Source organism: Cynara cardunculus, assembly GCF_001531365.2.
Source record: "Cynara cardunculus var. scolymus isolate 2C chromosome LG 14, CcrdV1, whole genome shotgun sequence".
Lineage (NCBI taxonomy): Eukaryota > Viridiplantae > Streptophyta > Magnoliopsida > Asterales > Asteraceae > Cynara > Cynara cardunculus.
The window spans coordinates 7,139,619-7,190,763 of NC_037541.1; the positions used below are offsets into that span (position 1 = coordinate 7,139,619).

At 35.5% G+C, this 51,145-nt stretch overlaps 3 protein-coding genes across 3 annotated transcripts; all 3 read right to left on the reverse strand.

The window, feature by feature from the left end:
- Positions 1 to 10,496: 10,496 nt before the first annotated feature.
- On the reverse strand, positions 10,497 to 11,129 carry LOC112526384. Its single transcript, XM_025136672.1, has one exon. The coding sequence runs from the start codon at positions 11,127 to 11,129 to the stop codon at positions 10,497 to 10,499; it is 633 nt and encodes a 210-aa protein (XP_024992440.1).
- A 75-nt stretch (positions 11,130 to 11,204) lies between these two features.
- LOC112526385 lies at positions 11,205 to 16,618 on the reverse strand. The gene is made up of 10 exons (XM_025136673.1): positions 16,534 to 16,618; positions 14,971 to 15,141; positions 14,639 to 14,695; positions 14,144 to 14,572; positions 13,097 to 14,023; positions 12,861 to 13,008; positions 12,308 to 12,704; positions 11,791 to 12,199; positions 11,433 to 11,665; positions 11,205 to 11,279 (listed from the first exon to the last, which is right to left on the reverse strand). The coding sequence occupies exons 1-10, from the start codon at positions 16,616 to 16,618 to the stop codon at positions 11,205 to 11,207; spliced, it is 2,931 nt and encodes a 976-aa protein (XP_024992441.1).
- A 5-nt stretch (positions 16,619 to 16,623) lies between these two features.
- Positions 16,624 to 17,256, reverse strand: LOC112526386 (ethylene-responsive transcription factor CRF4-like). The gene has a single exon (XM_025136674.1). The coding sequence runs from the start codon at positions 17,254 to 17,256 to the stop codon at positions 16,624 to 16,626; it is 633 nt and encodes a 210-aa protein (XP_024992442.1).
- Between the last annotated feature and the right edge of the window lie 33,889 nt (positions 17,257 to 51,145).

The window sequence follows — 51,145 nt, forward strand, 5'->3', positions numbered from 1 at the left end:
AATTATGAATACAATATGGGTAACACATGCACCTATAGAGCACATAATAGGCATATATCCAAGTAAACTCACAATAGAATTCGGTTGAATTAAGCCGAATGTCAAACCGAGTGGTCGAATCCCATTTCCAAATCAAAGTTGGAAAACCACCTCCACGATTTCCATACAAGCTCAAACAATCCCTGGAAGATATATTCAAAGTCTCATTAGTGAAGCACAACAAGAACTCACTCAAGCCTTATTTCGATTAAGGTACTCTACTTTGGATTTCAATTAAAATACTCAACTTGCAGAGCTGTTTTACCCTTTTAAAACTCAAAATCACCAATTCAGATCTCAAGACAATTTGTAGCCCTTTCTCTTACCTTTCTAAGGCCTATTTATTCCTAGTTTCGAATTTTCTATGATTTTCCAAAAAAAAACAGGGCTGAAATCGTCCTAATAAAAGCTCAAAACACCCATTTTCCTCCAAAACATTACCAATACTAGCCCAATAAGTTCCAAATTCATAGTTTCACTTATTTTTACCAAATTCCACAAAAATATATGATAGACCATGATTAAAACATCAATTTCTACTAATTTCATTGAGTCTCAAATTGACTCCTAAAAGTCAACACTTGTTCTTGAGCTAACATCACAAATTCAAGAAATCTTACAATCCATCCTTGGATTTCACATATTAACAAATAATAACACTTAATCCTAACATAATTTCATGATTTCATCTGTAAATCATCACATGCAAGGACTCAAACTCTATGCATGTCATCAAATAAGGATAAATATGAGTTTTACCTTTGATTTCTCTATAAATCCTCCAATAATCTTGATAAACACTTGATTTAAGGATAGATTAACTCCCAAGTGTGTGTAATCGCACCTTAGAACACCAAGACAGATTTTGAGGGAAAACAGGGTTGAAAATGGGCTGATTTGATGATTTGCGACTTAAATCCCGAGTTGGGTCGGGTAGACCCGGCTGGGTACCCGTTTTGACCCCTAAACACTAAATTTTTTTTTGCATAACTTTTTGCTCGGGACTCCGTTTTCGATGAAGTTTTCGCCTATGCGTCCGAAACGAAATAACCTACAAGCTCCAATAAAAAAAATTCCATTGTTTGAACCTAATGCTCAAAACCATACCCGAAAAGTTGATATTTTCAACACATAATTAAGTGTATTAGGAAGATGGATGTTACATCTTGCCATAAATGGCTGTTTCCGTGGAAAGAATATGATGGAGATGCTCATAAGTAACCTTGCATCCACCCAACCAGAGAAAAGATAAGTAAAAACGTAAAAAAAATGTAAAAAGATAAATGTTAATTATATCCAGGTATTCAAGCTTCTATTTTCCTCTTTAAAAGAATAAAGCAGACAATATGTTACGCACAAAATACTTGATTGCTAATGATGGTCAAAACAAGTGAGGATTGGTAATTCATGTTTCCTCTTTTTATATAAAGCAAGATGTCTTTGTTGTTATTTGCCGTCCCGGAGGAATTGTAAGAGCATGGTTTTCTATAAGTGGAGAAATAAAAGTTAAAACCTCTAAAAGTAATTACATTCAACTTTAACAGATTCTCTATTTTCAAAGAAAAAATAAAAAAGAAAATAAAGTATGAAAATGAAAAAGGAAAAAGGAAAATTAAGCATGAAATCTGAAATTAAAAAGGAAAATTAAGCATGAAATCTAAAATTAAAAAGGAAAAATGAAAAATGCTTTAAAGTTTTTCAATATATATTTTCCTTGTTTATCTCATAGATATATTTTTCTTGTTTATCTCATAGATATTCTATATTAGATTGTTATCTCTAGACTATATTGCTAGTATAAATAACATTCATATGTCTTGTAATCTGGTTGACCTTCTCATCATCGTTATTATAGAGAATTATTTGAATAAAGCTTTATACGTTGTTGAATATCAGTCAAGCTGTTCATAACTTTCTTCATCTAAAAGATAGATTTAAGTTTTTCTACTTAAATCTTATTGTTAATTGAGAAATCTAAGATCAACATTTGGTATTAGAGCCAATTAATTAATTTTCCAATAAAATGATCAATTTGAATCTGAGCATTCAAGATTTTCTCAATTTTTTTTCTTTTCTCTTCATACACAAGTTCTTCTAAAATTTCTCCAAATTCATCTTCAGTGGCCAACTAGAACTTTGTTTATAGCATTGGATCTCTCACTAAACCCTCAACTATTCAATGTGAGGAATATCTCCAATGAAAGATTCAGATGATAAACTTCTTCGAAGGGATAGACATAAACCTCTATAGATCTGTCTTGAATGGCCCATATATACCTAGACTCTAATTCCTAGAGTACCTTCAACCGCCACCAACAATGAAGTTCCATCTTACCTTGTCAAAAAGGATGAGAAGTCATGAAATGATGAAGACATTAAAAAAAGTGGAAGTGGACAGAAAGGCCAAGAGATTGCTCATCATGAAAATCCCAAATGAGATTTTTCAATCTCTAGATGCATGCAGCACCGCAAAGGAAATATGGGATGAGTTGGCAAGCCAACTAGAAGGAGGGGCCAAGACCAAGAAGAACAAAAGGCCTAGTGTCTGAATGAATACACCAATTTCAAGGCACTTCCAGACGAACCAATCCAGAAGACGTATGATTGGTTTAATATGTTAATAAACCAATGTCGTAGAAATGACAATGCAAGAACGAAAGAAGAAAACAACGTTCTATTTCTCAAAAGTCTCGTTGATGAACGAACACAATTGTTCATGTCTCTACAAACAAGCCAAGATTTGGATAGTTGGTCACTCCCTGACCTCTATGGAACACTTGCTGCTCAAAAGCAAGATATCATGAAGAGAAAGGTATCCATAGGAGGACCTCTGGCCTTAGTCTCTGATGAAAAATAAACTTCTAGAGGTTCCTCTAAAGAGCACCACAAGAAGAAAGGCAAAAAGGCCTTAATCATAGAATCAGAATCTGAAGAGGATAGCTCAATTCAAACGATGATCTCAAGGCCTTTGAAAAATATCTTGCTCTCATAAAGAAACAGTTCCAGAAAAGTTCGTCAAGAGGCCTTGTGAAAAGGACAATAGAAGAGACTTCAGAAGGGAGAGATTTCAGCCCAACCATAAGCAAAAGATAGTAAAGTTTCATTGGAGGGATGAAAGAAGAGAAGATAGAAGAGATGAGACAAGAGAAGACAAAAGAGAAGAAATAAGAGAAGAAGGAGACAGAAGGAAAGATAGCCTAAGATATTATCGATGCGGGAAATTTGCCCATTTTTCAAAGGATTGCAGAGGAAGACAGGTCAGAGATACAGATTACTAAAAGAATAACTATAAGTAATCCCAGAAATATAAGCTTAATGGCAGAAAAGGAAAACCTGGCATCTGACTCTTCATCTGATGAAGAAGATAACAAATCAGTTGTATGTCTCATGGCGAAGTCCTCAGAAGATGAATTCATTTTCAACTCCAATGACTAGATACACAATTCTTCCCGTGATGAAACCAACTCTGCTCCATCATAGCTAAAGTTAAGTGTTTTAAAACTTTCAGAAGATTTTCAAAAACTAAAAGAAAAATTAAACTTTGAAAAGTTTGAAAGAATAAAAGCAGAAAAAGAAGCTAGTTTCTACAAAAGAGAAATTAATCTTCTTACCAAAGAAAAAGCTGAGATAGAGAGAGAGAAAACAAGAATTGAATCTCTTAAAAGATCAAAAGAAAAAAAAACTTATGGATCTGAACAAGAAGATCACTAAGGATCTAAAAACAAAGGTAAAGGAATTGAAAGACTCCGAGGCTAAAAGACTAAGATCTGTGGCTCTAAAAGATTTCTTTCAAAAGGAAAGAGATATTCTTCATCAAAAGCTTCAATCCAATGAACTTCTGATAAAGAAATACAAAGGACACACAAAATGTTTATGAAAAACTTAATAGTCAGACGGACACCCAAGGTCTAAAGTTCAATGAACATGATTCCTTCATAGGAAACAAGAAACCACTCTTGAATCCACTTTTAATCTGAGATGTGTTCAAAAACTTGACTTTGCTTCTAAACAAACCTCATCTTTCAAAAGAGCCAAAATAAGTGGGAAATCCACATTTTCAAAACAAGAGTTCAACAATATGGTTTATGAATGTAGTACTAGTAAGGGTCCTGATGTAATAGATGAAGAAAAAATCCTTTCAAACCAACAGAGGTCGATGAAAACTCTCTAGTTCAACCAGAGCCTCTCTCCATCTCATCTACAAGTACTCAGAAAGTTCTAGTGATGAACCAAAGGTTCCGAATTTTAGCATGGACTTATCACTAACATGGTCTTCCTGGTCTTGGGAATATCCTAGACCACTCTCAATCTTGGCGATTATCTTAGTATTAATAATCTCATTAGCCTTAATAGAGGCTTTACACCATCCTTCAATGGTAGCCTTTTCAGCTTTGGGTTCAGCAATAGCTTACTCACGCTCAGTAATAGCCTGCTTATGTTCGATGTTGATTTCTTGGTTTTAAATGACTTGATCTTTAAGATTTCTTCAATCTTAGTGAGCTCTTTGATCTTAGAATGGAACTTTTCTAATTGATCTTGTAAATCAAGATTTAGGTTTTCAGTTTTTGTCCTTCCATTAAGTTGTAAAGGTCCATAGTTAGCGTATCCAATGCAGAGAAACTATCAGAAACTAGAGATAGAAGGATCATTCAGATTAAATACCTGAGTAAAAGTTGAGGGATCATTTCAGGGTAACTTCTCATATTGTTCACCTTTGACATCTTTGTCCATGAGACAGAGGTAGGCCGTGTCTTCCTCATCTGAGGATGATTCATCAGATGAATCAGCGCAATCATGTTTTTCAGCAATAAGTCCCTTTCCCTTACACTGGTGGTTCTTCATCTTCTTGTACTTCTCCCTCAGCTTTATATATTTTTCATCTTTTAATTTGAAGGAGGATGAGGTGGAAGATGGCTTCGTAGCTCTCTTTGACCTGCATTCACTCACAAAGTGTCCTTTGCGTTCATAGTTGAAGCAAATCACCGAAGCCTTATCAACTAGGGTTGATTTTGGCTTGTTACCGATTGTTAGAGAAGGAGATCTAGAAAAGTTACTTTTTCTAGCAAATCTTCTAAAAGAATTAGTAAGAAGGGACAACGACTCATTAAACTCTGAAAAGTCAGCATCTTTTAAGTCCTCAGAGTTAGATGGATCTAACTCAGTGATAAAAGGAGATGAAGTGGTCGTTGAAGGAGCTGCAGAGAGTAAAGCTACAGAAGACCTTTTTAACTCCTTTGAATCTCTGATGAGATTCTTTTTCAGTTGGCGAGATTGCTCATGATTGAGCAAAATCCCATGAAAGTGCTAAGAGAGAGAGAGAGAGAGTAGACATGCCTTTAGACATCTTGAGACACATGGTCTAGCTATCCCATGATTCTGGCAAACATTCTAGAAATTTTTTCAACATCTTAGAGTTGGAATATTCTCTTTCAACTGTCATGAAGTCAATAAAAAGACATTTAAAACGCTGGTGCACTTCAAACAAAGATTTAGTTTTTCCACAAATAAAACTTATATATTGTCTCACCAAGTTTATCTTCCTATACTCTTTTACGTCAGATGTACCTTCATATTGAACATAGAAAGTGTCCCACATAGATTTTGAGGTCCTAAGCTTCATCACATAGTGATAAACCTTATCTGGAAGAGACATTGCTGTGACATATCTTGCTTTAGTATCTAGAGCCATTTTCTGCTTGTCCTCATCACTCCATTGATGAGGGAGCTTTGAAATTTGCCTTTCAGGAATGGTGGCAATCGTAGTAGTGACAGAGACTGCTGGAGATATTGCAAATGAAACATAAGGTCCATTGTCAATATAGTATGGGATGTAAGGATCCACACCTTCCAAGAATAGAGAATCCGATTTTTCTAGATACTGAAGTTGTCTCTAATGAATCGGGGAGGTTTGGCAAGATGTCATTGTTGTGAAATTTTGTGTTTGAATTCACTTGATGGAGACATGCTCGTTATCACTAAATTCGCTTCAAATCACGAACTGTTATCTCCATCTTCAACTATATGTTCGATATTGCAGAAGGTTCATTTGGTGTGAGTTTTGTCTTCTTGAAGAATATTTGTCATTTATAGAAATTTACAATACATGTTCAACGATCACTGAATAGACTCAGTGATGATCACTGAAACTGAAAAAAATATAACTAAATATTTTTCGCTAAGTATAGTAAAAGATCATTATCAAATCACTCAGAGAGTTTGAATCAACATGTTATTCGTCGTTTTTTATTTTATTTTATGTTTTTAAGAAAGCAAGAGATCGGTTGATTATTATGTTATGTATACTATATTATAGAGCATTTGACAAAAAACTCTTAAAAACCATTTTTTATGCATTAAGTATTGTTTTATTGATGCATATTACTTAAGATTCAAGATTACAAATGATTTTGCGTAAGTACAACTTCTTAAAGTTTCATTTTTAAATTCGTGTAAGTAACTGCATATAAACATAATCAAATACATGATAAACATCTATTTTAAATATAGAAAATCTAAAATATAATTAAGATAATCATTAAGTTTCTAATTAAATGTTTATTTATTATCTTTAATAAAAATTATATTATTAAACCAAAAATATATTACTTTGTTATTAGACCTAAATTAAATTATAATAAAAAATTGAAATTAAAGAAGTTACACCAAAAAAGCGAACTATTAAATAGTTAATTTAATATTAATATCGATTTTTGTTGCTATCTTCAAATTTATATTTAATTCAAAAATAAAAACATTATCGTTTTATCAAAACCACATAAAATCGTATTGAGACAGATAATAAAAAATAAACATTAAAATGAAGATTTATCTCACTGCATTGTGCGAGTACCCTTCTTATATATATATATATATATATATATATATAGAGAGAGAGAGAGAGAGAGACGAGTTACGTTGAAAATCGCTCAATTCTTAAAAACCATGCAAAAACCAATTTTCACCAATAGGAAAATTTCTTGTTTTAATTAATTTTAATCAATAAAGGCCTAATTGTCATTTAAGTTGTTTTTTTTATTAATAATGGAAGGTATTATAATTTATTAATTTTAGAAACATAATAAGTGGTTATGTTAAATATGGTAGGATTTAATTGGTTTTCTTAATTTAGTTTTTTAAAATTTAAATATGTTTAATTTAGTTTCAAGATTATACGAATTAAAGAAATTGAAATTTAGAATCAGAAATTGTTTGATGAAATTGTTTCATATTTTATTTGGTTATCTTGTTCACTTAATTGTTATGAATTTCTATGGTATGGTAGATGCAGTAATTTAATGAAACGTGTTCATATATCAAAAGCTTTATCGATGAAATTGTTGTATAATTTACGTGGATACGAAAATATGTTCCGTTAGAAAAATGGCAGTAATTTAATTGGAAAAAGGAAAACAATTTAATGAAACATATTTAGATTGTTTTATGAACACGTTTATGACTTTATGTATAAAGTTGTTTAATGAAACTTTTATGGATGAACTTGTTGCATAATGTAATTTCTTTAGATAATCTTGTTTTCTTGTCAACAATTGTTGATGAAATTGTTTCATCCAATTGTTTTTTTTTTTTTTGTGATTTTATTCACTTAATGGTTATGAATTTGTATGGTATGGTGGATGCAGTAACTAAATGAAACGTGTTCAGAAAAAAAAAATTATCGATGAAATTGTTGCATAATTTACTAGGATACAAAATATGTTCTTGGATAATCTTGTTTCCTTAGCAACAACTGCTGATGAAATCGTTTCATTTTTTTTTTCGGGTGATCTTATTCACTTAATGGTTATGAATTTGTATGGTATGATGGATGCAATACTTTTAACGGTTATAATTGTGAAATAAGTTCATGTAATGGTTATTGTAAATGGTTGATATGTTATTGTTAAGAACATGGTGTGTAATTGGCAAACGGTGAAACCATTTCATAGTAAGATTGATTCTGAAAAACATGAAAATGACAGATGACTCCTCTAGAAATACGTTGATTTGTGTATTGAGGAAACGATGAAACCATTTCATTCATTAAAATAATGATTTTTAATGAACACGTTCATGGATGAACTTGTTTAATTTTCAAGATTATTCTAAAAAATTTTCATAGAATCTTTGGAAGTATAAGATGATATATATAGTTTTTAAAACAATGATTTTGTTTCATTAATATTAGGATATACATGATCTTGTTGCATCGGTTAATGATATTTGATGTTTTACACTTTTGTCTTTTTTTCAATTAAAAAATGAACTTTTATTTATTTATTTTATTTTCTAATATAAACTAATCTAATCTTGACCATTGATCAAGAAATGGATGGATGAGATTGGTTTGTATGATTTACACAAATGAGAGCGATTTTCATTTGATCCCTCCTCTCTCTCTCTCTCTCTATATATATATATATATGTGTGTGTGTGTGTGTGTGTAAACATAAGTTATTTTTATTTTTATATAATAAGATTTGGTTTTGTAAAAATACGGTCATCTAAGTAAGATAACCCTATGACTCAAGCCTCATGAGTTGACACAATTAATTTTATCCTTCTTTTTTATACATCTCTTTATTCCAATATTTCAATCTCTCACCAATGTGGAATATTTCAAATTCAACCTCATGAGTTGACATAATTGATCTCAATCTTCTTTCTTATACACATATTCTTTTTTCAATATTTTAACCTCTCATCAATGTGGGATATTCCAAACTCAACCACAATTCACAACACCTCAATACTCATTCATCATGATATCACCTCAAGACGCTTGGTTTTTCCTTTAATATATATATATATATATATATATATATATACACTACTAGGTTCAGACTCGTGTATTACACGGGTTACTAATAAAAATTAAGCTGAAGTAATATGTTTTTTATATATAAATTTAAAGAAAGGTACAATTGCGATTAATTTTTTTATATAAAAATGCTCTTACTCGAAAATTAAATGTTACATATAAAAAGAACGGTTTTTGCTTCGATGATCAGAAAAACTTTTAAATGGAGACCAACAATGTAGATTCAGTACGCACTGTTGCGTAGTACAAGCAGATTGTTTGTATACCTATGTATAAGACAAGCATAGGGCATTTTAGGTTATGGGTAGTACATGGTGAGAGAGAACCGTTACTCAAGAGAAGTACATAACCTCTATGATACTCTGCATGAAAGACGAAGGCAGGGTTGAAGGATACAAGCGAAAAAAAGTTTGGAAAGATGAAAACTGAAACTATTTACAAGTTCAAGTCTGAAGGTCGTGGTCAGAGCAAGAGATAGATCATCGACGCATTATATGATGAGACAGAGTTTTTTTTCAAGACTTACGTACAAAACCTTTGTCCAGCTCTGCATGGAACACGTTGTCTGGTTCACATTAACCGCAAAGCTAAATGTAGAGGCTCTGTTAAGCTCTGTATAAATGATGAAATGAGGCTTGKCAAACAGAAGGTCTAAGAAATACTCCAGAGTCTACGACGRAGAATATTCTGCGTTGCAAGATTTGTAAATCAAGACGACCAATCTGGTTATAAGTGTGAAGTTCTTTTGAAGAGTTAATTGATAAAACTAGCCAATGCTTCAAATTTGTAAAAATTTTCCGTGCACATAACTTCTGCATAGTAGATGCAGAGCTGCTGTGTAGCCTTGCATGAACCACGAAATAATGCATAGAGGTCCTGCGTGGTTTCTGCACTACGTCTCCAGAACTCTGTATGAATTGCTGAAGTTTGGCCAGAGACTGTATGTAGTATATGCAGTCCCTTTGTAAAGCTCCGTATGAAGGGCAGAGTCCGACTGAGATAATCTACATTGCACATGCAGATTCTTTATGATCGAATAATTGTAATGCAGACTCTAAATGAAAAATAAGTCTCTTAGGAATTAATAATAATATGAACTGATAAGATGAACTTGCAAAACAACATTTATAATACAATATAAATTGAATAAATATAAGTTAAATATATAAATCATTAATAAAATAAGAACAATGTATCATATATTACTAAACACTTCTTTGTATACAACATTGGTTGTTTTACTGTCAACAATGCCCTCGTTATTCATAATTAGTACTTTCAAACCTTTCTTGCTTTTGACTCTGGATAAAGCAACATATAACTGACCATGCGTGAAGACCGGTTGTCATAGAAATAAACCAACTTTTGATAATGATTGTCCTTGGCTCTTATTAATGGTCATGGCAAAACATACATCAATTGGAAACTGTCTTCTTTGAAATTTGAATGGTAGTAGGTGTTAAGGACATTCTTGGAATGAATGTACGACTTCCAATATTGCTTCCTGACAATGTCAACACACGCAGTCTAGTACCATTACATAATCCAGATTTTTGATCGATATTCCTCAGTAACATGATAGGGACACCAACTTTTAGTAGAATCTTATGATTTGGTATTCCTGATAATTTAAGACCATTTAAAACATCAAGAGATACAAAGTTTTATCGAAGTCATCATGAAGCTTCTTCGATTCACATAATGTATCCGAACTTAAGTACTCATTTTCTTCTCCTGGAAACAATGACAGCAAGCATTCATTTATTTCTTGAACTACTTCATTTTTTGGGGCAAGTATTGCTCGTTCTTGAAAATAAGTTGAGTTGTTGATGTTTTCAAGAATTGAGGGATAGACAAACTCAATTAGTGCAGATATAGGATCAATGCAATCGGTAATGAGAAGATCATGAGGTATCTCAATAACTGCTTCACCATCATTATCACCTACAACTTTTCCTTCTCCTAAGTCCAAAATCCATTTTGCAAAATCCCTTGTTTGTTCAATTTCTGAAGTTTCACTGTTTGCAGTTAGCCTCATGTTTCTAGTCAACTTTAGGACTTTGCATTTTTCCCAAATGTAAGATGAACTTAATGATGCATTTACAATGTCTTGTCTACCTGCATTGGGAATAACTGGCAGAATCTGTCTAAAATCGCCTACAAAAACAATTACCTTATCCCCAAAAATCATTTCTGAGTCACCACTGCGTTGAGCATTGAAAATATCATTCATACTTCTATCTAATGCTTCAAATGCATGTTTATGAACCATTGCTGCCTCATCCCAAATTATAAAAGTAGTTTTCTTTATTAAGCCTGCAATATTACTATCTGGCAAAGAGAATCTTCATTCAGAATGAGCAGGATGTGAAAACGAGAGTGTGCTGTTCTGCCACCGGTAAGAAGCAAAGATGCAATACCACTGGAAGCAACATTTAAAACAATCTGTCCTTTAGATCTTATTGATGCAACCAAGGTCTTCATAGGAATGTTTTGCCTGTTCCTCCATGTCCATAAACAAAAAATACACCGCCTTTTTTATCTGCAACTGCAGTCATGATTTCATCATACACACCTCTTTGCTCCTCTGTAAGAGAGCAGTTACAAGGATGTGAAACTCATCTCCTAAATTATAATGATTATAATCCAGTTCTTCTGCAATTAAACAGTTGTTTGAGGATTCAAGCAAATCATTATCAGGATAAGGCAATGTGCTGAAGTTTTTCAACGTCGAATTGTTACGAAGCAGAATCTTTTCAATTTCGAACAAAGTTAGATTCTTCACTTGCTCTTCATTAAGAGATAAATCTGTTGAAGATAATATAAATGAACATAGTTCGTACATGAAATTAAAAGTAGACACAATTCAATAACAATCATAGTTTTTGATAATAGTTGTGTAAGTCTATGCTTAAGATATAGAATTAACATACCTGCTGACTGTAAAGCAATTTGTTGATTGTACAGAATCCCATCTGCTAAGTATTGYCATGTTTTTTCCCAAACAAATTCAGGTCTAGATAAACTGTTTGATAGCAGCATGGTTGCAAATAAGAAGCGGAGATAAAAACCAGATGCAGTTAAATTTGCTTCTTCAATGGCTTCAATATATTCCTTGTCATCGTCTAAAAGCCCAAGTGCATAACATGCATCTCTGAAAGTTGGAAATGTTTTTCCATTAACTGTACGAATATCTTCAAATGATTTAGGACCTTTGACTTTATTCAACAAAATTCGTAAGTAATACCCTTCTCCTACAGTAGGAGAAACTGAATGAATCCGTCCAATTGAGAACCCTTTTTTCCTTCGATCCCAACATCGTTCATCCAATTTCCACACAAACTTTATAGGAAATTCAACGTAACTGAGTTCTCATGCCTCTTGATAAATTTTATTACAATGCATCCAAGATATGAACATTGAGGACGCCACAGATGGTCTGTTTAGTACATTATCAATATTATCTTCAACACCAAACACTACTTGTTGTTGTCCCGGAAGATGAAAAGAAAGTCTTAAAACAGAAGGAGTCCTATAATGAACATCATATCCAAAAATACGCCATGAAGCTTCACATGCAGAAAGGTATCTACAATCATAATACTGTTTTATCTCATCAGCAGCATTGACAGTGACCGCATCATCACTGTTTTCTACAATTGCAACAGTAGCTCTATCTGGACCCTTTTTGATGTATTTGAACAGATACTTGATTGAAGATGCCTGATTGCACCACTCAACATTGATGTGGGCTTGATATCTTTTCAACAGATATATATTATATGGAACGACATTTCTGTTGTGTAGTTTAACACCTGATTTCTCAATAAAACGTCCATCCACTCGTCTGCGGTATACAGGATAACCATTAACATCAATTAAAGTGTGTTTAGAAAATTTGTTTGGATATTTTTTTGAACACTTTCTTTCAACCATGCATGGACAATTAATGTTTTCTTTACCACATGGTCCGTGCATCATGAACTCTTTTACAAGTAAGTACAACTCTGGATCACTGTTTTTGTCTGGGATTTCAGCTGAGATGATAGAATAAATCTGTTCAACAGTCGGTAGCTTGAAATCTCGATGCATAAACAGACAGATATGACTGTGAGGCAAGCCTTGCTTTTGAAATTCAATCGTATAAACAACTACAAAAAAGTTACAATTTAAATTAATAAAGATAAGTCTAAAAGTATAAAGAAATATGTTCATACTGTTATCATAAATTGAACATACCTGCTTGAATTTTTCCAAATAACTCATTCTCTTTTAATTCCTTAATAAGTGCATCAAGCTTGATCTTAAATAAACGACAAAGCATGTCAGGCCTGTCGTCTGGATTTTGGCATGTGTCCTTAATAAATCTTCTAACTTCTGGCCATTTTGGATTGCAAGTCATGGTTAGAAACAAGTCAGAATATCCATACCATTTACAAAGGGACATTGCATCCAAATAATTTTGCATCATGTACCGAGCTCCACCGGTGAAAGAAGAAGGTAGTATAACACGTTGTCCAATGTTTGAAAGATCACACTCTTCTTCTTCTTGTACATTGCATAGAGAATCATATGTCTCGCACCTTAGGAGTTTCTGCTGATTACGTATATAATGTAATCTCTCAGTTTCAATCATTGTGTATCCATCAACAATAAATTGTTGTAGAAGCCTCCTTGCATTTAGAAGTAATAAAAACATATTTCTTCTATCTTGAAGTTTGAAGGCGAAGAACTCCCTCATTGTTACAGTTGTTCTTTTACGTTTGCTTGAAAATGTTATCTCTCTATGAGGAATATCAACTCTGTAACCATCTTCTTCATATGGAAATAACAACGGGTATTGAAGAGGAAGATAAGAAGGATGTAATTCACTTATTGATTGTAAATAACTTGTCTGATGTTGTACAATGATATCTCTTTTTTCAATTGTACCACCATCATCTCCAACAATTAAAGCTGCAACTTCTGAAGCTGTTGGAAGGTTATATGTTCTACCATCCTTTTCTCTTTTTCCAATCAATCGTAACTTTACCTTGACATCCGGGTAGCATTCAAAACAATCTCTTGCAATTCTATAAGACTTCAGTAACACATTTTTTGCATCTAGTATGTCCTTTAAGTATTGAATAATCTCAATATCAAGGGAATCAGAATTTGATGCAGAAGCTTCTTATTTTTCAGTAACAAACATAAAATCAAAGTGACCATTAATATAACCATACACTATAATTGAAGTAAATCTATTAATAAAAATTTTAATAAGGATGAATGCATACCTAAATGAACTGTGTCTATTTGCAACTTCATTTTCAGTATCATATATGTACAGTTGAGAGAACTTCGGTTTTCTTTCATCTGCTGGTAGAAGACTACCCATCCTATGRTAGTTTTGACCATTAAGCCTGTATATGTGTGGTGCATTTCCACTATTAATGGAAGTATCAATTTTGCCACCCATTGATGTAAATGAGAACATTGAATTATAACGACGAATGTTCTTCATAAAGTATTTGCTTTTTGAGTCCACACAACGAAACAGATTTAAGTAAGAAGAATCCATCTCTTTCTCTTTTGGAAGTTGAACTTTGCCATAAAGACAACAAAGGGAGTAACTTGTTTTCGTCCTGTATTTTTTCCTTCGAAGAGCTTCATCTTTCCATAGTTTTGCATCACAACATTCACAAATAACACTTTGATCACCGTGATCCGAGTAATCTGTTTAATAAATTTGAATGTAATAAGTAATTAGAAGTATTAAACATTTGAGTATTCAATAATTACCTTCAGATATTCCTTCAATTTTGTCTATAATCGTTACTAGATGGTCCGCTTCTTTATCTGATGTAATATCAACGATTTTTATATCAGCTACATTTATATTCGTTCCTTGTAATCTATGATGCCCTAGTGATAACCGAACCATAGAAGAAGCTTGATCTGTTGTCGATAAAGGGATGGATGAACTGGCGGTAGAACATAACCAGTAGCGTTTGTTTACATGAACACTTGTTGTTTAAAATATACAAATTTAAGTAATGTAAGACATTTGTTAGTTTTGAAAATTTGTTTGGAGCATTCCTTTAAAAATAAGGTGTACAAGAAGTTACACATACCATTAGGACTATCAGATAATGGATTTGTGATAGTCATATCTGAAGAAGAATGTGGCAAGTTTGTATGTTGAAACTGTAGACATTTGTTTGGATCCATATTCTCATCAGGGTAGGGAATATTATTCCTCCCAGATGAAGATTGTAATTGCCCACCATAATTTGAGATATCATCTGTAAAAAGTTACAATAAAGGAGTAATTTCAAAAAGTGACTTCCACAAAATTCCTGAGCAGGTAATATTTGTCTCAATGAATATAAAATTCAAAATGCTTTTCAATTAGTTACCTTCAACATTTGATGATGTAGATCTCACTGATTGTATACTTCTATTCAAAACCGTCTTTCTAAATTTTCTCCTTTCTCTAGAATCCATGGAATTTCTTTTTTAAAAGATCTGCAAGCAAATTAATTTTTCAACAAGAAAGCATTACATGAAGTTAGTACATGATACAATATTAGAATGAACAACCATGAGAAAATGGATTCGGTTAGACAATTGTGTTACATAATGCCTTTTTTGAATGTAGTAGGAAATTGAAATTGTCTGTGATAACAATAATCTCATAAGAAGCAAATCATTACCCAGACGAGGCAGTTGTGGCAACCGTAAGTTAATGGTCTAAATACAACGTAAATGAAGAAACTGCTTATCAGTTTTTGTTTGCACGTTCGTTTTTCAGAGTTATGTACCAGATTGTTGGACCAGAGCTAATGAAAAGGCCTAAAAACATTTGAGTGTTGTACGCAGAGCTACACTCCACACACAGAGGTTCACTTACGGTTCAAATGGATCTATTTAAGTGGCATTTCTACCTTTACACGTTTATTCTCCTTTTTTTGTCGCTTAATTGATGTTTGACATATCTAAAAACAACTCTGATTTGTTCTATAGCTAACAAAGTGTCAGTCTATTGTATCTAATGTAGTAAGTCTGGATATACAAGTCTGGACGAATGTGTCTTTATGTAAGTGCATAATTGTATTCCAGTCTTACACGGTAGCATTCCTTACGAATCAGAGAACGCATCTTAACTTATTCTCTAAAATGGAAATTCAGAGTTCTAACCGCTTGAACATGTTCAGGACAGAGGAAACTTCTGTGATATGTATATTTGTCACTAAATCTGAAGTCGCTATCTCCAGACTTTTGGCTTATGTACACGAAAATCTGGATATATGATGCCATGGGTAGATTCAGAGTTGTATGGCAAAGGTAGAAGTTACATCAAACATACAACTCATCACAAATCTCCAGTCATATTCCACAACTACAATTTAGATTTCTCTTCAGCATTTATGACATTTACGTGAGTACGCGAATAACTGCCTTTAGACTTAAACTCTGTATATGGTTCAACTCATTTTGTGACGTATATATATTTTGTAAAAATACAACTGTCTGAAGAATAGAATAGAACTAATCAGGCAGACGACAAAATGTTAATCAAACATAGGCATTCATACGATATTAAGAAAATAATACAATAGTACTTAATTAAACAACTCCAACAACTAACTAAACTAAGTTTCAGCCATTTTAGGAAAACCATAATTCTAAAGTACTGTCTGAAATATCTTCGAAGTAGTAATCTATTTTTAAAGTTGAGGGAGATCCACATCCAGTCTCAGAAATAAATCCAGGAGCCATAGGAGTTATACAAAATCATCAAAGAATGCAACTTCATCATCAAGTTGTATTGAATCAAAAGATTGATAATCCGAAGGTGGTGCATTTGCAAGTGGAAGCTTCAGTGACATTTGTTTGGGATCATGGTTGGACATTGATGTAGTATTCGTTGGGGGTGGTTTTTCTATAGCCGTTGGCAAAACAAAATTTGTAATAGCAGCAGCACCATGGAGTTTGATGGCAGGATTATCATATACCATGGCAGCTTCCTCCGGCGTATCATATGTTCCCAACCACAGCCGTTGGCGTGTAATCGGATCCTTAATCTCCGCTGCCCATCTTCCCCAACGTCTTTTCCGTACTCCTCTGAACTTTCTAACATTATCCTCTGGAGTTTTCTTCTTTTTGATAGTTCTCTCCTTCGAATCTGCAGCACATGGCCTGTTTCTGGTTTTCGTCATATTGGCATTGACAGGCATCATTCTAGGTTTGCTTGAAGGTTGTATGTWAATTTCATTAGTATACTTCTTTACATGCCACCGTTCAAAAATGTAGTCATCTTCATCTTCTGAAGAATCAGTTGCATAGGGATCGGTCATTGATATTCTGATAACTTTTGGGAATGGAGAATCTTCTTGATTAGAAAACTTCTCTGACATTGTCGGAACCTCCTTTGTTATACGACTTTTGTGCTCCGTTTGTTTAATCGGAGTGAAAATGAAACAGTCCTCCATGAATATCTGGTTTGCAATGAAGGAGAAGAGAAGTTTAAGAGTCGATAACGGTGGATAGAAGAGGAGAGGGAATATTTTATTTCAACAATTATCGGATTTGAAAAAAGTATAAATTTATTTAAAACTTTGGAGGTTATTTCAACCGTCACTATGAAAAATATCTGTATATATTTAATAATATATGTCCTTTAAGGTTTCCAATAAATTTCTACACTACACCCGAGTTTCCTTTATTTTGTGTCTATTTTCAGATTAAAATTAGATGAAACAATATTAGGGGTTAAAGGAAGAAAAAAATGAATGAATGATCTCTGCAGAGAAGAAAATAACTTGTAATCTGTGAGGGATATTGCCATATTTGATGCAATCACTCTGTTTTTTATATTTATGAAAAGAAAGGTGATTGCATCTAATCACACTTCATTCCTTTCAAATCATTTTATAAAAAGCAGATTGGTACTAAGGTATTACTGGAAGAGTTAGTATGTGTATATACAATGTTTAAATGTGTATGTGTCATTCATATTGTCACTGTGTACAAATTTCCTTTTTAGTATGCTTTTCATTAGCTTTGACATCAGACGATTTAATAAACTGAAGGGAAGGGCTATATAATTTGTTTATATGACTTTAAATATATTCATTTCATTTTGTAACATATTTTACATATGACTTTGTCTTTATGCATAAAAATGTATAAGATTTATATACATGTTCAAAACCTTGAAGCATTCAATTCTTCATAAGCTTTTGCATAGAAACAGTGTTTTGGTGAATCTTGTTTTCACTTGCAATTAGTGATTGTATTATATAAATGTCGAAATAACATACTTCATTTAGGCGGAAGACCTAAATGTATTATAAGTTACATGTTTAAATTAAGTTATAACATTATCACTTAAAACAACTTATATGTTTACCATGTTATGCAAAGGATGAAGTATAATGTTCAAGTATGCTATTCAGACTTTTAACTATTAAGTTATAACATTATTACCTAAAACTAACATTCGGGAACTGGTTTCAAGGAACTCTTTACATTGACAATCAAGWATTACTATTTACAATGTAAATCGAAAATCTGAAGTATTTTTAGTACTATTTTGGATCCATATTGCATAGTTTAAACGTTAWTGCACATTGTACGTGTGTCAAACGACGTATGAAAGTTATTGTATAAGTCTGTAACCAAACAAGTCAGAGTTAGCCTCTAACTCTTACATTTAATTGTGAAATAAATATGTCTTTAGAAGTTTTTGTGATCACCGAAATACATTATGGCATAACACGTGTAGAACCTATTAGAAGGTCTGTTTGAAGAATGGAGTCACGATTGAAAGACAAAATGTTAAAAAACTTGCGTCACTTTAAGCCCAAAAGGGTACAGACTTATAAGTTTGAAGTACACCTGAGATTTAGAAGCGGAGACTGAAAGTATGATATGTAAAGATACAACTATTTTCCAAAACTTAAGTGCAGAGCCTCTGTGTAGCACTGTATGAAGCACGGAGGTAGTGTTACACTGACATAGCACTTGCAGGACCTTTGTCATGGTCTGTATCAAGAAGGGGAATTTCAACGTAGACCATGAACAGACGAACCTCTTTTTTAACACTTAAGTGCAGAGCCTCTGTATAGTACTGTATGAAGCAGGAAGGCAGTGTTAGAGTGACGGCATAGTATGTGCTTAACTTCTGTGAAGGTCTTCATGAATTTRGGAAACATGAACGTAGCACCTGAAGCGACAAACCTCTTCCTCAACATTTAAATGTAGAGCTTATGTATGCCTCTGTATGAAGCACGGTGACATATTGATGGTGTAGTACGTGCAGGCCCTCTGTCAAGGTCTATATGAAGAAYGGATTCAGGGTTGACAGCCTCTAAGGTGAACAAACTTCCTAGAGTGTAGACCAGGTACGGTGTAGATTTGCAAGTGTGATGTACACTTCAAAAGTATGTCTTTACTGTTGAAGGTAATGCATGAAGACAAAGAGCTCTTTCTCAACACTTAAATGCAGAGCCTCTGTGTAGCTCTGTATGAAGCACGGAAGCAGGCTTAGAGTGACCGTGTATCACGTGCAGAGCCTTTGTGAAGGTATGTATGAAGAAGGGAAGGCTCAACGTAGAACATGAATAGACAAAGTTCTTTTTCATTACTTAAGTACAGAGCCTCTAAGTAGCTCTGTGTGAACCACGGACCGTTGCTAAATCTCACCGCGTGTCTGTTGCAGAGCCTCTATGAAGGTCTGTATGAAGAACCGAGTGAGGCTTGGGTGACACAAGTGGGAAAAAAATTTCAAAGTTTAGACTCGAACCGTCCAGAGTTGCACTTCGGAAGTACTCACAGAGTAAGCGGCGGGCCCTGAACGTAGTGCCTGAAGAGAGTGAGCTCTTTCTCAACACTTACATGCAGAGCCTGTGTGTAGCTGTGTCTAAATCAGGGAAGCAGAATTAGACTGACAACCTACTACAAGTAGAACCTCTACTAAAGTCTGTATAAAGAAAGAAGTCAGGATTTGACAGACACAATGGTGAATAAATTTTCTTAATGAAGACTTAGATGGTCGACAGATACAAGTTTGAAGTCCATTTTAGAGTAATAGATTGAGTTTCAACGCAGTGCATGAAGACACAGAGCTGTTTCTGAACACTTAAATGCAAAACCTCTGTAAAGCTCTGTATGCAGTACAAAGCCATGGTTAGATTGACAACGTACCACGTGCAGAACTTTGTTGTTGTCTGTACGAAAAATGCCAAGCAAAAGTGTAGTATATGAAGAGATAGATGTCTTTCTTAACACTTATGTGCAGAGCGTCTATGTTGCCAATGCAAATAAGTTTAACACTAAATCCAAAACAAAAAATAATGAAAGCTTATTTGAAGTTACATTCACCAATTAACAGATCATTGTAGAAAATAAAATTCAATCACCAAAACAATAATGAATACGAGAGACAATGTACTTGTACACCGTAATCATGAATATTGCTTTTGAAGTGGAGAAATTGTTAACATTCTTGTATCGACTCCTTATTGTTAAATTAGGAACAACGAAGAAAAACATAAGAAGTTCTCGATACTGCAATAGAAATTCAAAAGAAAGAAAACTAATACTTTAATTAATAACATAATTCTAATTGAAGGTAGAGGTTAAAAATGATCTCTGTTTTACATTAGCTATTCAGAAAATACAATATGAGTGAAATAAAAGTACATTGATTGAAAGGTAAAAAAATGCTAAGACAAAAAGCTCTAGATGTTTTCAAGCCTGCAAAACTTCTGATTTTGATTCCCTGCTTCATACAGAACTGCRCAGACGATCTGCCTGTACCAGGCATTGGACCTGAAGTTTCTTCCATATTCGTTACAGATCTACTTTTCAACTGGCAAGAACCTCTTCGTCCAAAAACGGTTAAATACTTACAAGAAGATATAATTTTCATGAACATGAAAATCAAACATTACAGAAGTTTGTACTCCAAATGAATTTAATATCAAATCCAACACAAATGATAATGAAAACTTGTATCATAACATATTCACCAATGCATAAATAATTGTCAAAAAAAAATCCAACCACCAACACAATACCCAACGGGAGTATCACTGAAATTGTTCATTGAAAAAAAGAATATTATTTCTCAACCTTAGGGATCTTTAATGTTTTTGTAGCCAATCCTTTTCCTTCCTCATCGGCATCATACAAACTTTCAAAAAGCCGCTTCCTTTCAACTCTTTTGCTAAGCCTTCTCACACACAACTTTTCTTCTGAATCCGGACTGTCTGCAGTGTTTTTATCCGCATCGGATGGTGTTGCATTCTCACCAGTATATGAAACAACATCCTTGAAATAAAACAATCATTAGTTGTAGCATTTGAAACACTAATTGCTTGTAATTGTCTTTACAACTTACATTGAACATGGCAATTATAGTACCTTTAACTTCTCTTGGGAACTGGAATCTGTTGAATGCAGATTTACTGATTCCGATTCAGCACGCTGCAAAGTAAATGCTAAAATAATGTTAGAATAATAAAGCTTTTAGACTAAATTGGATAATACTTTTTGCAAACTAAAATCAGCACCTGTTGAGAAGCACATTTCAGCTGCAACTCACTCAAAATGGAAACATCATCTGTTAGCTTTGAAATGCCATAAATGAAACAGATGTTCTTAATATTGTAGTCAGTTATATCAATTTTTATTGCAAACCTCCGATCAAGTAAAACATCCAACTCATCTGGAAACATGTCTACATCACCACTCTAACAAATAAAACAAACAATTGTTACATTAACAGGTATTTGGAATACTAAAAAGTAACCGTTCAAAAAGGATAAAGAGCTTAAACCCTACCTTTTTAACTTTCTCATACAATTCTGTTGTCGTTTTGTTCAAAACCTTATTATCTTCTCGATCAAACAATGTTAATGATACAATTCTTGTATCATCTTGAACTCTCAAAGATATTCTAACCTATATGATTATTAAGTGAGTATTAATGTGAGTGTGCAATAATTAATGAAAAACACGGTTATTTAATTGTTACTTACTTTGCCAACACTTCCGTCTGTTTACCTYTGCACCTATCAGTCGTACAATCAAAACTCTCCCTCTCTTCTTTCATACCAGAGTCATCATTCTTGTCACTAATAATGTACGTGGGTCGAACCTTGCGGTTACACCTTGTGCAACCCATGTAAAACCAAGGAACATCTTTTCTAAATGCTTTTATTGTTCCTAATACAATTAGTGATTTGGCCTGTATAAAGTACAATATRTTACACTAAAGTCCATTTACTCGATGTAAAGACACAATTTAAAACAATCATTACCTCAACAATCTCACTGATTTCAACAATATTTGCTCTACTGGTTCTGTCGAGAAAATCTTCACTATATGAATAGGACATTCTAGAGAGCATTGAAAGTTGTTGTGACGATTTAGCTTTGCCACTTTCCTGGTTCAAACTATTGAATTAGAGTATCAGTACAAAAACAATGGGTATAAGAGAAATATAAGATATATAACAAAAATAAATAATAAATTAAGATTGCTCACCTTTTCTTAAAATATTTAATTTCATCAATGTCCAAATTGATGAATAGCCTCGTACCATTGAATGAATTAGAAATAAATGGCCTTTTCTGAAACAATCAAGTGAAACAAGTTAACACAACATTTCTTGAAGAACTATACATGTAATGAATAAGGCTAACCTCTGTAAATTTTCACCATTGCGAATTGAATAACAAGAACAAAAATCCCCTTGTCCTTGTTTGTAGAAACATAATTATTCAATTCTTCAGCGAAAGCATCCCACAATGTAACTTGTATTTTAACTTCCTTACATAATTTGTAAGAAAAGAATTATATAGCTTCTGAAGATCATTGTAGTCAATTAAAGTGAAATACTTACCCCAAATCCTTCAATTCAAGTTGCATTCTTCTTTTGCCTTTTCCATTGCTATATGGAAGAGTCACTATAGTCTCACAAGCAATTACCTCCCCAATTACATCTATGTAATGATAAGAAAGTTAACATGACAAGATGTAACTTCAATCAATGTAAAGTATATAATTTATTTAAACAATACAATCAATGTAAAAGGATTTAATCTACTCACCAACTGCAGTATGTTCTGGAATACTTTTGGATTTAATGTTTTCAAATTTGACAAATGAAAATCCAAAAATGGAACCTTTAAAATCCCGGCAATTCGAAATAGAAGTCTTGTAATACAAATTTAACTTGTTTGTATTGTCGACTAACTTGTACTTCGTTGCATATCCAGCAATTGTCGGATTATTGATAAAAACTGCAGCCCCTTCTTGAAGTAAGTTCCTGAACTTAGGAACCCATTTTTGCAGGACATTTGCCTGTATTTTGGTGCCCTAATAGCATAAAAATGAAAAATTAATGAACACTGATATTGTGAAGATCTTATCCAGTTTAGAAAATCATTCAATATCATGATTTCAATACTAAAGTTCCAAAAAGATATAAGAATTTACTTCTTCATCCATTAGTATCATTTCAATGGAGTATATTTCATCCGGATTTTTAAAAMYCRKTTGCTTCCACAACCTCACAATTCGAACCTTGACAGTGAAATCATCCTTTTGTATGTCAAGTTTGTTAATGAATGTAATATTGTTTTCAGCCATTAAACTGTAGAARCGAAACCATGTATTAATTTATTTAAATATAGAAGTAAGTTAACCAAAAAAAGCAATCATACCTTACAAAAGAAAAGCAATTCCTTTTGATTGTTCTTTTTTGATTTTGAGAAAAGTTGTCAATCTGAGTAGTGAGAAGTTCGGATATTAAGCGCACTGCCCACGTTTGAAATTACCAGATTTTATGGTGATCATAACTGACGATAACTCATATTTTGATTTTATGAGTTTATGAAAATTCTTAAGTTGTGTACTCTGTCCACGTTCCAGTATGAACGTGTTGTACCAGATTTACGGCTTCAGTTATGTAATTTATCCACGTTCAAGTATGAACGTGGTGTACCAGACTTATGGATCAGTTAGAAATTCAGACGTGGGCAAGTAATAACTATGTATATGATAGGTCAGGAAGATTTTAATATGGGCTTTAACAATTTTACTCACTATCATAACAACTAATTTTGAAATATTGAAATTCACATGATGAAGGGTAGTTGATAAGATTTATATAGACATTGAAGTGCATTCCTAAGAAAAACTTTTAGCTAAACACAGTCTTTTTAATAAGTATTGAAAATCTTGACCAAGTCTTTGTACGTGCAAATTTGTAGGCTGAGGAAGTCTTCTCATGCCGTCTATTGTGAAAACATATTTATGAATATGAAGTAGGTTCCATGGTTAAAATGTTGGGTATAAGTGCGGAAGCAAGAAATTCACTATGTACAATGCAGAGTTGATCATTTTGATATGGAGTTTAACACCTTCATGTCTTTTGTAAGGATTAATTTAGAAATATTGACTAACATATAACAAAAAATATTGTATAAGGTGTATACAGATGTGGAACTGCCCGTTGGTGAGAATTTGTTATCCTACTGGGTCCTTGTAGTTCAGACGTAGTAAGTCTGAATATGCAATGGTCAGAGTTCAACATTTGAKCACATCTAGTCTTAATATTCTTAAATGAAATCCAAAACAAATAACAATGAAACCGTATGTCATAATATATTGAACAATTAATAGATCATTGTATGAACAAAAACCCAATGACAAAAACTATATGAATAATGAACAACAATATAGTTGTACACCAGAACCACGATTATTACTTCTGAAGTTGAGGAATTTGTAACGATTTTGTCATTAACCCGTGTAATACACGTATCCAAACTTAGAACAATAACTCTGAATTACGAATTCTTGTGCTTCAGAATTGATGTGCAGAGTTTTCTTATACATCTAATGTTCAGATTTTTTCTCATTTAATAAGAGCCAAGAACAATCATTATCAAAAGTTGATTTATTTCTATGAGAATGGAAAATTTATACAAACTTGTAGCATTGGCTAATTATAGCAATTAACTCTTGAAAAGAACTTCACACTTGTGTTGGTGAAGTCTGATTTCGTCCTTCATACAGAGATTAACAGAGGTTCTACACGTGCTATGCGGTCAATCTCAACCAGATTCTGTGTTCCATGCAGAGCTGCACAGAGGTTCTGCATTTAAGTTTTGAGAAAGAGCTCTGTATCTTCACGTAATGCCTCGAGACTCTGTCTCTTACTCCGAAGATGGCCTTTAGACTTGTAACTCTGAATAGTTTCCGTCTTAATCTCTGGAAAGTTTCTTCACGCTTGTGTCCTTGAATCCTGATTCCATTCTTCATATAGAGCTTAATGGAGGTTCTACAGGTGCTACGAGGTCATTCTGACCCTGCATCCATCTTTCATACAGAGCTTCATAAGTGTATTATGTACTCGCCTTGAGTAATAGTTCTATCTCTAAATGAACTACCCACGGCGTCTGAATGCCTTTGCTTGTCTCATACAGAGGTATACAAAGGCTCTGCATGTACTACGCAGAGCTGCATATTCGATGTACATTGTTCGTCTTCATTTACAAGTATATAATTTATTTAAACAATACAATCAATGTAAAAGGACTTAATTTACTCACCAACTGCAGTATGTTCTAGGATACATTTGGATTTAATGTTTTGAAATTTGACAAATGAAAATCCAAAAATGGAAACCTTAAAATCCCGGCAATTCGAAACAGAAGTCTTGTAATACAAATTTAACTTGTATGTATTATCGACTAACTTGTACTTCGTTGCATATCCAGCAATTGTCGGATTCTTAATAAAACTGCAGCCCCTTCTTGAAGTAAGTTCCTGAACTTAGGAACCCATTTTCGCAGGACATTTGCCTATATTTTGGTGCCCTAAGAACATAAAAAAGAAAAATTAATGAGCACTGATGATGTGAAGATCTTAGACAGTTTAGAAAATCATTGAGCATCATGATTTCAATACTAAAGTTCCAAAAAGATATAAGAATTTACCTCTTCATTCATTAATATCATTTGAATGGAGTATATTTCATCCGGATTTTTAAAAACCGCTTGTTTCCACAAACTCACAATTCGAACCTTGACAGTGAAATCATCCTTTTGTATGTCAAGATTGTTAATGAATGTAATATTGTTTCCAATCATTAATTTGTAGAAGAGAACCAATGTATTAATTAATTAAAATACTGACATAAGTTAACCCAAAAAAGTAATCATACCTTATAGAAGAAAAGCAAATCGTTTTGATTGTTCTTGTTTGACTTTGAGAGAAGTTGCCAATTTGAGTAGTGAGAAGCTCATAAATTGAATGTTAATTTAAGCGCACATCCCACGATTGAAATTTCCACATTTTATGGTGATCATAACTGACGATAAGTCAAATTTTGAATTTATGAGTTTATGAGAATTCTGAAGTTGTATACTCTGTCCACGTTCTAGTATGAACGTGTTGTACCAGATTTACGGATTCAGTTATGTAATCTAGGCACGTTCAAGTATGAACATGGTGTACCAGACTTTTGGGTTCGTTAGAAATTCAGACATACGCAAGTAATAACTATGTATATAATAGGTCAAGAACATTTTAATATGGACTTTAACAATTTTACTCACTTTCATAACGACTAATTTTCAAATATTGACATTCACATGATGAAGGGTAGTTGATAAGATTTATTCCAACAAAGAGGTGTAGTCCAAAGAAAAACTTTTAACTAAAAACAGTCTTTTTAGTAAGTCTTGAAAATCTTGACCAAGTCTGTGTACGTGCAAATCTGTAGACTGAGGAAGTCTTCTCATGCCGTCTATTGTCAAAACATATTTCTGAATATGAAGTGGGTTCCAAACAAAAGATGGTGTATAGGGTTTTTACAGATATGAACACATTGTTTGGGGTGAAATTGGTTATTCTCTCCAGTGTTTGTAGTTCAGATGCCCTATTTCTGAATATGAGACTTCAGAGTTACAAGTCTGGCCCGTACAGACTTACTAATGGTTAAGTCCATATGTACATAGAATTAGTTGTCAATTAATGCAATATAATCTTTACTTAAATATTAATAACAAGAAAAAAAGAACTTGTATAAAAATACTATATTTGAGACCCATTTCCATTTTCACATTAAATTCAGTCTTAATTATTTCTTACATGCCAAACTAAGGCGTTTAACCCATTATCATTGCGATTCTTCTGAAGAAAGACTTAAGGACTGTAATATGAATTATGCAGACGGAAAATACAAAATTTAAATTACAACAATTGTGAAAGAAATTAATCGATTACAAAACTCACACCACATTCCTTCCTCTAAAATACAGCTAACACGGTAATCAATCATGTGTTCATATATGATACGATCAACCATTAAMTTATATCGTAATGGTAATTAAGCATTTTTTTAAAATATGACAGTTTTAAATTGTGAGGCTTAATGATTCCAATAAGTACTCTACACTTACACGTGTCAATCTATAAAAAACCTTTCGAGTTCTTTATTCAAATTTAGAACTAAATATAAACTTCATATATGTGAAGCGTCATCACTCCCGCCTTCCTTTTTCTCATACGAACTTATCTTTTGCAATCACAGACCACCAAAGGAATCCATCAATGGAAAACTCACCGTCCAACGTCCAGAAAACAATCCATACCACCAAAACCTGTTTCGAACCCTCTTCTTCTTCTTCTGATTCTGACAATGAAGTCAATCAGCATACTTCTATCATGATAGGGAACATTGAAGTTGCTATCCAGGAACATGTCTCCCTTTCTTCAAGAAACCAATCTCCATCACCTAACACCGGATTCAACTATCAACAACCGATTGCGATGCGAAATGACGAACAGTTCACTGAAAAGCTTAAAGTACAACTTCCTGAACCCGTTGAATCTCAAGGGGAAGTGGGAGATGCACATGAAAGCCAACCAGCACAGACTGTTGCTATATCCGTAGCGATTGCAGMGCCTGATGTAAGCCAGACTATTTTACCAGAATCTGAATATGATGTCATTAAGAAAAACAACAGTGCCCTAAATCTGGAATCTGAAAAATTCAAACCGGAGCATCAAATTGTTATTGAGATGCTTAAAAGACATCCTCTTAAAAGGATGTTTACCAGAAGGTATGAARTTCCTATTCAATATCTTCAACAGTGGTGGAAAAATTTAACCTATGATGAGGAAGAGAATGAGATTAATTCAAATATAGTTGGATATGGTTTTTCACTGTCCCTTGAACTGATAAGGAAGATGCTCTTCCTTCCAAATAACAATGAAGTGTTGGGAAAATCAGACTTTGATGTTATACCATCTCAAGAGAAGATGATTAAAGATTTAATGTCATTGGGATACAAAGATCCCTTGCCAACACTAGGCAGTTTTAGGAGAAAAGGTTTACCACATGTTTGGTACTGCTTGTTCTCCTGTATCAATCGATGTTTATCGCCCAAAGCTTCAAGCCTGGATCAAGCATCAAGGCCAACATTGACAATCTTCCATGGAATAGCTTTCAACATGCATTATGATTATGCGTCACTATTCATGGAAGAAATTAAAGCGTACATTGCAAAGCCACCTGGATACATACCATTTCAAAGATTCTTCCAACTTTGTGTGAAGGGGGCAATGCACTTACGACCGAACATTCCAGTGAGAGAGGAGGAGGACATGGCTCCACAATTCTACATGGATTCACTAAGGTTGTCTACTCCTCTTTCTAATTTTGGAAATCATATGCCATTGCCATTGGAATTGAGAGCATATATTAGGAACGATAACAAGGTACTTAGAGAATATTGCGTTTTTATGGGACTGCCAGATCCGGCAAACTCTACCCAAGAAGCACTTCAATGTAGGACGAGTGGTGAAGGGTCATAAGAAAAGAGTGTTGTGGAGGAGACACAAAGGGTTGTGTCTCCTAAAAGTGTAGAGAGGGAAAATGTGAATGAGAGACAGGGTAGAAGAGAGAAAAAAACATGTAGAGAGAACAGGGTCAAAAAAAGAAGAGGGCCCTGCCCCATCCCCAAAAAGACGGGCACCCACAGCTGCTACCTTACCACATTCTGTGGTAGAAGGTATTGAAAAAGGCATTGAGCCCATGCCAACACTCATAGAAACCCTACCCACCCACTCATCGCCTTCTCAAAAGGGCAAAGCTTCACTAAACATTTTGAGACAACYGACGGATAATCCATTAGCTCATCAGTTGAAGGAAGCTAATATTGAAATTGAGGAACACTTGTCATTCTCATCATTCAGTTGCTCACTTTGAGTCGGAAAGTCTATTCCATCTTGAGCCAAATGCAGAACCAGAAACTGCTAATCTTCCTTTCACCAGCACACGTTTAAATGACGTATCTTTTCAGGTTGTTTGTCAACCTGCATTAACACCTATAGACATTCCGTGTATGGATAGTCAAGGATTGGGTGGAAGTCAAATTCCATTTCCAAGTACATCTGTTGTACATGATGCGTTTGTCRCATCAACAGGCCAACCCACACCAGTTGTTGGATTGCAAACAGGATCATTTGTTGGTCTTGGTTTCCTATTAACAAATTCAGCGTCTTCTGCCAAAGTGAATTTGAAAAGATTCACTCTAAGATAAATGAATTGATGGTTGTAAATGAAACAAGAAATTTGAATGAGAAGATGACATCAATGGAGGAAGCAATGATGGAAAAAATTGATGGCCTTGACAGTTCTGTTCTTCTAACAGAAACTAAGTTGGAGGGGGTGAAGAATATCGCGAAAACCAGCCAAATAACTCTCCACAACTTTGGAATCGAAGAACCAAGCTGCATCCTCAAAAACTTTGACATTTTGACTCATAAGATGATTGAGATACAAGCTAAGAACCAAGCTGCCATTCTTAGTCAAGTAAATACCCTCATGCAATCTCAAGTAGATAACAACAAGAGACAAGCCAGAACCGAAAATCCAATCCAACGACCAACTGATCCATCCGCTTCAGAAGCAAATCCCATTCCTGCCATTCCCAAAGCCTACATGCCTCATACCGAAGATTTTGCCACAAGTGCTCGGCTGAATGACGTGAAAGCGAATTTGGTGGATTTAAGATACACCTTTTAATGCATTTGTTCAGTCAAATCATGAAGAAGTTTTTACGCCTTCAACCACTCAACCTTTGAAAGAAAATTTCGAAATAGCATCCGAAAAAGGGAAGGCAATTGCTGATGACGATTCGCAGCAGGTTATTCATAACGCTGATGGCTCTTCTAGTTCTTTTAATTCTTACAGACACATGTTCATGATAGATGGTGAGGAAGAAGTCATGCTGGAACATGAAATTGATGGGAATTGGCCTGGGGAAGTGCATATGATGTACTCTGAAATGATAAGCAGACTACGGAGAAATGATTCAGAGATAAATATACACAGCAAAATTGTTGAAGTCGGTCGCTGCGATGTAAGATCTGTCGCTGCTGTGGATTACTTAGATTTAGAAATAATGAGAGCAGACAATCGAGTATATCAGATCTCTATTGCTGATTTTCCAAGATTGACGTTAGAAGATCAACTTTTCCTCTTGAAGTATTTCGAACAAGCGGAGCTTTCCTGGGCTGAAGTAGAAATAAGAAGGTCAATGGGTATTTACATCAGAAACTTGGGTTTATATGATATGCAAGTGGCATTAGATCTAGAAGTGACAAGAATTAATGCTTATGACCCTTTGGATGAAAGCTCTGAGAAAGTGGCACTTATGAATCAATTTGCCTTCCTTAATGAACCACAGTACTACTTTAGAAGTTCTTCCGGTCGAATGGTGCTGAAAGTAACAAAACTTCCTCTGTTTACAAGCGAAGTGTTAACACTTTTTCTGAATGCCATGGAGAGTAGACATAATGTACAGGAAGATGTGAAAGAGAAGTTTGTAGATTAAATAAAGCAGAGGATAAGGCTTAGGGAACTTTGTAAGGATTGTCACAAGGAGGCGATAATGGAGAAGAATTYGAAGAAAGCCTCAAGTAAAGATGTGTTGCTTCCATAGGAGTACTTCATTTCTGGAACCTTAAAAAGGGCTCCAACTGCAGTGGTAGAGAAAGAGAAAGAGAAAGAGAAGGTAGATTTGGATGAATGGTTACTCGAATTCAAGCACTGGAATTTTTTCATGTCCGAATCCAATTACATCATCAAGAATTATGTGGATACATTCACATGGAAGCCACCTAGATTCAAGCGAATTTATGAACAATTTATGAACAGAGTAGGCAAATTTGGCAGAGATGTATACTCAAAACTGAGTATTGTGAGATTGGTTGATATCAAACAGAGAATATGGCAGGGTATAGTATACCAAGTTTTTATTGTTGAAAGAACATAATAGGTTGTATGAGTTCTCAGAGGCTGATTTCAAACGCGTCAATCACAATGATTTTCTCCAATTGTATTACAAATTAGCTCCATTTGAAGATAAATGTGTCAAGTTTAGAAAGGGTTTGATTGTTGTTGTTCATGGCATGCTTAGAGCTACCTTAATGGGTGGCATGACTGATTTTCAGTTGGCCATAACTCTAAACAGAGATAGGGTATATTTGACGCATCCGGAGACCAATCTTGGAGAATTGGCAAAATTTCATACAGGAACTGTGGTATGTGATCCTCCAGGATACATATGCAAGAATCTGAATGAGAAGTTCTTATTCAGGTTGTATGATATAGCCAAGTACAGCTCTGGTATATTAAAACAGGTTTACATATCATTAGAAAAGAGATTGTTGAGAAAGCCGAGAATAACTCCACGAGAGGAATGGCCGAAATTAAAAGAACTCATAAAATGGATGAGAATGGAAATTGAATCTCAGCATGAGTATACAAGAACAATAATTGAGAAGTTCATTCCAATCCTCAATGGCAGGAAGTTCAAACTCTGAAGAGAAGAAAAAGATTTAGTTCACACCTGCAAAGAATATAAAAGTGACAGATTTAGTTTTGTAAAGCATAAAGTTTATTTTAGAAACTTATCTTAGAATTCATCATTTATGTAAATAGTTTCAATTTTAGTAACAGCAATTCATTGATTAATTTATTAAGCCAATGTAAACAGTTTGGTCTGCATTGTTCACTTCATAATAACAGTTTGATACCTTCATTACTAATAGGCGCTACCCTTACCTTCTTTTATGTTGTTCTTCATATGTTGTCTGAACATAAATGTAGTACACACCTTAATATGAGAAAGTTTAATCAACCCACAGAATTACATAACTACTATAGATGCTTGTGAAAAATAAGACGGTGCTTCAGAACAATCTGCCCAACGTAAAGTTTTGAATGTAGTCTGGAAATTAAATTTAGARAATGACTTCATTATTGAAGTATGGATTTTTAATTTTACACTTCAAGGAAGCGTGGACATGAAATATAAAGGATGACTTAGCATGCAAGTACAGATCCCTAATTTCAGACATGGAGGACCAGCGGTTCCTTTTAAGTTTTGTAGTTAATTATGACGAATTCGTATTTATTTTTCCATATTTTGGAGTATAGTTCGAACGGGAAACATTTTCCAGATTATGTGGCATAAACTCTGGAGTCTCCCTTTCCAGATTACGAAGGTGACAGTTTTCATATACGTTACTCTGAGAATTACATTTCCAGACTTGCTTGATGTGAACAGTTCCAGACTTGGGATTGTGACAATAAGCAACCAAGACCAATTGTAGGACATTTTGAATAAGATTACAAAGTTCATAATTCTGAAGTTATAAGAACTAATTTCCATTCTCAAAATAATTTATGTCTTCCCATATTCCCCTGCTTATATAAATGTATTAAAAATCTTAATTTGAGAAATTTAAATAATCACAACATCTACAAGCAATAAATGTTCCATAATTGAAAATTTTTAATCTCCAAAAAAAGGACAAATAGTAACTGGAATTAATACACTAGGAAAAGGTGAAACATAACATATGTTTACATTTATAATGTAATATTTTTATARTACAATCAAAGGAAACTACAGGGCTTAAAAGTGAAAATAAAAAACTAAAAATAAACATAATTTATAAAGCTAAAGCTTTTTACTCATGTTGGAGCATCATGAACCTTCTAAGAAGTTCACGRAACTCCAACACATGATTAATGCATCCAACCAAATTGCGAGAGTTCTCCTTCCCAGCCATGGTTTTGTTACTATTTCTGAGTAAATTATCCTTGATGAAGCGCAGTGTAGAATCTGAATACTTTAGGCTCTGCTCTTCACGGAAGAACACCAATCTTCCTTGCGCATTMCTGTAGATCACTCCAAACTCTGGTTCGACTATTACCGTCCACAATGGGTAATGATTAATGCCTGCTAGTTCTTCATTTGGTGCAGTGACATTAAGCTGATCAATTCCCATGTCCAGAGCCAATTGGAAGTCAAATTTGCTATTAAAGTCAAGTAGATCTGTCATCGTTTTCCGAATCGCCGAGTTTGCCACAGTGTATTTCATTCCCTTATCCCTCTTATGTTCTGTATAGAAGAACAGAGACAGAATATCCCATGCATTCAGATTAATGAGATCGCAATCTGTAAAAGATTTGATCTCGCCATGGGACCTTTCAACTTTGTATTCATAAAATACAATTTGGCTGTGCGTAAAGGTTCGTCGTTTGATGTCCAAGACATTAATGATTCTATGCATTGAATGAATTACAGCAGGAGGTTGAGTAAAACGGTAAAAGAACCTCTGTCTAATATTCTCTTCCACCGTTGGATGCAGATTTACCTTTACTTTTGGAGTCTCATTCCTCAGGCTGTAGAGATATTGATAGACATTTTCACTGTCTACAACATGTGTGATAGGCTCGTCAAAGGGAGTAGGCTTTAACAGTTCCTCAATGTCATCCCTGATATCTTGTATTCGTTCAATACCCTCTCTAGACATTTGGTCCCTGCAGTTGCTGCTTTCCTCTATATTTCGACCTCTAATTGGGAACTCCTACCTCATAGAAGAGACCACCCTGGTCCCTTGAACAACGAATTTTGCTCTGTGTGTGTTCCGGTGTGGTAGTGGGGCAGCGACAGTTACTTCTTCAAGTGGAACAGCCATTGGAATATATGATTGTAGCTCTGGGTCGACTGCATTCATTGCAACCACTTCTACTCTATCATGCCTCTTTTTTATGGAATAGCAGTGTCCATGTAGTATTCTGAGGAGGATGACAAAGGCTCCTCTAGTTCGAATGAAGAGAGGGGTGCAGATAAGGGTTGCATGACGTCATCTTTATGTTTCTTTTGACATTCTCCTTCTCCCAAAACTGCCGCCGGCATCTTCACTTTTCTTATTGCGTCTGCATGTGCTTGACCATCTTCAGATCTCTGCCTTGATAATGCCGGTGATTGTTGCCGTAGAATAGAAGCAGAGGTGGCAAACCTTGAAAGGGTACTTGGAGCAGCTGTTGAATACCTCTCCCCCTCTAGACAAGACAAGTATGGATCCTCATCATCCCCAAGTCTTCTTCTTTTGGACGAGTCTGTACACGGACGGGCATCCATTCTTCATTTTGGTCTCTGCTCCTCCGCTTGAGGCTTGGATATGAGTTTCGCCTCATACATTTTAATTAGATCTTCTATTGCGCCAGACGCTCGTCCAATTTCAAAGTCAGATCGATAGTTGAATTCAGCAAGAGAACACGTTATTGACTCTGCCGCTTCTGTGGATTTGCTATTGAACTCAGAAGTAAAAGTTGCCACCTTCTGTAGAAGTCTGTCACCCAGAGCATTCATTGCATCCTGAGTGACATAATCGACAGGTACATTGACCGGGATCATCGAGTGGGCGTCATGAGAAGTAGAAGTTTCATTCTTCTGCATGGATGCTATGAGCCTTTGCAGGGCCTCTGCATTTCACGCCGTCGATTCCTGTAGGCTATCCAGGCGAGAGGCATTTATTGAAGATTCAGCAATCAATACTGCAACGGATGCTAGTTTCTCATCCAGAGCAGATACAGAAGACGATGGCTCTGCAGGTGCCATGATGAGTTTTAGCTCTTCCAAGGAGCACAACAAAGAGGTACGAACGGAATGAAACTCTTCCATTGTGACGTAGGCTATTTGTGTAACCTCTAGCTCAACACATGGGCCAGATTCAGTCCTTGTTCCAAGGACACCTTCTTGATCGACTTGTTCCATGTTGGTTGGGGAAGGATTTCCAGTAGATCCTCGTGGTTCTCCTTGAAGAGAATCCACTACTGCTGTTCTGTCACGAAGACTATCCAATGCAGGTTCAAAGCCAGGCAGAGGATTCTCCATGAGTGGACAAGAAGGTTGGTCGAGATCCTCCATGTCTTGTGCACCTAATCCTTGCTCTGAACAAGGTGGGAAAACTCTATGTGCAAAGGAAACAAATTCCTCTGGGTGGAATAGTGGCGTGATATAGGGAGACATATCACTTATTCTTTCAAAGGTTGCACCCTTTTGAGAGGGTGTTCTCTGAGGTGTGGCTTCCCTTTGGCTTTCATAACCAGAGGCATATGCGACCTCTGGTTGTTTTGGCTGGTGAAGGTTCGAGGTGTGCACCTTTGTGTCAATGAACTCCATGTCTCGACCACCGGAGTCAGATGATGTTTTTGCACTGGGAGTTGGGGTATTGAATCGTATGTGCTTATTGACCTTAGGCTGCTCTGCCTCGCCCTGAGGCAAAGCAGCTGCTACAGCTCCTCCCTCATCATTCTCGTCACTATTGGTTGAGGAAGAACTGTGAGTATCGCTTTCACTCTGCTCTTCTTCGGATTTCTCTGCATTAGAACTTGAAAGCAGCTCTGTTTCRTACATTCCTTCCTCTTGCATTCTCTTCATTTCCTCCTCCTTCCTCGCTCACTCCTTTCGCTGCTGCCTCTCCTTTTCTTCCGTCTCTCTCTTTTTCTTTTCCTCCCTTTCCCTCGTTTGTTTAGCCTTTTCCCTCTTCTTCTTCTGCTGCTTCTCACTCTCAATTCTCACTTGCTCTATTGACCTTTCTGCCTCTTGACTATCTTGGGCTGTCCTTATGTGTATCGGGGTTCGAGCCACCGGTTCTAGTGCCTCGCGTACACGTCTATAACTCCTCCTTACCTCCTTTGTCTTCATATACGTCATCAGCTTCCTTGGAATGCGCCTCTTAGTTGAATAACCATCTTTATGTATAGTTGGTTTGTACGTGGAAAGTACATTAACCTTCTGCACAGGAAGGCCTGACACGTCAAACATGTGCTCCTGAATAAAAGGTCTTAGAAAAAGACATAAAAATCATGGGAAGAGTAGAGCTGCCAATTCTCTTCCCTTAGAGAGTTGCTGGACTTCTTTACAACTGCAGTTTTGAACTCCATGTAAAGTATCAAAGAATAGTTCAGAGGGAGGTCAAAGAATATCCCATACACAATCTGCATAATGTTAGTGAAACACATATCGAGACTACCAATTTTGGCCGTGAGGGACCGATTGACCAATGTAAACAGRACATTCCACATTGGTGGCAGAAACTAACGACGGTATTTTGATGGATACCGGATTTGTTGATTGTAACCCAATAATTTCAGGAAAGCYACCAGCTCATCCACAGTTGGAAGAAGAGCATATTCATGCAGGCCAAGATCCGTTTTGGTTGGCAGTTGTAACACTTGAGAGAACAAYGACCTTGAAATACGAACCGAAATGTACTCCTTCATGGACGAAACATAGAATCGTCCAACAACCCCATGCTGTGATTCAGTAACGTCATATGATAGCCAAAATTCCTTAATGAAACGTTGTGGAATGGTGTCATCCAAGTTTGTGAGAGCAGGAGCAAGAAAATGATGTTGAAGAATATCAATGATTGGGTGAAACCTTTCTTCAAAATTCTCTAGGTTGAGGCAAAGTGCGTGATTATTTGGTTTCAGGGGAAGGGCAGTAATGGTATCAGTAGATCCGTCAACAGATTTGAGGGTAGTGGTTTCCGTTTGAGACTTGTTTGATGCGGATGTAGACATTTGCAGGAATGTGAGCAAGAAAAGGACCCTGATTTGCGATTGRGTGGAAGTTAGGGTTTGACAGAAATGTATGAATTTGGGGTTGATTATGTGTTTTTTGTGCAAATGTTGGAGTTAATGAACTTACTTGTAATGAATATTGTTTGAAGCGAAGTGAAATAGGAGGAACGTCGAAGTCAGAATTCGTCAATGGCGGCAGTTGTTTTTTAGTTCGTCGAATACAACAATAATAGAAATATGGAGAAAGGGTTTGAAAGCATTAAAAAATTAGATTGGGGAATAAAGAGTAATTGAAAAGGAGATTATGTAATAGGGGGTCGATTGAGAATCGACACGAAGCATCGAGAGGTGAAACGGTTATGCAACAGCGTATGTACGAAAGACACGTGTCTTAGCATGCTTTGTATCCCGCCTCCTTGAGTTGAAAAACTATGGGTACAGGTGGTGACCCACTGTAAGTGACAGCTTTGCACGTGTCCTACACATGTCTGGTGGGAATTTCTAAAATTAAAGACAGACAACGGTGACACCAACAAATCTGGAAATGTGCGCATGAGAATCACGTAATTGCGCTACARCTGCGCAGCTGTGACCCTTTTAGTCAGAGTTTTATGTAGGAAATATCTTTCAGAATTGCACGTCTTAAAAATTTATTCAGAGCTTCACATCTGCATACCATTTACACAGTTAAATGCAAATCTTCTGTGTAGAAGTGCATGAGGTATGCAATGTTGTACTTAATATGCACATTCACATAGCTTTTTAGTCAAGATTTAAATATTACATATACGAACTGCGTACGAAGGGCAGAGACAGAGAAACAGATCCGAAACCAACATTGAAACAGACAAAGTAACAAGCCTGAAGTCTAATTTTACAAAGAGAGAGCTGTTTATGAACCATTAAATGAAGAACCATTCTGGTGGGAATTTCCAGAATGAAAGACAACGACGACACAAAGAAATCTGGAAATGTGCGAATGAGGATCACGTAACTACATTACAGTTTAGAAGGCGTTATCCTTTTAGTTAGAGTTATATCTATGAAATAATAATCAGACTTTCACGTCTTAAAATATGATTCACAGTTGCACACTTGCATAGCATTTACACTATTAAATGCAGATCTTCTGCGTAGAAGTGTGGTGAGGTACGCAATGTTCTACTTAATATGCACATCCACATAGCTCTTTATTCGAGAATTAAATATTACATATACGAGGTGCATATGAAGAGAAGAAACAGAGAAATAGATCTGAAACCAACCAGGACGCATACAGAGGCACAACTCTGAAATCAACTTTCACAAAGAGATAGCTGTTTATGAACCCTTAAATGAAGAAACACTGGGTAGCTCTGTATGAGTCGCATAGAATGTGCTTGAGGGACTGCGTAGACTGTGCAAAACCATTGTTAACGTTTTGATGAAGAGGCGGAGGCTCAACAAAAGACATTAAGAGACCAAGGTCTTTCTTAACACTTAAGTGCCGAGCCTCTGAGTAGTGCTGTGAAATGCACAGAAGAAAGATTAAAATGACCACCTAGCACATACATAACCTTTTTTAAGGTCTGTATGAATCAATGAAGTTGGGGACTAACAAAATCTCCCCAAATCTCCCCCTAAAAGTAAGCAGGTTAGGCTCTAATTTGAATTACCAAACGAAAAAACACAACGAACCAGAGATTAAAAGAAACTTTTGATTTTCATTCACAATAAAAATAGTACAACAAAGTTGAATGAAAATTACATTGACTTTACAAGCTAAAAAAGAAACTCATAAAACATAAGGTCTAAACATTTCAAGTCCGATGAACTTCCTAAGAAGTTCATGACAATCTTACATATTGTGAATTGACCTTAAAATGATTTTTGTGCATTCCTTTGCTTCCGAGGAGTTGTCTCTGCTCCTGGCTAGATTATCTCTGATGTACCGCAAGGTAGAGTTTGAATACTTGTAATTCTGCATATCTCGAAAAAATATTTTCTTATTCTATGCATTTCGAAATACTACTCCCAATTCTGGTTCCACCAAGACAGTCCAAGAAGGAATGCTATTGATGTCCTGCAGATTTTCATTTGGTGCAGCGACATTCAAATGATCCACTCCCAGATCCAGAGCTAATTGGAAATCGAATTTGCTTCTGAAGTCGAGAAGATCTGTCATCGTTTTCCTTATAGCAGTGTTCGCAACAGCGTATTTTACGCCCTTGTCCTTCTTGTGATCTGTAAAGTAAAACAGATAGAGAAGATCCCAAGGATTCAGATTTATAAGGTCACAATCTGTAAACCTGCAAATCTGTCCACAAGATCTCTCCACCATATACTCATAGAAGATAATCTGGTTATGCACGAAGGTACGTTTTTGGATGTCAATGACCTGCTTGATGCCATCGACAAAATGGACAGCATGGATGGGCTGGGTGTAGCGATCTAGAAATCTCTGCCTGATATGCTCTTGAACCATTGGATGAAGACCAATCTTTTTGACTGGTGTCTCTTCTCGCAGGTTGTATAGAAATTGGTAGATTTCCTTGCTGTCTGGTTTGTCCTTTATTGGCTTATCAAGGGGTGTAGGCRTAAACATTGCATCCATGCTATCCTTGATCTTCTGAACGCGATCACATGGGATGCTTTCTTCTGCCCATACAACTTTCGGCTTCTTCATTTTCTGCTCTGGTTGGCTTGATGGGGACCCGTTGCATCATTGAAGGTGGGACGACTCTGGTGCCTTGTACAGGTACCCTAGCCCTGTGTGTATTCTTGTGTGGCGGAGGAGCAGCAATCGTCACACCTTCAACAGGGACCGCAACAGGAATGCACAAACGTGATGGATCGGCCGAATTCATTGCTACCACCTCTTCTCCTTCGCCTCTTATTGGAGTACATGTGTCCATGGCGTATTCCGTTGATGAAGACAGAGCCACATCTGAATCAGATGAGCCATAAACACTTAGTAGATCTATCACTTCTGTATTCTTTCCTGGCCCAGCTGGATCTGCCTGGGATGGCATGGACATCTTACCCTTTCTGAGTGCCTCTACTTGTTCTGATGCTGGTTGAATTTGTGTCCTCTGCGTAGAAGGATCATGTGCTGGTTGACGAAGGGCAGAAAATGTTGGAGCAGAGGGAGCAGCTGTAGGTGTAGCGCTTGGAATGGTTGTTGGATACTTCTCCCCCTCTTTAAGATTTTGAGGACCAGAATGGTCTGGGTCCTCATCATCTTCAAGTCGTCTCCTCTTCAATGGCTTAGAACATGGAGAAGAATACGTTCGTCTTTTTGGCCTCGACTCCTCTGCTTAAGGCATAGACTTGATTTTCTCCTCAAAGACTTTGAGGAGATCTTCAACTACATCGCCAACACGTCGCATCTCCAAATCCGATCGATACTTGAATTTGGACAGAGAGATTGTGATGGCTGTCGCTGCTTCTGTAGCTTTGTTGTTGAAATCAAATGTGAATTTTGCCACCTTCTATAGAAGTCTGTCACCCAGAGCATTCATTACGCTCTGAGTGACATAGTCCACAGGTATGTTCAGAGGGATGATCGACTGGTCGTCATGAGAAGTGGACGCCTGACCTCTCTGCATAGAAGCTATAACCTCTCGCAAGGCCTCTGCATTTTGTGCCGTCAATTCCATCAAAGTATCAAGACGAGAAGCATTTGTCAAAGACTCAGCTCTCAATACTGCCAAGGATGCTCGTATCTCATCCAGAGCAGGTGTAGAAAGGGACGGCTCTGCACGGGCCACGATGAGTTTTAGCTCTTCCAAGGAGCACCGCACAGAGGTGACAAGGGAATGCAACTCCTCCCTTGTAACATATGCTGGTTGTGTAACCTCTGRCTCAACACATGGGCCAGATTGAGTCGCCGTTCCAGGCACGCCTTTGTTTACAACTTGATTGATGTTGGTCACAGAAGGACTTCCAGCGGATCTTTGTGGTTCTCCTAGAGGAGAATTCACTACCGCTATTCTGTCATGGAGAGTATCGAAGGCGGGTTCAGAGCCGGCCAGAGAAGTCTCCATGAATGGGGAATCTACACGTGGACAGGAAACGAATTGCTCTGTGTGCGAAAGTGGCGTGATATGGGGAGACATATCACTTATACATTCAAAGGTTGCACCCTTTTGAGAGGGTGTTCCCTGTAGTGTGGCGTCCTTTTGGCTGTGAAAACCTGAGGAAGTTGCGACCTCTAGTTGGTTTGGCTGGATTGGTTTCGAGGTATGCACCTCTGTTTCAATGACGTCCGTGTCTCGACCACCGACGTCAGGTGATTTGTTTGCACTGGGAGTTGGACTGTCGAAATTGTTAGCTCAATTATTCCTATTTTGTAAAAGTATAGAAAAAGTATACTGCAAGTCTTGACAGAAGGATAACTCCACAGAAGACAACAGAGGACTAAGCGACAGAAGCCGTTTGATCGAACAAGTGAAGTATGACAGAACCTCTGATGTCTCTCACAGAGGTTCTGGAAAATAGTCCTCTGTCAAATAGAACATGCAGTCAATTACAGCAGAGCCTCTGAGATGGCTCACAGAGGGTCTGCGAATTTCGTCTTCTGTGAAGTTTCTATTCCATCAGTTTTCAAAGGTGGTTAGCCGCATATGCTTCTCACGTGACTAGGGAATAATCAACTTTATTTGGACGACTCAGATGAAGACACGCGTCAAGATCTGGTCTCTAAGGTCGTTAGGTACTAGTATAAATAGCGGCTAAGGCCTTTGTAATCAGTGGTGCTTCCAGTATTGTTATCGTCTAATTTTTCAATTGAATCAATTGAAAAACCTTTGGAGCAACTCTCTTGTGTTCATCTTCTTCATCAATACGGTGTGTTTTTAATACTCTGTTTTGCTCTTATTATTACTTCCGCTGCACTTCATTGTTCAAGAGCTTTTCTAGAGTATTAGATCAATATCAAAGCTGAATTTAAGATCCAACAGAAACGGAGGTGCTTATTTACCCTAGGCTGCTCTGACTTACCCTTAGGTAGAGCAATTGCTGCATCTCCTCCCTCTTCGCCTTCTTCTGTGTCTTCACTCTCCACACTGTCATCAGTTGATGTATTGGAGCCAACAACATCATTAAAATGTTCCTGGTTCTCTTCTTGGTCGGAGTTACAGAAGTGCCCCAAGTCTTCATTGCCTGTTACCTCTGCTCTAATTCTCTCCTCTTCCAATAGACGAGCAATCTCTGCTTGCCTTGCTCTCTCGACTCTATCCTCTTCTGCTTTTAAACGAGCAATTTTTGCAACTCTAGCTCGTTCAGCCCCATCCTCCTCTTCCTTCCTCATTTTCTCACTCTCTACTCTCTTTTTCTTTGCCTCTAATCTCTTTCTCTTCTTCTCTCGTTCTTTTTCCAATCTCACCCCCGCCTTTTCTGCCTTAGGCATTTGAGTGTCCTCCCTTCCCTCACCCTCTTAGTTCGTACCTATGCATGTCAGGGTTTGCAGCACGGGTTCTTGTGCCTTGCGTACACGTCTGTATTGTTTCCTCACATCCTTAGTCTTCATGTAACATAAGAGCCTCTTCGGAATTGCCCGTTCTTTATCATATCCTTCTTTGTTCACAATAGGTTTGTATTGAGTGAGCACATTAACTTTGTGCACAGGCAGCCGTCCCACGTCAATGTTGTTGTCATCAATCACAAGTCTTAGAAGAAGACCCAGAAAGCGAGGAAACAAAAGAGATGGCAGTTCCTTTCCTTTGGCCACCTCTTGGCACTTCTTCACGACAGCTGCCATGAACTTTGTGTAGAGGAGGAAGGAGTAGTCGAGTGATAAGTCAAAAAAGATGCCATAAATGATCTGTAGAATGTTGGTAGAGCACATGTCCAGGCTGCCAACCTTCCCAGTAAGTGATCGATTCACCAATGTGAACAGGGTGTTCCATATTGGAGGAAGGTACTGTCGGCGATATTGAGAAGGATACTGGATGGGTTGGTTGTACCCCAAGAACTTCAAGAAGGCAACAATTTCATCCACAGATAGAAGAGGAGCATATTCATTCAACTCTAAATCCGTTTTCGTAGGGATTTGCAAAACTCGTGAAAACAGCGACCTTGAAATGCGAACAATGATGAACTCATTTGAAGATGGCACCAAAAAATTTCCAACAATACCTCGTTGCRAATCAGTAACTGAGCAACTCTGCCAGAATTCTTGGATGAATCTTTCAGGGACAAGATCATCAGTGTTCGTSAAGGCAGGATTCAAGAAATGGTGTTGGAGGATATCAATAATAGGATGGAGTTTTTGGTCAAAGTTGTGTAATGAGAGTTGAAGGGCATGGTTGTTGGATTTTAGTGGAAGATAAACCAAATCATGGCTGGATTCCTCAAGAGTTTTGAGAGTAGTGGTGTGAGTTTGAGAGTTACCTGAATCTGAAGAAGACATTGTTGCAGGTTTTGAAAATAAAAGCTTTTGAACAGTTAGGGTTTTGAACAGGGCAGCGTATTGATTGTATTGATTCTTTAATCTGACTGCAAGGATTGTTTGAGTACTTACTTGAAAAGGGAAGATGAATGATTGTAACAACAAGTGCGGTTGCACGAACTGATGTAAGAACTTGCAGAAATATTAACGGCGGTTTTTGAGAGCTTGAAGACGACAAGTTGTTGAATACTTTGAAGCGTAAAAGAAAATTTGGGGGAAATGGGTTTGTCTAAATAGAAAATAAAATAAAGTACTCGAGTGTAATGCGCCAACCAAACATCACGCAGCGCCTGTGTCCATATGACACGTGGCATCGGAGGGAAAAAATACGTCGAGAGCCGAAACGGTTATGCATAAACGAATGGAAGAAAGACACGTGTGTTGGCATGCATTGCATCACGCCTCCTTTACTGGAAAAATTACAGATACAGACGGTGACCGGTTGTAAGTGAAAGCTTTTATTTTAAATGATTATGAATACGAATAGACCTAGATTAACCAAGACGGACAAAAACTAACAGAATTATAACCGACGGTGGTTCATATCTACATATCTGAATATACATAGTTCATACTTCAAAGTCTGACTTGCAGATCCGTAGTATAGTAGGAGGTACAGATGTAAAAGTCTGAAGATTGGATTCAGAGTAACAAAGCGTGCCTCTCAACCAAGATCGAGTTGAAGGACAACGGCTCTGTGTAGCTCTGTATGAAGCACGGGAAAACTTCTAAGCAAAGACAAACAACCCAGAGCCAGCATGCGGCGCTGCACCATACATGTAGACGCTTTCTAAACCTCTATGCGACTACCTCTTAGAAGAATATATTTTTAAATAACCTACCAGATTTTATGAATGAGGAAGTTCAGATTTAGAAGTCTGAAGAAAGGGTCCTGACTAATAAGCAGAACCTCACCGTACAACATGTCCGCATAGAGGTCTTTATGAACACATAAGTGCAGAGCAGAACCTCACCGTACAACATGTCCGCACAGAGGTCTTTATGAACACCTAAGTGCGGAGCATCTGCGTAGCTCAGTATGTAGAACGTATGCAGGATTGCAGTGAGGACGTGGAAAGCGGAGAACCTTTATTAAGGGTTGGACGAGGAGCAGAGCATCTGTGCAGCTCTGTATGAAGCACGGAAACACTTATAAGACAAAACGACCAACACGGAGGCAGCATGCAGCGCTGCACCATACATACAGAGGCTTTCTAAACCTCTGTGCGACTACCTCGTGTATTACACGGGTTAATGATAAAAATTAAATGTTTCCAGGAGCAGAGCGTCTGCGTAGCTCTGTATGTAGAACGTATGCAGGATTGCAGTAAGGACGTGGCAAGTGGAGAACCTTTATTAAGGTCTGTTGGAGGAGCAGAGCGTCTGTGCAGGTCTGTATGAAGCACGGAAAAACTTATAAGACAAAACGACCAACACGGAGCCAGTATGTAGCGCTGCACCATACATGCAGAGGCTTTCTAAACCTCTGTGCGACTACCTCGTGTATTACACGGGTTACTGATAAAAATTAAGTGTTTCCAGGAGCAGAGCGTCTGTGTTGCTTTGTATGTAGAACGTATGCAGGATTGCAGTGAGGACGTGGCAAGTGCATAACCTTTATTAAGATCTGCAGGAGGAGCAGAGCGTCTGTGCAGGTCTGTATGAAGCACGGAAAAACTTATAAGACAAAACGACCAACACGGAGCCAGCATGCAATGCTGCACCATACATGCAGAGGCTTTCTAAACCTCTGTGCGACTACCTCGTGTATTACACGGGTTACTGATAAAAACTAAGTGTTTCCAGGAGCAAAGCGTCTGCGTAGCTCTGTATGTAAAACGTATGCAGGATTGCAGTGAGGACGTGGCACGGAAACACTTACATGACAAAACGATCAATACGTAACCATACATTCACCAATTAATACATCATTGCACAAAACAAAATCCAATCACAAAAACAATCCCAAATACGACACAGGAATACTACTTGAGGATCAGAGCATTTGTGTAGCTCTGTATAAAGGACGGAAACACTTACACGACAAAACAACCAATACGTAACCATACATTCACCAATTAATACATCATTGCACAAAAACAATCCCAAATACGACACATGAATACTACTTCTGGAGGAGAGCGTTTGTGTAGCTCTATATGTAGCACGGAAACACTTACACGACAAAAAGAACCAATACGTAGCCATACATACACCAATTAATACATCATTGCACAAAACAAAATCCAATCACAAAAACAATCCCAAATACGACACAGGAATACTACTTCTAGAGCAGAGCCTCTGAGTATCTCTTCTCCATCTCAACGTCACTATGCCCAATCCTTTTTCTTCCTCTCTATGCCTTTTCCAAGACATTTCTAATCCATTTTTTCATGTCATTACACTTGTATGCGCACTGAAAGTGAAGGATAGGCTGAACGTAGTGCAGTGTTCATACATAAGAATATAACAACATCAAAATCTGTGACAATATGTTCACCAATTAGTACATCATCGAACAAAATAAAATCCAATCACAAAAACAACCCAAAGAGGAAACATGAATACTACTTATGTCGCAGAGCCTCTGAGTATTCCTTGTCCCTACAACAACAAACTTCTGTAAGCATACATTCACTGATTAATACATCGTCGAACAAAACAAAATCCAATCACAAAAATTATCACAAATACGAAACAGGAAAACAACTTTTGAGGCAGTCACTGAGTATCTCATGTCCCTCTCAACGTTACTATAACCAATGGCGTTCTTCATGTCATTACACCTATATGAGGCAAGGAAAGAGAAGGAGAGGCTCAACGTAGTGCAATGTTCCTACATAAGAATATCAACAACACCCAAATTCCAATCATCCAAAGAATTTTATAATTAAATCTGATGAATGAAGGTGTAACTATTGCAATCCAGCATACTGCATGATAAATCGAACATAATTTACCACCAACCTAGTCGGCATTGCAATCCTGCATACGAAGGCACTAAGACGATATGATGGTCGGTTGGCATTTAAATTAATATCGTGCAATATCTACCACATATTACCCTGCAACTGCGGTTTATACATGACCACGATCAGTAACCATGTCGGTTGACACGGGGCAAAGGCACACGTATGTTTGTACTGAAAGGGAAAATTGTGTCCACATTCATGTTTTAGGCGGCAAAACCCAGTAACCGACGCACAGAAAAGGGATACGTGTCCTGAAAGATTCTTATTTATTATAGGTTATAGATATTATAAAGCATTTGACAAAAACTCTTAAAAACCATTTTTTATGCATTAAATACTGTATTTTGATACATATTACTTAAAGTTTAAGATTACAAGTAAATTGTACGTATGTACAATTTATTAAAGCTCCATGTTTGAATTTATGTAACTAATTACAAATAAACATAATCAAATTCTGGATAAGTATCTCATTTTAAATATAAAATATCTAAAATAAATTTTGGATAATCATTGAATTCAATTTCAAAGTACTAAATATTATTTATACTATATTATAAAGCTTCTGATAAAAACTCTTAAAAATTATTTTTTATACATAAAGTAATGTTTATTGATGCATATTACTTAAAATTCAAGATTACAAGTAAATTATGTGTATGTACAATTTATTAAAGCTTAATGTTTGAATTCATGTAATTAACTACAAATAAACATGAACAAATACCGGATAAATATCTCATTTTAAATATAAAATATCTAAAATATATTTAGAATAATTATTGAATTCAAACAAAATACTAATTATTATCTTTAAAAAATGATTATATTATTAAACCGTCTATCTTCTCCCTAACCGACAAATTGAAATCCATTCTAATCCTAACCTACACCCTTGCTTTGTGCGCCCCTCCCCCCGCCCCCTGAAAGCCATTCTCTAACTCCCTTGATCAACGAACTCAAGCTGAACCCTGAAATATATCCCCATATTCAAAAGCCCTCTCAATCTCATCTCTCGATACACAAAGAAATAGGATTAGGTAGACTATGGGAAGCAAAAAGATCGAAAACAGAGGGACATTAGCCTTGTTTTTGGATATCTTTTTCTTGGTCACGCCCCTCTTCTCCAGATAAAATTTATAGTATGTATGGGTTTGATGGGTTTTCTTTGTTGGAGGATATTGCTATAGAGGAAATATTTAAATGTTTCTTGATAAAGAGAGTGATCGGGATCACATTAATGTCATGATTGGATTAAGAATCAATATAATGGATAAACATCGTTCACTCACTCCTAATCTGCCATATGTGTTTTGTTGCATCTATTCATCAGGAATTAATGTTGATTGATTCACATAGCAGAGCATTTTTCTAATTCCGGTTCCATACTTCTTAGTTGCCAGTAATATATTTCGAAGGGACTTAGATATATAAGCTTTTTCTGGAACCTCGTACACACCATCAAGTGAAAATATGTTGTCTTTTTATTTGGATGAAGTGTGATAAGCATTTGCAAACATATAATATAGAGGATGGCTTCGAGTAGGACTCAACAAACATTAGGAAAGATGGGCTCAACAATGTATTTTATTTGATAAGAAAATATTTATGCTATGATTTTTTTGCTTATGTTTGTTCATATTTCACATTCCGCAGCATTACCTTTGTTCATTTATATATATATATATATATATAGAGAGAGAGAGAGAGAGAGAGAGGAGCGTTCAAATAAAAACCGGCCCCATTTGTGTAAACCGTGTAAACCAATCTCATCCATCCATTTTCTTGATCAATGGCCAAGATTAGTTTACTTTATTTTAGGAAATTAATATATATATATATATATATTAAAATTTATTTTATTTCAACAGTAAGGGTATAAATGGTAAACAAAATTTAATATTTGGTAACATCCTACTCGATCTTTCATGAATCTTTTTTCATGCAAAATTATTTTCTTCCAAGATTAGTTTACTTTCATAAAATCTTTTTTCATGCAAAATTATTTTCTTCCTTTCGTTCCTGGTTTGATGCATTAATTCATTTAAGCCTTGCAATCTTAAAGATTCTAAAGCCTATTACAATCTTCAAGATTCTGAAACAGTTTCTTCATATACCCGTTTCATTATTCAATTATTTCATGACGAACCAAATACATTATGCAACCGTTTCACTAGTCATGCTCAATAACGCCATGAACCAGTTTCACTTTCATGAAACCTATTTCATGTACAATAATTTTCTTATTTCACCACTGATTTGATGGATTCATTCCTTTAAGCCTTACAATCTTCAAGATTCTGAAGCAGGTTACAATCTTCAAGATTCTGTAGCAGATTAAAATCATTTCCTCGTTTCATCATGCACTTAGTTCATGACGCACCAAATACAAAATGCACCGTTTTCATTTTCCTCTTCACCAACTAAATGGATCAACTACACAATCAATGCAACGGGTTCACCATGAAAATGTTTTGGTTCATATAATTTATTTGCAACATGAACCAGTTTCACGTTCATGAAACCTGTTTCATTTCTGGATTTTTTTTTCATCTATGATTTGATGATTTCATTATATACTTCAATTGTTTTATCAAGACCCGTTTGCTGATTCTTAAATATTACAATATATGAAATACAAATTTTTAATATTATGATATAATTAAATATTTAAATGTTACCATTTATACAATTTTCTTTATTACGTTTTCTTAATTAAGATTTATTAATAACTTCCATATTTAATAGAAGATATTGTAAATGGCTGAAATACCCTTATTGATTAATTTTAATTAGAAAAAAATGAAATTTTCTTATTGGTCGAAATTGATTTACAAGGTTTCTTAGAAATGCACGGTTTTCATTTGAACGTGCCCATATATATATATATATATATATATATATATATATATATATCAATTAAAAGTTTAATACACAAAAATGTTTATTATTATTATTATTATTATTATTATTATTATTATTATTATTATTATTATTATTATTATATGATGGTTTTTAGTGTATGGTTGGAATTGATCTTCTTAAACTGTTCAATATACTTACCTTTTTTAGTATTACTTTTTTAGTGGTTAGGTTGTAGACATCCTTAAAAAATTATATTTGTATTTTAATAACTAAATATATTGAATAATAATTAAATAATTAATATGAATAATAATAATTTTTTGGTAAAAAAATTCTAAATTCTAAATAATTAATAATTAATATTAATGTATAATGTACAATTAAAATTAATTAATATTTTCAACTAATACTAATTACTATTGTAATAACCAAAAAAAAGAGAAAAGAATTGTTAGTTGTTGAATTTCAAGGACTTGTAGTGTAAATCTATCAAAGTGATGGGTTTAGACCCTAAAAATTAAATGTGATTTAATGACAAGAAACCCAAAGGTCATCAAACCTACGATCATTTATTATGGCTTATCGTTTAATATTCCGTGAAACTGCCGATGGGGCTTAGTATAAAATGGGAGTTTGTAGCTTTATGTGTAGTTTGGGGTTAAGAAGGAGAACTATTGTGAGAAAAGGCGACGGTGGACACTGTAATGAGAGTTGACGATGCTCTACATCGTAGTTAGTTTAACACAAATCGGGGAGACACTAGCCACTTCAAAAATCGGTTTGGGCTACGCCATGAATGGTGAGTTACACGTGTTTTATTTTTTAAAATGGTTGCATGCTTTATTATCCAAAAATTGTTTGAAGTTTCTCGAGATTTTTGATATGTTATATATGCGTGAAAAGTTCAATATTTTTATAATATGTGTTCTGAGTATTTGTGTGTCAATGGGGATGTACTACGATATGATTTTGTAAAGACGAGCATGCTTTGTGAGCTTGTCTAAGCCGTAAGTGCGGACATGCTGTGTGAGTTCGCCAAGTAATGTTGTGTGAGGTAGACATCTATCTTGACGCTGTTGCTTTGTGATGTAGACACGCGCTAAAATATCTTTATTTTGTGAAAATCATTATTCTCATCAAGGCATGCTAAATTTATGAAGCTTCGTGAAAATGGTATTTTTATAAAAGTTGTTGTTCATGCATGAAAACCGTGGATTCACTGAGCCTAAGGCTCACCCAAAACTCTTTTTAAAACTTTTTACCCAGACGGCTTTTGAGTGGAAAGAAAGTGCAATAAAGAGAGATAAGGATTAACTCCAAAAAAAGGATCTGTGTAGATCAAGACATTGTTATATAGAGCAAAGTAATGTTCCTCAAATTTGTAATTTTTGATGATGATATAAATTGTAAGATTAGAAATTTTATTTCCGCTGCAATGTAAGTATTTGATCTTGGGATACTCATTATGATATATTGAAGTATTCGAATTTTTGGGATGTTACAACTATTAACTAATTAATATTAATGTATAGTATACAATTAAATTTTATTTTTATTTAATCATAATTAATATTTTGTTTATAATTAATAGTAATCAATAATAATTAATATTAATGAGAGTTATAATTGAAAAAGTGACAAAAAGCTACTCTAACTAGCGTTTCAATAAGCTAACTTTTATCCATCTAAACATGTATCCAAAAATAAACTAACTTATATTTGTCAAAACATGCCTTAGATACATGGAAAGAATACCATACCCTTGGTACATTTTCTTTTTCAAAATTTTCTGATACCATCAAATTTATATTTTATTCGGAAAATAAAAATATTATCGTTTTTTTCAGTACTACAGAAGATCATATTATAAAATTGATGGCGATAGAATAAAATGAAACATCAAAATAAAGATGTATCTCGCTACATTACACAAGTAATCTTCTAGTCTTAAAGTAAATATATCAATATGGGTTTCATATTAAGAATTATAAAATTCTAATTTTTCTGTTTAGTTTATTTATTTTTATTATAATTTATATTTAAAATAAAATTGTATTTT

Excerpts from the sequence above, each read along its gene's own strand:
- LOC112526384 (XM_025136672.1), bottom strand. The coding sequence starts at position 11,129 with ATGGTTCATAAACATGCATTTGAAGCATTAGATAGAAGTATGAATGAT.